At 40.3% G+C, this 70,570-nt stretch overlaps 5 protein-coding genes across 14 annotated transcripts in view; 3 read left to right on the top strand and 2 right to left on the bottom strand.

Annotated features, from left to right (window-relative positions):
• The window catches only part of cad (carbamoyl-phosphate synthetase 2, aspartate transcarbamylase, and dihydroorotase), a 21,610-nt gene extending 16,718 nt beyond the window's left edge, over positions 1-4,892 (top strand). The window contains exons 36-44 of the mRNA XM_037086439.1: positions 122-263; positions 494-687; positions 1,309-1,383; positions 1,658-1,870; positions 2,074-2,199; positions 2,368-2,523; positions 2,617-2,718; positions 2,835-2,929; positions 3,939-4,892. Coding sequence (XP_036942334.1) covers positions 122-263; positions 494-687; positions 1,309-1,383; positions 1,658-1,870; positions 2,074-2,199; positions 2,368-2,523; positions 2,617-2,718; positions 2,835-2,929; positions 3,939-4,038 — 1,203 coding nt within the window. The 3' untranslated portion in view covers positions 4,039-4,892. The remainder of the gene's footprint in view (positions 1-121; positions 264-493; positions 688-1,308; positions 1,384-1,657; positions 1,871-2,073; positions 2,200-2,367; positions 2,524-2,616; positions 2,719-2,834; positions 2,930-3,938) is intronic.
• A 643-nt stretch (positions 4,893-5,535) lies between these two features.
• dnajc5ga (DnaJ (Hsp40) homolog, subfamily C, member 5 gamma a) lies at positions 5,536-23,777 on the top strand. 3 transcript variants are annotated; one of them, XM_037086668.1, is made up of 7 exons: positions 5,536-6,003; positions 15,879-16,006; positions 18,224-18,437; positions 20,036-20,192; positions 20,521-20,699; positions 21,913-21,952; positions 22,492-23,777. In XM_037086668.1, exons 2-5 carry the CDS (start codon positions 15,888-15,890, stop codon positions 20,694-20,696), a joined length of 666 nt encoding a protein of 221 aa, XP_036942563.1. In that variant the 5' UTR covers positions 5,536-6,003; positions 15,879-15,887; the 3' UTR covers positions 20,697-20,699; positions 21,913-21,952; positions 22,492-23,777. The 3 variants fall into 3 exon arrangements, with proteins under 3 accessions (XP_036942563.1, XP_036942564.1, XP_036942565.1); XM_037086670.1 differs by lacking the exon at positions 20,521-20,699 and having other exon boundaries at positions 5,543-6,003; XM_037086669.1 differs by lacking the exons at positions 20,521-20,699; positions 21,913-21,952 and having other exon boundaries at positions 5,539-6,003; positions 22,492-22,702.
• A 7,368-nt stretch (positions 23,778-31,145) lies between these two features.
• On the top strand, positions 31,146-46,149 carry trim54 (tripartite motif containing 54). Of its 8 annotated transcripts, none has more exons than XR_005072662.1 (9): positions 31,147-32,095; positions 33,376-33,554; positions 36,397-36,638; positions 38,729-38,824; positions 38,927-39,160; positions 41,169-41,191; positions 43,295-43,419; positions 43,714-43,802; positions 45,662-46,149. XR_005072662.1 is itself a non-coding variant. In XM_037087314.1 (9 exons), exons 1-8 carry the CDS (start codon positions 31,904-31,906, stop codon positions 43,788-43,790), a joined length of 1,104 nt encoding a protein of 367 aa, XP_036943209.1. In that variant the 5' UTR covers positions 31,153-31,903; the 3' UTR covers positions 43,791-43,802; positions 45,662-46,149. The 8 variants fall into 8 exon arrangements, 4 of the variants coding, with proteins under 4 accessions (XP_036943211.1, XP_036943210.1, XP_036943212.1 ...); XM_037087314.1 differs by having other exon boundaries at positions 31,153-32,095; positions 36,397-36,574; XR_005072661.1 differs by lacking the exon at positions 41,169-41,191.
• A 3,114-nt stretch (positions 46,150-49,263) lies between these two features.
• Positions 49,264-51,731, bottom strand: uts1 (urotensin 1). The gene is made up of 2 exons (XM_037087322.1): positions 51,538-51,731; positions 49,264-50,983 (listed from the first exon to the last, which is right to left on the bottom strand). Exon 2 carries the CDS (start codon positions 50,978-50,980, stop codon positions 50,534-50,536), a length of 447 nt encoding a protein of 148 aa, XP_036943217.1. The 5' UTR covers positions 50,981-50,983; positions 51,538-51,731; the 3' UTR covers positions 49,264-50,533.
• Positions 51,732-53,204: 1,473 nt separating this feature from the next.
• Positions 53,205-70,235, bottom strand: mpv17 (mitochondrial inner membrane protein MPV17). The gene is made up of 8 exons (XM_037087321.1): positions 70,159-70,235; positions 69,333-69,413; positions 66,051-66,166; positions 63,983-64,075; positions 60,867-60,962; positions 55,799-55,831; positions 55,571-55,623; positions 53,205-54,754 (listed from the first exon to the last, which is right to left on the bottom strand). The coding sequence occupies exons 2-8, from the start codon at positions 69,403-69,405 to the stop codon at positions 54,685-54,687; spliced, it is 534 nt and encodes a 177-aa protein (XP_036943216.1). The 5' UTR covers positions 69,406-69,413; positions 70,159-70,235; the 3' UTR covers positions 53,205-54,684.
• Positions 70,236-70,570: the final 335 nt, after the last annotated feature.

Here is a 70,570-nt window from a genome sequence, read left to right as displayed (position 1 = left end):
ACAGTCCAGCATGCTGATAAATGGCAGCATGTATTATGATGTTGACTGCCATCATACTATCACTATTTTGTGGGTGGATGTCGATTTAATTTATTGTAAGTGTGTATTTCCTGTGATTTAGACTCCAGAGCACCCTCGTCCAACTCCTCCCTGGGAAGGCCCGGTCCGAACCCGCGCGCCCAGCCCGCGACGATCTGCAGGAGAGGGCCGCTACCTGCTGCCACCTCGTGTCCACCGCTCATCTGATCCTGGACTACCACCAGGTACCACTACTCCCATGATGCTGTGGGTCATCCATAAGCAGGCAGAGAAGGCATCTTTATCATAATTCCTTTTTCTGTTTACATAAACCATCTCTGCAAAACTGTAGCTATTTAGAGGTGAAAATGCTCAGAGTGTTGTTTTGTCTGTGAACTTTAGATCACAGCGCATTATCCACCTTCTTTGCTGTTTAACTGATGATTTGTACATCATGTCACTGTGCCCTCTGCAGAGATGGTTATGCTCCCACCAGCTGGTGCTGGTGACGGTTACAGCCACCCTCCTCCTCTGTCCAGGCTGCTGTCTCCTCAGTCAGGACCGGGACTGTTACCTGCTGGACAGGTGTCTCATATCCAGACCTCTCCTCTGCTCCACGCGCTGGTGGGCCAGCACATCCTGTCTGTACGGCAGTTCAGCAAAGAGCAGGTACAACACATGCACACATGAGGAATCCACTTGATTAGCCACCATTTGTTTTAACTCAGTTAAATTATATTGTTTAATGTTTGGGACTTGAATACCAAAGCTCACCAATTAGATTTTTTTTTAAATTGTTATTATTTATTGATGTATTTATTGATTTCAAAAGCAAAAGATTCATAAAGAGAAGAATAATCCTAGGAAATGTTTCTTCTTACCTACCATTTTTAAGCATTAAAACAAACAAAAAATGCAAAAAGGAAAACCTTCAAAGATGACCCTGACAACTTTTTCTTTACTTGTTCTCACGGATTTTTAAAACATTAAAAAAATTAAATTTAAATTGTATAACTGATAAAACATTTTTTTTAATTATTCCTCCCTCCCCCAAAATTAAAAAGGGTAACCTTCCATTGTTAAACATTAGAAACAAAACAAAATGCAACACTAAATAATTGTCCCGCCCATACTGTTTTTCTATTCTTGTTTTCATAGATGAAAATGAAAATTTAAATTAAGTCACCAGAATTTTTTTCTCAGTTGCTTTTCATCTCTTCTGTACTTGAACAACATTTCAGTGTGCATTATGTTGTTTTGCTCAGTTTATGTGTTTCTCATCTGTTTCAGATCTCGCACCTCTTTAACGTTGCCCACACGTTACGTTTGATGGTTCAGAAGGAGCGAAGCTTGGACATCCTGAAGGTAGGTCCTCGTCATAAAGGTTCTGTCTGACTGCTCATGTGTTTTCAAATCAGTTTAATCTTGTAATATGTGTGCAAGCTAAAGACACAATATGACTAAACAGAATGTAAATTGTAAAACAGACCAAGCATTAAAGTTTTGGCAGCCCTGAAAAAATTGTGTTTGGGCCATACACAGGTTCTGCTTTGGGAAACTGTTTTGTTTCTGAAACTTGTTTAGACCTTTTCCATCTCTGGCCCAGCTCAAAACTAATCCCCTGCTCTTTATCATCCAGGGTAGAGTTATGGCGTCCATGTTCTACGAGGTCAGCACTCGCACCAGCAGCTCCTTCGCCGCAGCCATGCAACGTCTTGGCGGCTCGGTCGTTCACTTCAGTGAAGCCACCTCGTCGTCACAGAAAGGAGAATCTCTGGCTGACTCTGTCCAGACCATGAGCTGCTATGCCGACGTTCTAGTGCTCCGACACCCAACGCCAGGAGCTGTAGAGGTGAGTTTCAGCTCTGAATAGTATGGAGGATTTATGGAAAGGCTCGCAGTCTTCATCAGCAACACATCACATGACTGAAGTGAGAACGATTTCAGCATGCCATGTTGTCTATAGTGAGCTTCAGTCGCTGTCTTGCTCACGACAGTTCAAAATATTTCCAGTATTGTGTTGATGTAATTCGCTTCTCTCACTCTGTCATTCAGAGTGCATCACGTCATTGCCGTAAGCCTGTGATCAATGCTGGAGACGGTGTGGGGGAGCATCCCACCCAGGCCCTGCTGGACGTCTTCACCATCAGAGAGGAGCTGGGGACGGTTAACGGCATGACGGTGAGGGACAAAACTATCATTGTAGAATTTAAAAAAACTAACCCTAACCCCCAAAAAACTGTCCTTTGTTGTTCAACTGTCACTTCAACCTATACTTAAATTTTTGCTTGAATCGTGTTAGAAAGAATGTTTATATTCATATTTCATATCTTGTGTGTTTTCTGTCAGATAACCATGGTTGGTGATCTGAAACATGGCCGCACCGTTCATTCCCTCGCCAAACTGCTGACCCAGTACCGCATCACGCTGCGCTATGTGGCTCCAAAGAACCTCCACATGCCAGCAGAGATCATCAGCTACGTGGCCTCAAAGGGCATTAAACAGGTGGGGACCTAATGTGTTAAACTGACCTAAATAATAGGCCCTTGATAGTACAATTGGACTAAATGGGGTTGTGTATTTTTATGTGTTTTTCAGGAGGAGTTCGACAGCATCGAGGAAGCTCTGCCTGACACCGACGTCCTCTACATGACGAGGATCCAGAAGGAGAGGTTTGCATCTGAGGAGGAGTACAATGCTGTAAGTAAACTCAGGTTTCATTTATTTCACATGGTATTGAACATTGTGTGGAGACCTGCCTGTATGACTTTGAATCAGCTTTGTGACTATTTTTTTCCCCCTCTTTTCTTTCTCAGTGTTTCGGCCAGTTCATCCTCACTCCTCACATCATGACTGTAGCCAAAAAGAAGATGGTGGTGATGCATCCGCTGCCCAGAGTCAATGAAATCAGGTAAGATCCAATCAGCACCATGATGCATTCTCACAGAATTAGCTGGCCTAGATCAGCCTGTTGCCGTCTTACCGAGGTTTCCAAATCAGTTGTAATTTGTTTGTCCTACCTCCTATGAGCACTCGAATGATTATCAAACTTCATGTATTTATTTTTTCTTCCTCTGATATTTTTGGGGCATTTTTGACTCTGTTAGATGGGTGAGTGTGTATATCTGGTATGATATCTGAAAATAAACCTGATCAAAAAGTCACTACAAAATCTTTCTGTATCCTTCTTGTGTCACACAATCTGTGATGTGGATCCATTCATCTTTAAATTAATTTTTTTCTGGCCACTTCAAGGACTATTTTTCTCACTTGGCTCCAAAGTTGAGATGGAAGTCTGTCAACAAAACAATCTCAACACAAGATCCGTTTAGGTACTTTAGTGTGACTGATTTGTTGGTTAACTTCTTGATTCTTCGGATGTAGGTTTAGAGGATGTGTGAAAGATGAATTTAACAGAAAATGTCATCTTGTAAAAAGCTGGAACTACAGATTAGTTTAATTACTGTTGATCATGAGTGTATCACTCAATCGCTGGGTCTCTAAGATGTCAGATAGTGTAAAATCCCCTTCAGTGGCCTTCATAAGTTGAGGTGACGTCTTCATATTGCTTGATCAGTTTTTCAATGATCTAAAACTGTGAAGCAAAAAATCCTGACGCTTGAGAAGCTGGAACAAAGGGAAGTCTGTAATTATTTGATTAATCGGTGTAGCTGTAGTCATATGATGGAACTTGAGAAGGTCTTAAGGGAGCTTGGAAATGTAATTTCATGCAGATAAAGTGAAATTCTTTTTTGACAGCAGCTCTCCTAGAGCACATTTTTGTTTGTGGTGAATTTGAATAGTACTTTTATTGACTGCTATACTACTGTAGTGTCATAGATAGTGCAATACTTCTGTCACGTACATCATACACGACCCTCCATTTAACTTACTCTTCTTTCCTCTGTATTTTCTTTCAGTGCGGAGGTGGACACGGACCCGAGGGCGGCATATTTCCGCCAGGCAGAAAATGGCATGTACATCCGCATGGCCCTACTGGCCACAGTACTGGGCAGATAGATCCATGTGCTGCATATATTGTTACACCTTTAGAGTAATAAGTGTTAGACACCAGCAATTTCCTCCCTGAAAACTGAATTTCTTATTTCCAGTCCTTTACGAGGTTTTGGTAGAGGTGAATATAACAATAAGATTACATTAATATGATGCTGCTTCAGTTTGACATACAACTTGTTTTCTTTTCACCGACACATTTTCTGTATTTCATTATAGCAACCGTAGTTTTAAGTCTTACGCACAATAAACTTTTATCATAAATCTACTTCTGAACTAAAAAGTGATTTAGAAGCTGCTTTTGGACCAGAGAGATTTTTTTCTGTGTTGGTTACCAGACTGTTAGTGAGCCAGCTGGAGGAGCTGAGGAACACTCCTTGGAAGAAAATAAAAGGGCATTTAAATCCTGACGTTGATGGGACTATAATGTGTGATGTTAATGAAATGAATGTTTTGGTAGCTGGGTCAAATGTGCAGTCACTGTTACTAAGCTGCTGCACAGCTGTTTCCTTGTCTACCCAACCATAGGTACATTTAAAGGGACCAGTGAGAATATTCAAAGGGAGCAAAGGGAGAACAAATGCTAGCAGTTTGGTTCAAGGGACTGCTCTACTGACCAATAATGATTCATGTTATTCTACTGTACAACATTCTCCTGTAACATTCCTTTGTTTGAACATGTAGCAGTAACTGACAATGGATGAATGTTTTTTCATGGTTGAGGGGAACTGCTGTTACTTTATGCTGTAGCAATTTAGGGGCTTTTTATCAGAATAAGTATTAATGTCATTTAAATGTTGTTGAATGACTTTGTATTATGTGGAAAAAAATAAATAATAAAACAACGGTTTCACATCTGACATTGTCATTAGTGTTCATGAAGAAACTTGCCACAGAAAATGTTGCACAAAGCTGCATGGACAGCACATACTTAACACTTAACCTTAACTCTAGGTTAATTTACAAGCTTTTTCTGAAGCTGTCATAATGTCAGCAGGGCTGATGAAGATCATGAGATGTGGCTGCAAGCTCTGAAAAAAAGCTCAGTGTGTGGTCCTTGAGTTAAGATTATGTTGTCAAATGGCATCACTGTCTCCAAGAACCATTAATTGTGAGAGTGTTTATGTAACTGTTTGGCTCAGAAACAAAATCTTGTCATACAGAGCAACACGGTGTTTATATGATTATAATCTTAATTTCCATAGATGTAAGGAGCAGACCAAAGTATGTATGTTACAGGTTACAGTTAATGCTGCATTCAGTAACTGTCAGAAATCACTAAATTCAGTCTAATTCACTAGGGCTCATTAATTACTGCAAATTTCTCAGTTTCGCATTAAAATTAGATTAAATTACAAGAATGAAGATGCACATTTGGGCTGCTGTATGACACTGGAGCTGTTGATGTTTAAAGACCAGACTGGGTTCAACTAATGACTCATAATGCTCTGTACTGTTATGTTATTGTTTGAAATCCCAAATGGAAACAATGTGACAAAGTGTTTTTATTTTTGTTTATCTTGAATCACTGTTGATATTTTTCGATACAGGACCATTTTGTCTTGAAAGTAATGAGATGTGCAAATTGTAGGGGATTAATTCTCTTTAAAGCTGATATTACAACATCCTGCACACTTCTTTTAGTCGTTGCGTGTCAACTCTGGGATGTATTTGTGAAATAATCATCTTACTTTATTATTAGCTTAAGTGCTTAAAAGGTGGATTTTGGACGAAACCTTGAAAGCATCATCCTTCTTCATTTCCTGGAAGGAGGAACCAGCCAATCACGGCGAAGGTCCTCTGGCAGAGAGAGCGAAGAAGAAGCGACCCGGCGGCCACAGCAGGCTATTAGTTACCTCCCAGCCACCGGGCTAATATGAGCCTTTAAATTGAGAGTTAAGACATTAAAACGGATGCCTCTATGATCCAGCTAACCTTACAGCGAGATATACAGCGTTCAGTTTGCACAAGGTAAGGCATTTCGGCAGCACTAAACCAGCTAGCATGACGTTAGCTTACCGTGCATAGCACGGTCACGTACGCAGAACTCCATTCAAAAATCTGTCAGTTTAAGGTTGACTTGCTTCTCAGTTAAGGTAGCTCAGCATAACTTAATCGCAATAATTATTGACATTGTGTAAAACGTTAAGATGCACTTTCGTGTCGGACTTGTTACAAACGACCACATAAAGCGCTTATAACACTAACATTATTAAATTGGAGGGCGGTGGCAGGGAACAGTTATGAACGGCTTCTGGTGAAATATGTTCTGCATACAATAGTTTCGTGTACGCTGAATGGTAGATTATGCACGGGAAACCCTTTTAGCGAAATGTAACGATGCCCATATTGCACATATCTATAGGAATCATTAAATTGCTAGAATTTCAAATGAGGTTTGGTGTACCCCTGTAATCGGTAAAGCGGCGTCGTGGCTACTTCTTGCTAGCAGGCGGCTTAATGAAACGGGCCACGCGTACTTTCAGACTTTTAAAACATTTATTTACGAATATTGCCTTAGATAACGCACTTGAAGTGCTGAGATGTCACCTGTGTGGTTAGCTAACAGCTAGGTACCTGTCAACCCCGGAGCCAGCATGACAGTTTCTTTAAACATATTGAAGGAAGCCGGATAGAAATAACTTGAGACACTGCGGGAGGGAAACGAGCCTCGTTAGGTGGATTAGTTAAAATATTCCCTGTAATGTGTATTTATGAATGGCTGTCTGTAAAATAGAAAGTATTTCTCCGTGTGAGGGGAGATTAGCAAAGGATTAGGGCTCCGCAAGGACAAATAGACGACAATCACGCGGCATTCCTTCTTCCGTCATACCGTTATCCCAAAAACGCCAGACCCTTTTCCTCCAGGGCAGATTATAACTTTATCAAGTCACCCGTCTGTTAAGTGAGCTTTTATTTGGGTCATGCGGACGCAAACATGAAACACGGCGGTCTGCAGTAGCCTGTGTGTTCACTCATACCTGTTATAATGACCTATTTATGGAAACGTGTCTTGTGTGCCCCGGGCGAAGTCTCCCAGGAGGCTCTCTCTCTCTCTCAGCCTGTGGTGGACACAACAAGTCCTGTGTTGGGGTTTATTATTAAAGTATAATACATCAGGTAAATGCATAAATAGCTTAATATGTCTTCTCTCATAAACCACGAATCTAGTCATTTAATTTATTCACGTTGACTCATCATGCTGGAGACGTTGCCTTACAGGGGCACTATGTAACATTTGAGAAGAAATTCAAACTCAGATTTTAACATTCACAGTATTAAAGAGGCAATGGTACAAACTCGGAAATCTTTATTTTTTCTATATATGAATATACTCAGAGGAAAATAAGGTCCCCCGAACACTGTTTGAGGTGAGAAAGGTGGCAGGGTCCGCCACATATAAACAAGCCGAAATAGTATGAAATAGTGCTGTCCTTTTTTAAAGGTCAGTTTGTTTGTTCAGTTTATTCAGCCATGAATACAAGTAAATGAAAATCTTTCTCTTCTGATTCAAATTTCCCCAACACTACATAGTGGTTCCTGTTATGATATTGGATGAACAGGCCTAACACAGTTGTTTCTAGCATGTTATGTTTGAAAATCAGTCATTACGTCGATATATTAACGTGAGATGAATAATCCTATGTTTCTGATGACAAACGGTTGCTGTTCCAACATATCAGCAGATTGAATGCAAGGAGATCAGAACTGGTGCATTCCTTACTTTTCTTTCTTGCCACCTTGTTTGAATATAAACAAATGCAGCATTATTAGAGTCATGGTGTTAGGTTAGAGTCTGCCAGTGTCAGTGATGGAGGCAGGATTTGCACATAGTCTGAAAGTGAAGTCTGCCTGGGAGGCTCAACTCAAGGCACAAGTTTTCAACACGAGGAAGTTGCAGTTTGTCATAAAACTAATCAGTTAGAAGACTGTGAAGTTAAAGTTATGACTGAAACCTTACTGAATCAGTCCTGTATTAGGATTCGTATTAGGCAGCTCACAAAACTGACTAAGTCTAACTATGGTTTTCCAGACTTGTTGTGATTTCCCTGTTAATACTTTTTTCTGTGCCGAGGCGTGGTGACATATATTAAGCCAGACGATGTAGTTTACTGAGCAGTTTAGCACAAAACTACATGATATTTAACTGTCTTTATGACAAGCTGTGACTCAATTGACTTGGAAAATTGTCTTGTTGGTTGCATGATTCATGGCACAAACAACAACAATCTGATTAGTAGAATGATATCCAGTATTGGACTTTCTCCAGGCGGTGGAGATGCCTAATGAATATATGAATGTTACTTTATACACTTTCTGAACAAGCCTTGTGGTATTTATTTGATTTGGCATTCCGACATTCATAACAGAGGGCAAGGCAGCTTTATTTGCACAGCGCAAGGTTCAAAGTTTGATGGTTGAAGTGCTTTAAAGTTATAAAATCCTTCAGTTCAGCCGCTCTATCTCAGATACACATCTGAAACTGTTCTCAGAAGGTTGGTTATTAACTGATATGAACAGCATGTGCAACACATTTGAGAAGTGATGTACAAAAAAAAAAAATAGGATGATTTAACATGTTTTTCTTTAATGCATATTTTCTGCTTATTTGCCCTGGTGTCAGCACTGACTTCCACTCAGCTTCTTAAGACTTGATTTTGAACTAGTGCTGATAAATCCTGTCATATTTGACACTTGTATTTATGTGGTGTTGTGTGGGTTCAGTGTAGTTATCAGATCTGAGTGTCTGAGTATTTGACTGTTGTCTGGTTGAGCTGTTCTGTAAGGGCCTTTGAGGTGCTTGGCCTTGGCTGTTGTGATTACAGAGATAACATATCACACACCTTAGAGAGAGTGTGTTATTTTTAACAACAGAGAGCTATTTTAAGTCTATTATAAGAGTCTTGACAAAGAGAGTTTTTGTGGGAGTTGTTGCCCTCTATCTTGGCATGATTTTGTTTTTCTTTTTTTTTTTTCTTCTTCTGACTGGTAGGTTTTTGACAAGCACGTTTTTGTCTGAAGCAAAAAAACAACGCTGTGTTGAGCTGACACAAAGCAGTCTTCACAGTTTGCTTTAATGTGCTGGTCTAATAATATCCTTTTTAAAATGATAATTTAAGTTTCTAAATGTGGACCTGAGTAGTGGAACAAGTCTACGCAGTTCTTTTTAGATGCTTTTGCAAGTTGTTACAGTCCCATTGTATATTGTGATACTCGAATGAACAAATGTCGTGTTAAAGGGTAACTCCACCAATTTTACATATCAAAGTGTGTTTACAGGTCCTGAGGAGTACTGCTGCATATGTCGAATAAAAGTAGTATGAAGTCTTTTGTGGCTTCAGAGGTAGCTGCATGCAATCTGATGTATTGCCTTTAGACGTTTGAGGGCATCATCTTGTGCCATGAGAAACATTGTTTGCCATATTATAGACCAAAAAGATTAATTGATTAATTTGATGTATTGACAGGTTAATCGACAATGAAAATAATTAGATTCAGCTCTCAAACAGACCAGTTACTGTGTTTTTATCTTTTACAGGTATATTTAATTGTTATAATTTTTGTGAGTATAAAAACAACGTGCCCACTCAGTTTTTCAGAATCAGAAATATGTATTTATTCCCCAAAAGGGAATTGGTATGCAACCGTTGCTCCTTCTAGAATAGAAATATCACACTATGGTGACGTTTTGATAAGATACCAATAGAGGAATTAAGACTAAATACAAAAAGAAAACCAAGTAAAAGAATATAAAAATACAGAAGGCTTCAATTAAACTATATGTAACAACTATATATGTATTTTCATTTTGAAATAGAATTGCTACTAGTAATAGAGCTGTATAGAGTTTCGATCTAACCCTAAGTACATGCTTACAGGTACTGGAGTCCCTCATTTCTGCTTTTGTCCCTCAGCTGACAGCCTTTCCGCTGCATGCTGAATAGTGGCTAAAGTTAGATGAATATCTACACTTGATAAAATTTGGAGTACAAAAGCCTCACAGTGAAATGTTCGGAAAGGAAGACAAAAGACTCGGTGTTTCTCTTTTTCTCTCTGTCTCTAGTTTTAGTGTCTATAGAGAGGCTCTTGTCGACTGATGGTTCCTTTTCATTCCATCGGTTCTGAGTGATAAGAAAGAACAATTTGCATATGCACAGGCAGGGCAGTTTATAAAGTCCGCACCATGACGACTGCAGTTAACTAATTAACCTAATAGCCCTGGATCGATCCTTTCAGCTGGAGTCACAGGGTGGCAGTTTGATCAGTGCAGACCTGTATTGGCAGGCGCCTGGTGGTCCTGAAGGTTTATGTATAAAAACAAGTGCATTAAGGCTTCTCCTTTATGGATCTGCTTCCTCCTGCCAGACCGCTCGATGGTTTGTGCCGCATGTTTTGGAGAATTTGGTATTTACATCAGTTTTTTTTTTTCTTTTTTTCTTTTTGGCTTCAGCAGGCGTGCCATCTGGGCCTGCAGCGCTTCCATCGTTGAGAAAAATAACACCCCTTTTCTGATATCTTCTTTTGTTGGGTTTGTTTCAATCAGATCTGACCAGATTTTTCTCTTGTTAAGAGCACTTCATGCAATATTTCTGTGTTGTGTACAGTCCAGAACACAGATGCTTTGATAGGATAATTGATTGTACTCACACTGTTATTGCCGCAGCTCGAGCTCCAACTAACAGTTACTATTGTCGAGATTAATCTGCAAGTTATGTTCTCTATGAATAAATGAATCATTTATCTTAAAAGCATCAGAAAATAGTGAAGAATATACCATAGGTAATAGAAGACAAATAGAATATTTAGAGTATCTTTTTGTTTGTGCTTCTATGTTGGAAATGGCATAATGTTTCCTCAAATTTTGCACAAGCTCTCACTTGGACTCAAGTATGAACAGATTAGATTTTGGTGGTAAAAGGTCACCGAGACCCACAGAACACATTTTTGGTCCTAACTGAAAATTTTGTAAGCTGATTGTGACAATATTTCACACAACAACATCTAATAAAGGGCTCCAGACTCATTTGTACACTCTAGAAACAATGGCGCTCCCTACAGAAGATTTTAGGAGCACCACTGAAATCGACCTGCAGCACATCACATTCATAATTTTCCATCTCATCCTGTAGTACTGATAGGAAAATCATTTGCCAATAAATAGACAGTTTACAGAAATGAATAAAATATGCTGATTTTAAGAAATATGGAGGAGTGCACATTTATGTTGGTTAAAGTGTCAGTTATTTGTTTGCTAGTCAGACAGGTGCTCCTGGTTATAACATTTGGACACAATGTTGCCAAAAATGGTTACAGAATGTGATGATGACATTTTATACCTTTGTGTTTCATTATTCAACAACATGACTCATGGACAGAAGGGGACGTTTTGACCGTATTTCACATTTGTAGCTTCTTTGTGCTGCATCACAATCAGCTTTATTGGCTTAAACGTGAACGCATACACAGTATTTGTCTGATTTTTGTTTCAGTCAATGAGCTTGCACACTAATAGACATATGAGACTCTCTAAAAACTTTGTTGAGCAGGAGGTAACAGTATACGCTTCAGCGAGCTGCATGCCTTTGCTCTGAGTGCACATTGTTTTTCAGTAATTTGTGTACCTCATCTGTGTGCATGGAACGTGATATTTAGCCTCGTAAGACCTTTCAGGATGGTTTTTACGAGAGAAAACTTTTTGGAATCATTTCACCACAGAGAACATTACTGGGTATTACAGACCCTGTGCCACTCTGTGAATGCACTCAAGTTGAGCTGATATTGATATTTGAAGCTGCCATTTTGCAAAACTATCTGAGGAAAAAACATGACCTCACTGAATTAAATAACAAATAAAATGGGCCCATCTTACAGTGAGATCTTTTACAAGTTACAAACACATGTAAGCATCGTGAAGCTTACTTTTTGTTTTCACATGAGGAGGCTCGTAATCGGCTGAGAGACAATTGAAGCAAAGCTGCTTTCTCTTGCACTGGTGTCAGCACTGGAGCCATTCAGGGTTTTTTTTCTTGCTAAAAGCAAAAAACAAAGCATAAAGAGTGAGTTCAAGGAAGCGTGGCATATTCTGCACGCGGAAAAGTTTCTTCTCAAAGATGCCCTCAGGTTGGGGATCTTATTATAGCAATTGAAATTAGATATGAACAAAGTGAAGTACTGTTTGTGGGTGGTTGATTTGCGTGCTGTTATTGAACTTTATAACTTAATAAAGTGTGAGTTTTCATGGCAGTTAATGGCAGCACTGTCCTTATAAGGATGCATATACTTGATGGTCTGTCACAGCGTTTCTAGATAACTCATGAAATGTGTTACACGCAGCATTACATTTTCATTGGTCCCGCCAGAAATGTAGCTGGTCAAGTCAAACCCAGCCTTAAGTGTGATACATTTTTTTTGCATAAAAGAGGCTGAGATCTGTAAACAATTGAATCTGCAAAGTACTTAAGTTACTAGTCATCCAATTTTGATGAAGGTTCTCTACTTGAGTAAATGTAAATTTTGAGTAAATGGTACCTAAGTTGTTCCATCATTGGTTGTTTTATATTTGACACGAAGATTTTAATGTTTTTCTGCAGATGAATATTTGTGTCAGATATCGTTCATCAGTCTCCTTGATTTCTAATAATTGATATATCAGGTCGACCTCCTAGTTTTTACTATAATTATGTTCGATCCTCCTATTATTCAATTTCTTGTCACTTAAAAGGCAATTCTGGTATTTTGAAAACACATTTTAGTGTGAAAATGATTTTTTTGTAGGCAGAAGTGCAGGTCCTGCTGTGAAATCTCGTTAAAGGAGCTGTTTCAGGAAGGCAATGGTGAAAATAAGATCTGGAAAGAGGAGTCCAGATTGTACTTTGAGGATCTGCCAGCAAGAATTAATTTCCAAAGCCATGGCTAGCCATAAGATTTTGACAGTCTAGAAGAGGCAGCAATTGCTCATCTCACCCTGTTAGATTTTAGAGTGAGACTTACGTTTCTGGTTACAAAAAAGGATCTTATTGGCCGATGTACTGGACCAGTTCCCACATTTTTGATAAGTATGGATCATTTACACACCCAAACATGTGAATATAGGGCCTAGACTTTGTCAAACTCAGATTTTCTTATTATTAAAAAGGAAAATTCTGGTACGCTAAAGAGAGCCGATGACTGTTGTCAAGCAACAAAAGCCCTGTGTTCACAGAGCTGCAGCATTAGCTGGGGTCACTGTGTGTTTTGTATTAACTGCAAAAGGTCATCTGAGTTTCATTTTTTTTTTTTTTAATCCTGTGCAAATCTGCTCACTTTGTAATATCTAAAGTAAATAAATCCACCGCAAATTGCCTACCCATATGCCCAACCGCATGCCTGATATTATTTATTTCTTTACTTTCAAGGATTACCTGTGCTTGAGGTCTGATAGAGGCCGTAGCAGTTTTGGCCTGGTTTACAGCAGCTGGAAACATGATTCCTTCTCTCTACGTTTTCTCCATCCCGTCCTGTGCGAGACACTTTCAGTACAGATCTGTGGACGCTATTTAGTGGAGTTTGTTAGGCGCGTTGTGCTGGCCAGAGTCTGACCAGGACATTGGCTCTCTCTGACATGGACTCGGACGGGTAATCTGTGAGATCAGCAAAATGTAATCTTCTTTAGTCAATGACCCGCACAGCATTATTTGTGTGGCTGAGTAAGAGTCTGTGTATGTGTGCAGTTGTGTGTGTGTGTGTGTGTGTGCTGTAGCCACAGTTCAATAGAAATCCCTCTGTATATTGTAATTGCGAAGCATTAAATCCGAGGCTTTTGAACATTACAGTGTCAGTACCTCCAGTTGTGAAACAATAGTGATTATGGATGTAAATATAAATGTTTTTATTTGTGTCTCTAAACCAAAGGAGTCCCCCCTATTAACTATAGGGGTCAGGTGATTCATGTTTGCATGTACACAGAGCCTACACTCTATCCTACACAAGTGGCCTGCTACTGTGAGTATTTATATATGTGCGCTGCTAGTCTGCATTGCAAACGGGTGGTGGTTAGCGGATGCCGCCTGCAGTCTCCCTGGTAAAACACACAACCGATCAGCTAGCAGCTGTGTCTCTGAGCCGGGCAGAGCTGACTGGCCAAGAGTTCGCATGGAGCGCTGCCTCTCCATACAGCTCTGGCTTTGGCAACCTAGCGGCATTTGCCACCAAGCTGCTTGTAGAGTGGCAGCCCACCCTTTGGATATGCAGCAGTCTGCTTTCTCTCGCCCAAAGAAACAGCAAAGAGTGGCTCTGCGGGAGGAGTGTAACCCAAGAAAAACAGCAGCTGGCTAGTCAGGATTGACTGCAACAGCCAAAGAGGTTGGTGTGTTTACTGGGGAAACTACAGGTCACAGCCTGTGTTAGCACCACTGCTTACTACTGGAACAGATGTTGAGAAATGCAATGCTACCAAGGGGAGCAATGGCAGTCGTTGTGGTCTGCGTTGCTGCGAAGTGCAGTTATGTTTCTGGGGAAGGTGCGGTTAGGCTACAGTGCAGACTGTGGGATATGGCTTCAAAACTGAAGCATAAATCGAGCTTAACGCCTTGGAAACTGAAACTATTCCTGTTAGCTTGCAGATCAGCATCAAGGTAGTTCTGTTGCTCAGTTTTCTATCCATATGCTAAAAAAGAGAGATGATTTTCTCTATAAGTTAAAAGTTTTGGTAGAACACACAACTCTTCTAACAGGATCAGCTGCACTTAACAACACCATGGAGAAGAACGCCTTGCACTGCTTAAAGTTTTGCTCAATATGCTGTTCAGTCGGTACTTTAGGCTCATTAGAACCCCCCCTCTAGAAGTGAGGTACAATTGGTTTATATGGGATTTAACATTGTAATCCTGGTCTTTGTTAATAGGAGGAGAAATGGGAAGGAGTCCTCCTCTTTGAGTCTGTGCTTCTAATTATGGATGTTCCTATTATTATTATTATTATTATTATTATTATTATTATTATTATTATTATTATTATTATTATTATTATTATTATTATTTCAAGAACATCTCAACCTTGTGGAGAACATGGATTGTTACTTTGTGTTGTGATAATGTGTATAATAAGATAAGATCATATCTCTCCTTCTTTCTGAAACATACCTACATGCAGTTGTGTTTTCAACAATTTCCTGCTGTCTTCCAATCTGGTCTCTTACCACTAAAGAGATTACTGAGCCAATAGCGCGACTGTATTATTGAGCTCTTAAGATCCACAGTTGTCTCACCATTGATCTGGACTCACACGCTCCAACGCCTTAACTTTTCAGGATTACATACGCAGCCACGCTATTACACATTATTTTCAGTTTCGAAAACAGCACTTCACCAACACTTGCTGCACTTCTCCCAACACATAATATGAGACAAGTGCGCCTCACTAGGTCAAATCTCACAGACACTCATTCCAGTACCCGCATACAAAAACAACTATAGTCGGAAATCCATCTTTTATCCAGACACCATTGCACTGTACATTTAATTCTGTATTTCAAAATTAAATGTACAATACAGTAGTATACTGGATTCTTTGCTGCATCCTGATATTATTTTTCTACTGCAGAAACTGATCCAATTGTTGTATTGTTTTCAGTCTTCTGAATAAATTCTAGACTTAAACATGAGTTCATATGCATCATCTTAACACAATCTAGGCTGCTCCTTTGGTAAACAACAGGGCTGGGTTGTTGAAACAAAGTGTGTCAGGCTGGCTCTTAAATTTGACTGCTGAGTCTTGTAAAATTGAATTTGTCAGCCCTCAGCAACATTTAATAGCATGTCATCGTCTTTAAAGGACTTCTGAGTATTTTTTCTCCTTTTTTATAACAGAGGTGAGCCATGGCTGAACCGAACCCCTCCCGCCCCCAGAGGAAGATGTCCACAGCTGGGGAGAGTGTGTACAAGGTGCTAGGGCTGGAGAAAGGAGCGTCAGCTGAGGACATCAAGAAAGCGTACAGGTAAGCTGTCTGAACATTTAGTAATCTGAATTATTACCCCAATTAAGCTGCATCAGATGTCTCCACAGAAAGGATTAGTTTCTCCATAGCTGGCAGGCGTACTGCGTTGTAATTATTACCTTAGGTATTTCCTCAATCCTTTGCTTTAATTTGAGTAATCCTCTTCCTGATTGTGTTTGTGAATACCCCCTCATAAATGGTCAGATTACTCAAGGGCTGTTCAGAGACATTGCTCCACTAGTCATGTTGCCAGAGAGCATATTTCCGTTCATGCAAGTGGAGACAATTTGTTTTAAAACAAAACTAACAAGCAACTATGGATTATTTTCATTATTTATTATTTTCGAATAACTTATCAAATTAGATAGCATTTCAATTTAGATATCAATAATAACAGACTATAAAGTCATCAGGTTTTTTCATAATCCAAGCTGACATGAAAACATAATGGCATTATATTAACAATAGATCTGTTATGATTAGCCAATTGAAAGAAGATTAATAGTCGGCAGTTTTTTACATTTACATTTTTCAAGGAAAAAGTGTCAACATTTATTCCAGTTTTAAATGTGAGGATTAACTGCCTTTCTCTGACATTTATGGCAGTAAATGAAAAAGTCTTTTGTTTCCGGACTGAAGCAATTTGAAGACATCTTTTCAGATTCTCCGAAATTGTGATGAGCAGTTTTATAGATTTATACATTGTGGAAGTAATTGCTGGATTAATGTGTAATGAAATGGGCGGCTGTAGCTCAGCGGGTAGAGCAGGTCGACTCGTGATCGGAACGTCACTGGTTCAAATCCCAGCTCCAGGCAGGGCTGAGCTGCATGTCGAAGTGTCCTTGAGCGAACCCCACATTGCTCACTAGTGAGGGCCCTGCGATGAGCTGGCGACTTATCCAGGGAGTACCCTGCCCTCGCCCTGAGACAAGGCTGGGATTGGCTCCAGCAGCAACACCCCGCAACCCCATGGAAAGGGATAAGCGGTTCGGACAATGACATGACATGACATGTGTAATGAAAATAATTGAAAAGCAGCAAAGCTGAGAAGCTGGAACTAGAAAAAGTCTGGCATTTTTGCTTGATAAACTGCACATTGTTGAGTCATTTATCAGTTATCAAAATGGCAAATTAGCCTTTAGTCTTTATTTCCTGATTTAATGGATCACTTGTTTGCTCTACGATATTGTAGAGCAAACAAGTGATCAAAACATCCCAAAGCTTAAGGTGATGTCATCAAACCAAAAGTCAAACTTAAGTAAAACTTAAAATGAAAGTCACCTTATCATGCATTTATTTTCAGCAGGCTAGAATTTTGTAATGGTGTGTTCACTGGACTCAGTAAAAAAAAAAATATATATATATATATATTGGACAGCAACAGCTTGAACAAAAAGTTGCTCCCAGAGTCCTCAGTAGCATTAAGAAGGTGGAGCATGTTACATCAGTCCTTAAATCACTGCACTGGCCTCCAATCTTACTACTGACCTACAAAGCCCTAAATGGTCTCAGGCCTGAATACATCTTTGTTTTACTTGTATGTCACAAAGCCTCAAACCGCTCAGGTCATCTGGGACATGTTTACTCAATGTTTCCTGGATCAAAATCAAGCAAGGTGGAACAGCTTGTAATTTCTGTGCTCGCCACCTGTGGAATAAGCTTCCTGAACAGTTCTGCCAAAACTGTCCGCTCATGTGAATCAGGCCTTGAAACACAACTGCTTACTGTGGCTTTCCAATCAGCTAGATACTTGACTCTTTCTAATCCTGCTACTTACTTACTTTCTTGCTTTTTCAATTGCCATTTAACATTTTTAATGCACTTCTAAATCTCTGATTTTTTTTTTTTTTTTTTGACATTTTCCTAAAGTAATGGATGGATGGTTTTATTTTTAACCATTTAACGTTTGTGAAGCAGCATGCAATCTGCAAAGTAATCAGTTACTCAAGTTATCAAATAGATGTGGCAGAGTAAAATGTGTAATTTCAGTTCAACATTAACTTGTGAGATCTTGAACTGATAAAGAGTTATATAGTTGTCCATATAAACGGTATAAACTTCACATCCTGAGTCTGAATCTAGTGAACCTGACACTCTCTTTTTATTAGACAGAAAAAAATTACCAGATATTTTCTTCCTTCACTTGATCTTTTTCCACATGCCCCTCTCCTTCGCATCGTTTGATTTGATATCCTGTGTGCTCTTCTCTCCTGTCAGGAAACTAGCACTGAAGTACCACCCAGATAAGAACCCAGACAACCCTGAAGCAGCGGAGAAGTTTAAGGAGATTAACAACGCCAACTCTATTTTAAATGATGAGACCAAGAGGAAGATCTACGACGAGTACGGCTCCATGGGCCTTTACGTCTCCGAACAGTTCGGAGAGGAGAGCGTCAAATATTACTTCCTCATGTCCAAATGGTGGTTTAAGGTGGGTGCTGTCAGTCTTTATGGATTTTTTAAAGTGATAGTTTGTGCTTCATTTCAGGATTGTGAGGTCTTCTTTCAGTAAAGTCCTTTTTGTTTAAGGAATTTTCTATTTGTGTGCTGCTAGTGTAATATTAATCAGATGTACAGGCAAAACTGTTGGCTGTCTCTTTGCAGTTCATGTACAAAAACGCTTCACAGAACTTTTCTCCAGGACACCGCCATGTTTTTTTCCACCACACATTTCTTGTTTTCTCGGCTTCATCAGTGTGGTGCCTGAGGCTGTTTCCACTCTCATACTGTATACAACACTTTGATCTGTCTTCAGAAACCACAATTTTTACAAAATGAATTGCCAAGATATTTTCTTTGTTTTGTGAATGAGCTTAAAAGTTAATGTTACACTCTGTGTCTCATGGTTAGAGATGGAGTGTGTGAAGAGTATGAATGGTGTTTTTAAAAGGGTAGAATTACTGTTTCTGTAAATGGAGTCTGGATTTGGTGAAAGAAACAGCAGCTGTTTCTGTAAAACAAAAAAAAGATTTATTTATTTATTTTTCTTTTAACAAAATGGTCAATTTCTGCAGGGGCCCTGTCCGTAATGCTGCTAGACACAAACACCCCAATCCACAGGTGTTTCTTAAAATGATCATTTTCATTTTTTATCAACGCATAAACAGGGTTTTAGGTTTCACATTATCTGTGTTTGTGGAATCATTGGCAGATATGAAGTTGGAGTTTGTGTTATGATAGTGGAATATGTGAGAAGCGAGACCAAAAACGGCTGCTTACAGAAGAAGATTCTGTAAAGAGCAGTCAAGTTTCACTGCTTTCTTCATAGTGATTTCTGTAACCTTGCAACCAACTACAGTCAACCATCTGCTTCGTGTTCACAACGGCACGCGCTTTTCCCAGTGTGCGTGAATGACCGTGAGGTATGACTAAACAGTGCTAAAACGCTCGTCTGGATTGAGATTTTCAATGTTTATTTACTCACTTAAGCGTTGTTTCCAAAAATAACATTCTACACGTGGACTAAGTCTTCAAAATCAAGCACTTTTTGTCGACGTACTTTGACAGTCGTAGTTGCCCAAAAGCATTAAGGTGCAGCCCATGTTGTGGCCGCCAGCTGGGGCATAGGGAAGAACTTCTCCAAAATCCCTCCCTCTCTCTTTGACAGAAAACAACTTCCTCAGTTCCCATAGATGTCAGGGAAGAGACTGGATGATTAATGACCATAAAACGTGTTGCAAACAGACAGATATCTTTTAGGCGTCCTCCGGCAGGACTCACTGGTGTTGTTAACACAATGATGGCAACACCTTTGCACTGCAATCTGCTGCAGTCAGCCACCACTGAATATTATCTTTATAGGACTTGTACTGTGACACGCCTAGTTTATAATGTTCTATATTTAACCTGTAGAGTGGTTCTGTCTTCATGTGTGTCATCTGCACACAAAAGAGCTGCCTCTGATCATACATTGTAATAAATCATAAATTTATTAAACCATTTCCTGATGGCTCTCACACATACCGGGACAAGTAACTGTCATAATTGGTGTGTCATCACAGTTGATCGTTTGTGCTGTTCTCCCTGCAGGGTCTGGTGCTGTGCTGCACGTTGTTCACCTGCTGCTGCTGTTGCTGCTGCTGCTGTTTCTGCTGTGGGAAATGTAAACCGCCCGACGATGACGAACACTACCAGTACGTCGACCCTGAAGACCTGGAGGCCCAAATCAAAGCCGAGCAGGATGGAGGTGAGATGGAACTGACCAAAATAGTGTGAGGAGAACACGGCAAGCTACATTTTTCAGTCCTGAATATCCCCAGTGTTTCTGTAGCTCAAGTGAAAAAGGACACCACTGTTGACTCCTTTTGTGCCTGAAGGAAGCAAGACTTTAGTTATGAAGGACAAATATTATAAGTAAATCCCACAGCCAAAGTAATGGTTAGGTTTTGGTCCGTTTGTATTTCTTGTATCTAGAAAGTGCAGTACATTTTGTCAGTGCTGTTAGCACGCCAGTGATTTTATTGAACATGCTCTCGAGCTGCAGGATGTCATGTTTTCATGCTCCAAACCAACAGGTTTCACAGTAATCATAGGCCAGCCCACATCTAATGTGGGTCCAGAAAGCCCAGAAGGCCAGAGTCAGCCCATCCCTCTGCCAATGCCAATGCCCATGCCTCCAGCCGAGCCCCAGTCGCCAACCAGTCCGGCCGGGGAAGAAAACCCCGGAGAAACCTTACCAGAGTCGAAATGACTCGTAAGAGCCGCCTCACCTGATTTATGTGTCACGTCGTCCATTCAGTCCATTCTGTCTCGTGTGAGAAGTCGTCTTCATTCCCTCCCCGTAGCTCGTCCACGCTTTATCCATGCTGCCTGCCTGGCTCACCACTGCTGCTTCACTCATCCATACCAAACCGCCCACGCTGTCCAGTAATCAGCGTCATGCATTCTTACAGCAACACTCATCATGTCACTCAAGTCGTCTCGAACCTGCATGTTGTTTGATGCTGTCCATACGCTTTGCCATCAGTGTTGAATCGAGTCACTGTACCACTGTGCATGAAATGCCGTTAGAAAATAAGCATGGCTGATTTAATTACCGTAGCTTCACTGTTTATTATTGTACTGCTGTGTGTACCTGTGTCTGATGCTTAGATCGTTATTCTGTGAGAGACAGCAGTCATTCAAATGAAGCACATGGTTTTAAGAGTTATTTGATATATTTTATATTATTAGGAGATTTTGGTTCAAATGTCTTTGCACAGCATGTTATGGTTGTCAAAATACCGGAATTTTAAACTTTAATACGATTCTGGTATTTAAACGATACTTAATACCCCTCTCGATACCACGGGGGGGAAAAATAAGAACTTCCAACGTTTTTCTCTTTACAACCTGCTCACGGTGCGGATATATAAAAATCAGTGACACTTTTTGTTTTGTTTTTGTATTTTAGATTTTTGTTGAAAATATCCTTCTTTTCAGGTTATACAAAATAATAAAATCCCATCCCACATGAAGCCACTACTCCATTACAATAATCGACAAATGATCTATAAGCATGCAAAAAATACAAATGAGGTAAGTAAGAAGGAAAAAGAAAAAAGGGAGGTTATATCTTTACATTTCAGCTTCTGTAGCTTTGACGCTTTGGAGTTTTGTATCTTTTTGAATACGTGGTATCGAAAAATGATTGAAGTATCGATGCATTGACAACCTTACAGCATGTTTAAAAAAAAAAAAATAGTGGGTTGTTTTAATTTGCAACTAAATACAACAGACTATCTGTGCCTTTTGATAATTGGACCATAATGTTTCTGGTCTAAGTTTTCAGAAACTGACAGATATCCTGTTTGAAAATTCTTTTTACCAACTCGGTATGAAGATAGTAACAGGAGAAATTCAGTTTAAACCAGCTTTAACTTTTTGTGACATGGAAGTGACGTGGTTACCCTCCCATCCTCCCACAGGGAAGTGACGGAGTGGATGAGCCCCAACTAGTGAAAGCAGGTAGGTTAGATACTGTGCATGTTGTTTTAGTAGTCCATATGCACGCTAAAGCATCAAACAGACAGAAGGTGCACTATGTCGTTTTGGAAAATTAATTAAAACTTTTAAGGATTTTTAAAATGATACAAATTCAGAATTATTTACTTGAATGTCGAAACAAGCTGTCCTCAGACTGGAATAAGGTCACCAGAACAGGTTTGGTTTATACAGTCAAGAAAAAAAAATCTCCTATGCTTAAAATTTCTTATCCAAAACTACATAGTGCAGCTTTAAGACCAGCTGTAATTGTAATTTCAACCTAATCCAGTGGAAAAAATAAGCAAATGGTGAGGTTAAGAATACACATAGAGCGCTATGAATAGTAGCTTTTTATTGTGTAATTTTTTCAAGAAAATACTTGGTAAAAAGTGGGAACAGTTCTTTATTCTGTGTAAGCTGGCATGGAATGACTCATTTCTAATCACTGCCAGCCTCTTCTTGGCACAACAGCAAATATATCTGGTTCTCTGCGTTTGACCTCCACTTTTCTCCCTCCCCAGCCTGTCGAGCCCCTAACATGACCCAGCCAAAATCGACTGCAGCCAGCAAGCCAGAGATCAACCAGCCCAAAGCTACCAGCCGGCCCAGGCCCACACCTCAACCCTGACCTCTCAGACCACTGAGCTACCCTCTGGAAAAAAAAAAAAATAAAGGTGGGCCTCTCCATGGAACTCAAGTTATGGAGGAGCGTTCATGCATATTCAACTAAAACACTACGATTTTCTCACTGAGAACTTCAGTTCCCGTTAGCCTAGCCTGGGCTAGATGTGATTTTGCTAGCAGTTCAGTCATCCAGGGCTCAGCTTGCCTGGACTCCTCGCTAATCTGTTCTTGTCATCCCATTACAACCAGTAAGGATGTGACACTGGGCAGGAAGAACTGGCTGATATGAGGGCAAAAAAACAAAACACGGAAAGGTGTTCCTTTTTTATTAACCTGCTATCCAGACCAGGACTGGACTTACCCTTTTTTTAAATTTTTTTCTCTCCTCCCAGTTGCCTCCATTTTGGATTCCAGTCATCACCAATAATTATTATTATTATTATTATTATTTTTTTTTTTTACATTTCCCCCCTTCTTAAGTTGTTTCGGAAAGAAAACCAACAAGGGTTTATTGGTAAAAAAATAACTCCAGTATGGAACTGGATGACGTGTCCACATCATCAGACGCCAGCAGCAGCAGCCTGACGATGTGGGTGAGGAGGACCTTTCTTTCTTTTTTTTTTTTTCATATCCTCTCCCTCCTCCTTCAGTCTGGTTCCACCACTCAGCTAAATGTTGCGTTGCTACCCTCTATCGTTCATCCTTTGAAACACGCTCTTGATGCCAAGTGCGAAGGTAAAATGAGGTTTTCAGGAGGAGGCGGGAGGACTGAGCTTTTCACGTGAACGCACAAATGTGAAAGGGGAGGTAGCAGAGCGAACAGAAGACGGATTACGGGGTCAAGTGTCTGAGCCAAAACCCGGAGCGGAGGCTTCTCTCCCAGCATGCATGCATTTTCCTTCCGGATGCATGCACCTCCTACTGTACAGCACTGGAGTCCAGTACCACAACACATGAACAAGCTGCCTAGCCTAACCTTACAGACTACTGGTTATACACGCCGCAGTATATCCAAAACATGCACTTGTACCAGCCCGTGTGTCATCGTGTGCCACCCTCTGCTAGAAAAATACAACCCCCAGCATAATCTACTAACTCAAACAGACAATGACTGATGCCGAAACGAAACGCAGCATTTAAATGTTACCTGCAAAATAATATATTTTTTATTTTTTTTTGACTATGTTTGGTTGAATCTGCATCCTTTTTAAATCCTTCTCGTGTTGCAGTTAGACCAAAAGCAACAGCTCCATGTAGCCTGCCAACACATGATGACTCTGGTTGAAGTTTAAAAAAAAAACAAAAAAATGCAGTTTGCTCCGTAAGCCACAGTTCAGTTTGTCAAAGTTGTTTTGTATAATATGCATTTGGGTCTATGCACCTTTGTGAAGCGGGTCTGTTGCCAGTTCATATGGTTGTCTTTTTTTTGTTGTTGTTATTTTTGTTAAAGGAACTAGGAAATGAAAATCCAGTCATTATCCGTTCACCCCCATGCAGATGGGGAGTTTGATGGAGTTTGGTAGTCCTTTAGATGTATTTGGGTTGCAGCGTTCTCCTCAACAAACAAGTGAAAGATGCTGAGAAGAAAAATGGCAGAAAAGAGGTTCCATTCAGGTCGTCCGGTGGAATCAAAGTCTTTAACGTTTTGATTAACGTTTTGTCATTTTTTTATGTGTTCATTTTGCGCTTTGGATCTTTTGTTTGTTTGTTAATTTTTTTTCTGCGGAGCATTCAGAAATGTTTTGTGGACTACAAAACTCCACCAGCTTTCCACCGGCATTTAGGACTCAGGGCTGCAGGGGTTTTTAATGTTTCGTTTTGCTGTTTTGCTGCAAAAACTTTGCCCCTTTCCTGACTTTCCATCAGCACGGGGGTGAGTAGATAATAACTACATTTTATTTCTGCCGTACCTGTTCCTTTAAGCCTAAGTTCAGGGTGTAAAACTTTTCATGTACCTCTTACTTCCAGAACTGCAGTAACCACCAACTTTAACATTACTTGATACTCTTTAAACTCAGGTCCAGATTCACTAAGGCTGCATTGCCAGGCCAAATCTTCTGATTTTATGGCACTTCACTTACTTTTCTACTTTTCACTGAAGTCACATCAGGTTGTCTCGGTTAATTTGTGGCCCTTGAAAACAGCACTGAGAGATCAATCAGGCCCTTTTTATGGCAAATTTCAGGCACTGTAATTTTAGTCAGAGGACTAATCCTTGAAAGATGAAAGTCCTCCGTCTCCGCACTGGTTCTGTCTTGAGTTTCGAGGTAGAAAAACCCCCTCACCCTGCTCCCTGAATCTATGGTGACAGTGATGTGCCTTGGAACAGTAAATGCAGCGCAGACAACTCCTGACATTACATTTCGATGTCAAATGTATGTGCGACAGCTTTTATTCGTTGGTTCCACTCCCATTTTCTCATTTTGGTCATTTGTTATTGCTCCTCCACGTGCAAACAATTAGTGAATCTGGATCAGTGTTGTTTTCAGCTGCATATGGAGACCACATCGAGAAGTCAAATGCACATTTTCTTTTCTTTTTTCCTTACTTTTGTCTGATATTTCCCTTTCACCCATCAAAGGAGTGTTTGCATCACTTCATCCTTGTCAGAAAACAGTGAAAAGTGTCTCTCATAGTTTCTCAGAGCCCAAGGTGACCTTCTGGAATGTCTGTGTATGTCCTACAGACTCACCAAAACGCAAAGAGATTCAGCTTTTTTATGTGATGTCAGACTGAGAAGGGCTAATGTGAGAGACTGGGACCAGAGAATGTCTGGACTTCTTGCTTTGTGTCATCGAGCTGCAACTATTGAGTATTTTAATGATCAGTTATCAGTTTGAGTCATTTTTCTTTAAAGGCAAAAGTCCACATTCTCTGATTCTATCTTCTTACATGTGAGTATTTTCTGCTTTTATTTACTTCCCTGTGACCATCAACTGAAAATCTAAAGGTTGTGGACAATAATCAGACGTATGAGGATGTCACCTCTCGCTTTTGGAAAACACTGACCAAACAACCAATCGATTAATCAAAAGAAAACATCATTTGAAGCCCTGGGAGTGACTGGAATGATTAATCTGTAAACATTCTATTGTTTGATTAATGGTCTAATCATTATATTTTTACACTGAGGCACCCGAGATCAGTTGTTGGGTTACTGCCACAGATTGTGACAGCGTTTCAGGATTCAAGTTGGTGCATCACAGTACTAAGCTTTACGGTTATTGATCTGCATGTGGGTCTACTAACAGGAGCTGTGTGAAGACTCTTGCTTACGAGAAACGTTTCCCCCTCCGTTTTAATCCAGTCTAAATAGTTTCCTGCTCTAATTCATGATGTCTGAACCTCTGTATAGTCCAGCTCAAAATGAATATACCGTTACCATGCCAACAGTCAATATCGTGTGACTGTAGTCGGTACTTATTGTAAAATCAAAGCTACTGTAAGTCAACTTGTCATGTTTGGTTACTAACTCCACTGGGACTTTGATAGATTTAACACGCTTAACTTCTGGAACGTAACGATAATTAATCCTGTAACGTGATTTTGGTGAGCAATCGCACCCCTTTAACAAACCTTTTTTTTTTTTTTTTTTATTAACGTCTTGTCGTCAGCGTTTCTAATTTGTTGACTTGATGTTGACACTCACTATAACTACACTTTTTAAACGGTTGAGCCAAATCTGCCAATCCAAAGGTCGTAAAACACCATTAAAAGAATAGTTTGACATGGTGGGAAATGTACCGTTTGTGGCCAGGAAACAATCTGGGGAAATCTCAGCGCAGAAAAACCACAGCTTGTTTTAATTACACTTTAAAATGTTCTAGTGATTGAACGAACACACAGAACCAAGTTAGCTGTTTCCAGTTTTTGTGCTAAACTAACCAAACCATCTGCTAGCTGTAGAGTGGTATTGATTTCTCAAACCAGTTGAAGTATTCCTTTTTTTTTTTTTTTTATCTTCCCCAAATAAATGAAGGCCCTAGTGTCTTTGTATCTCGCTGAGGCTTAAAAGACACAAGACTGCAATTGAACTCATCTTTCAGCTGCCATACACTGATGTAGAGCTGCATGTAGGACCAGCAACTGAACTCTGTGTTCATAAACCAGCTCCACACAAATATGTCCAGCCCTTTTTTTTAAAGTTCTACACTTCAGCTTCTTTTGCCATCCTTTTTCATTTCAAAGTTTTCAACCGTTAAGAGCCAAAACCTGCAATTTCATAATTTACATTTCAGGAGTTCTTATTTCTTTGTCCGTGTTCAGATCTTCTCAAATCAAACTCACTGACATGTTGAAGCCATGGAGCACTGAGAGAAGACATATTATTTATTATTTGTTTTTGTAATTGTTGTAAATAACTCATAAAACTGACAAATAACTGACTAAATTCCTTCTCGTTAATGGACGTTTTATGAAGTAAAGTCTGTTTCGACAGTGTACATACATTTTTGATTTCTTTTTTTTTTTTTATTTGTCACATAGAACTACCGTAATTTGAATTTAATAATACTAATTAAAGAAAAAGCATTGGTGGTGTGTTGTTGGTCGACTTTGGGTTTTAAATGATTAACGCCGACTCTGACTCATTCTTCGGTGGACAGATGGATGATTTGGTGTCCGTGTCGTTCAGTCAAACTCAGTCGACCAACGTGACAATCTACCAAAATTGCTGTTTTTTCTCTGAGGAGTGTTGAGGAAATACTTAATTGAGTGTAAGAATAGAACTTGATGAAGACATTTTATCAATGTAGATGAAGTTGGGTTTTTTTTTTTTTTGGGGTCGGGGGGGGCGTGTCTCTCTGTTGTGGTTCCGATCTGTAAATGAGTTATTATGAAATTCAACCAAATAAAAAAGGGGGATTTTATAACTTCCTGTCTGTCGGTTTGTTTTTTGTTTGTACTACATTAAAAGGGGCACGATGTAGTTTTGGAGAGCTTCAAACTCAGAAGTTTGATATTTACAATATTAATGAGGTAATGATACAAACTCAGACATGTATTATTTCCATAACTGAACAAACAAGCTGTTCTCAGATCAGTGTTTGAACTAGAAAGGTGGCAGGGTCCGCCACATATAAACAAAGTAAAAACGGCATGGAATTGTGTTGTTAAGGTCAGTTTGTTTATTCAGTCATGAAAATGAGTTTGCTTACTTAGTTTATTAAGGTATAAAAAAATCAGTCAATGAAGATATTTCTCTTCTGAATACATTTTTTCCCCCAAAACTACATAGATTACCACATTAACAGCTCAATCAACATTCTTCTTTTTTTCTTTTTTTTTTTTTTTACAGCATTTACTTTATGTAATATAGATAGATAATATATTTTTTGTTGTCCATAGATTTCAAGAAAAGACTACCACCAGGTATGAGTTAGCTGGTGTTCACTTTTTGTCATCACATTTCTTCTTGCTAATGATGCAAATCATTAAAAACAACTCAGAAATGTATAGTTTCCTTATACCAAAAAAATCAGTAATATCCTAAAGCAGCTGGTCACTGTAGTTTTTACCAGATGTTCCTCCAACAGGAGGAAATGGTGCATCGACTGGGGACTATTGTCAGCGGAGGATTAATCCACATTTAGTGAATATTTGTTTTTTTTGTTGTTTTTTTTTATAATTTTGGATAACAATGGAAACACTCCAACACTTACAAGTCATTATCATTCAAGTCTTCCAAGATAAAAGTGACATAGTGGTGCACAAGGTGAAAGGTAAGCAGAATTACATTTTCAAAAGTATTTACTTCATGGTTTGAGTTTGAAACGTCATTTTACTGCAGGTGTCCAACATGTTTCACAGAAATGTAGCTTAATTATAAGATACAGTGCAAGAAGATGTTTATTCCGCGGAGCTAAACCCAAAGTCGACATAATCATAGTTGTCTTTTGTCGTTATTAGCTTCTACACAAAATAGTAACATGAAAACAACTACTGATGCACTATGATGCCTTTTGATCATGCAAAATGCATCAGAATGTTCCCATGATTGCGATACTGCCAAGTGCACTGTTTTTTGATAAAATGCATGACAAACAAGCATTCTGTCAATAGTTTGCTGCACATGGGTCAGTGAAATAAAACGTCCAGGGCTCTATTACACAATAATACTTCTTGGTTGGATCAATTCATCGTCGATAGTAAAATATATAATATATACTATCCTACTATTCTATCCCCTTTTAATATGTACTGCCACACTGCTCTGTAAGTATTTGTGGCAGTGGAGGGGCATGAATGTTGGATGTAGCCGTGTGTTGGTATGTTTAGTTTACTCCGCAGCAGCCCTCCACTCCCGCGCCTATAAATAGTGAGGTAATCCCATTAATAGCTTAGTCTACTTAGCCGACTCCATTCTGTTGATTGGCAAATACCTCGCGCGTGTCTGGTCGCCAGGAGCTGACCTCGCCGTTACCGTTACATGTACTACGATCGGCCAGAGGTCAGAGGTCAGGGACAGGAGTCACTGGGCCGTGATTACTGTGAGGTTAGACTAGTGTTTGATTTGAAATGGGATCTGGTTTAGTCTGATAGGAGGAAGTCAAGTCAGCGTGATTGCACGTTTATCGTGTAATTGATTGCAAGATTTGCAACACTTGAGGTCGGTCTGACTCTTTAATAAACATTAGATGTTTTAATGAGATCACATTCCATTACTCTCATTGATTTGTGTACTGAATCCTCTAAAAGTTCATTTATTTTCATTAGCTCGCTCATCCAGGTTAAGAATTTGGTCCAGTCAGTTTGTTTTGTTTTTTTTTCAGTTTCTAAGCAAGCTCTAAGCAAAAGTTTTTATTAGAATTAAGACTTCTGATACTAATCCAGATTGAAACTTATTTTTCTGTCATTGTTTAAACTCATTTAGAGTCTTGTGCGGCCTTGACATAATGAGTAGATGGTCTTATTTATTTATTTGTATTTATTGATCAGGATGTATTGAGGTCATCAGTCCACACTCCTTCAAAGGAACATCACCAGACTACTAAGATTTCTCACATTTATTATTTAACTATGTTTTTTTTCCCCTTGCTGTTACAGAGTTAAAAACACTGCAAACAAGACGGACTGTTTTCCTGTCGTGTTTTCCCCCAAAAAGTGTCGCATGTTGAGGCCGCGACAGCCGCCCATTTACTGAATGAGCTCTAAAAAGAATCCACCGTGAGTTTGTCTTTAATTGGAGAACAAAAGCTCCTCCTCGGGTCTTTAAAGATCCCCAAATTATCTCCAAAAGTACAGAGCACATGGCCTCGGTACTCAACAGCCCACTAGTGATGAGTTTAGTAACAAGTCGATGCCTTCTCATATGAGTCACTGTTGTTTTCACGTTCACATTCGACACGCAGAATCAGTACATACAATCTTTTCTCTGTAGCGGTTGAGCGCTTCCTCCGAGCTCTGTTTGTTGTGAGAACACGAGCTGTACATTAGGATCTGGTTACTAGTGGGCTCTCTTTTCTCTGTTTTACTTCCACGCTGCCTCCTCTGGCCCGGTGACTCAATCAAAAAAAAACACTCCACATTTTATACTTAGAACATCCCGGTGGGTGTTACATATTTAAAAAAGAGCCGTGTACGTTTCACGAATCGAGCCCCGATCTCTATTAATAAGTTGTTTTGTATTTGTGAGACGCTGCTGCCATTGACATTTTAACAACAGAGGGCCATGTTGAAGCCTGGTTTAGACATTTGAAGGAGTCAGGTTGTAGTAGGAGGAAACGCAAATATTTAAATGTTTTTCAACGTACGGCTATTTAGAGTAACCATACACAATGTCTGCTGGTGATAAATCAGTCCGTGGAAAGGAAAACAAACTCAAATGAGAGGTGTGTGATGTGGTTTTATGTTCATTCAGCCAAGTTTTACATCTTTCAACCCAACTGTACCACAATATTTTGTCTTTCACTGATCGGAAAGGTTAAAGAAAAATCCAACCTAGGCTTTTTTTTGTGAGTGTATATGAGTCAAACCTTCGTGTAAAAGCATAATTACAAAGACAGAGGCACTTTTAAGATTGACCGTGTTTTCATTTTCGGCTCAAACTCATTTTCAATGGGAGGGCATGGGGCACTTTTACGCTAGCATCAAAATCTCTATTTTTAAAACACTAAGAAGGCTCGACACAACATGAAACTTTGCTTGTAGTATCACCAGGGTCTCTACACACAGCTCAACTGAACCACATACACTCTACCCAGACGTGTCTATCCCTGAGTACGTCTAGGCTGCCATGATGATGGCTAGAGGGAGAAGCTAATGCTAACGTGAGTTGTTTAAAAACTTTCTTTTTAGCAAACTCTGTGTACACAAACAATGTTCTCAGCGCTCGTGTTCATGTGTAGAGACCCTGGTGATACTGTGAGCAAAGTTTCATGTTGTGTCGAGCCTTCTTAGTCTTATAAAAATAGCGATTTTGATGCTAGCATAAAAAGTGCCCCATGCACTCCCATTGAAAATGAGCTTGAGCCGAAAACTAAAACACGGTAAATCTTAAAAGTGCCTCTTTCTTTCTAATTTTGCTTTTACATGAAGGTTTGACTCAAATACATTCACAAAAAAAAAGCCTAGGTTGCATTTTGGCGAGAGTCTCACTTTAACGGAGACACTAACTAGGCTAGGTGTAAAGATAACGAGGCATTATCTAATGAAACAATGCACAATCAATCAGATCCATCAGGTCTTTATCAATAGCTCGCTGTGTCCTGGACACTGTCTTGACAAACACTAAGTCTAAGTCGGGAAATGAAGCTCCCTGTTTATGCCCAGAGTGCTAACGACCTTAAAGATGGCGGCCAGGGGCTGCATTATGCCACCAGGATCCCCTCTTAAGTATCAGACTTCATACAAACACAACCATTTGAACCCCCGGTGCTGACCACTGTCACGACGCCTGGACTTTTCCAAGTGGTCCGGGCCGTGGCACGTAGTTTAGACAGTAACCCAAGCCAGAACAAACCGAGCGAGCTAAAAATATCGACGGTCAACAATCTGGCTGCTGTGAGGGCTGAGACAGGGGCATGGGAGGGTCTTTACATGGGGTTAGACAAGCTGGCACAGGGGTGAAGGGATGGACAGCTGGGGGGAGAGACTTTGTGCGTGCTAGAACAGAAGACGGAGAGAAAACACGGCAAAAAACAGCAGCGACAAATTTTTCTTTTTAGGGTAGAATGTTAGAAAAAGTCAAGGCGGATGAACACAGACGTGTGTGGATACTGAATCCAAAAAGAAATAGCTAGAAACCCCCCATCCCCACTTTCTCTGCTTGTTCTCCCCTTCTGTCTTCTCACTTCGCCGCCCCTGGAGGCGATGAACTTTGCCCTCAGCTACAAGCCTCCATCAGCAGGCAGTTCTGGGCCCGGCGCCGGCCGAGGAGCCACCATGGAGAACCTGGAGAAGCAGCTGATCTGCCCCGTCTGCCTGGAGTTGTTCTCCAAACCCGTGGTCATCCTGCCCTGCCAGCACAACGTCTGCCGCAAATGCGCCAGCGACATCTTCCAGGTGAGACTGCGTCCGATGATCTGACAGTTGTCACGGCGGAGCACCTCAAGCAGCCACCGGTATTTCAAACCGAGGCGGTCTTTCCGTTCATTTATCATGAAAAGAATAGAATAGTTGAAATGACGGCACAGGTAACAGGAACTCGGTTTGACAGCTTTTCAATGTTTCAAAATACAAAAAAAAAACATTTTTTTTTTGTCTGTTTAATTTTTTAGTGCCATATATTTGTTTCTGTGTCAGTCCAATTTTCAACTTCCACAAATACAAATGTTTCGATGCCAACATTTCAGGTTTTGGTTTTATTACCAATTTTTAGCTTCGCTGCTACTGTGTGGCCCCATGTTCCTGCCACCTGATCCTATTTCCACACACTGTTCATCCAGGAGCTCAGTGTGTTCCAGACAGAGCCTCACACCATATAACGGTTGGTTGATATTATACAGCTGATACTGGCCTATCGCAGATGTGTGATATGTGCCAGTATGAAACGGAACATAATGCAGACTACACACTTTGCGTGATGTATAATTACTGAATTTCCAGTGAAGTTCATTGTGTTGGTGAGCTGATGTCATTTCTGATAACAAAGTTTACAGTTTAACTAAATGTCCTGCCTCCATTATGTCTGTATCTTTGACCCAAGTGTTTGATCACCACATTTCAGGAATGACTGCAAAAAAATGTGCCCATATCAAATCAACCCATATATAGATATCAGAATTTCTTTACTCCCCAATATCAGTATCGAAAATCGGTCTAGCTCCAGAGAGATATTTGTTTTCTGTATTTGTATGTTTTTTTCTTGTAATACATGAATATGAGCTGGCTGTGAAAACAAATTCCCCTCCTGGGACCATGAATATTCATGTGTTTAGTGTCAGTTTGTTAGTAAGATGATTTAAATGCTAGTTTTGTTGCCGTGAGCAAACGTAGCTGTGTGTGAATTTGTAGTAAGCCAGCACTTTTCATGACATGTTCAGAGTTCAGAGCCATCATAAAGAAGGAAACTTGTGTAAAGCGTATCCCAGTGTCACGTTTAAGTGAAATGAAAGATATTATGTTGAAATATTACTGTGGTTAAATTCAAACGTGCCCATATGAATAGTATATGATGAAAAGCCTTAAAGTAGATGATATTAAATCTACTTAACTGTACTACAAGGAACCTAATTAAGGAACTGGTAGATGGAACCAGTCTCAGTTTAGCACTGATGCCTCTCAATATGAGCAGCAACATGAGAAAATGATCTAAAACATTTTCGCACCTTCTCTTCATCCAGGCAGCCAACCCTCTGTGGCAGTCCCGCGGGCCCCCCAGCGGCACCTTCAGTGGCAGTCGGTTTCGCTGTCCGTCGTGCCGTCACGAGGTGGTGCTGGACCGCCACGGAGTCTTCGGCCTGCCGAGGAACCTGCTGGTGGAGAACATCATCGACCTGTACAGACAGCAGGAGTCCACCAGGTGAGCGAGTGAGGTGCACTGTAGGAAATCAGTATAAAGAAAAAACAGGTAACACCTTCCTTTAACCTCCCCTGTTTATCATTTATAAGAACTATACATACATGTAATAAATGGTTTTTAAAACACCATAATGTAGTTGTGAGACATAGATAGTAAGACTTTAAGTGTTTCTAAAAATTGTACTCCATTATGTTATACTCTAAATATATATAAAAAAGATATACGTTTTCCCTCTTCCCACCTGTCTTCAGTATCCATGTCACAACTTTCAAAGAGGTTAACAAGAAAAAGTCTTTATATAGAATCTGATGTCAGACTGCATGTTATTGTAATCTGAGCGACCACCAACAGAGAGCAGCATTGTCTTCCATTACTGTCTGCAGAGTTCTGGGCACAGCCTTTCTCAGAAATAACGCAGTTGGCAGCAGACAATAGTTCAACATTCTGAGGACGATAAAAACTGCAGTCGTTTATTTATAGTGAGTGGCGACAAACTGATACTTGCTTAAAAGATATACGTGGTAGTCTAAAAGACAGGAAACTGCATGAATGAGTAATACAGGCCACTGAGTTTTTTTGGGGTTGTTTCATTTTGAACACAAAAAAGTTATTAAAAATTATTTTAAAGGTTTTATAACACACTATTTTTTATACTATTTTTTATACAATTTGACTGAGCTTTTTCTAGAGAAAAAAACAACAACAACAGAGCAAACTAATATGAGAAGAGCTACAACTACGGGAATAGCTCAGTCTGTGGGGACTTGAAGTCCCACTCAGACCAAAAACAGTATGATTTGGACAAGTAGTTGGAGAATGCTGGTTAACATCCTGGGCATTGCCGAGGTGCCCTTGAGCAATGCATCAACCCCCAACACTGCTCGTTGGGTGCCGCAGCACGTGTGGCAGCCCCTTCACCCATCTCCTCTGTACGTTGCATGTGTGTAATGTGAGTGGAAAAAAATATTATAATTGTGTGTGTGTGTGTGTGTGTGTGTATAAAAAATAGCAAATGGGACATAGTCATTTTCTATATTTTACTATGTTACGTTTGACATGGCTGATAGCCATTTTCAGCTGTATTGTAGCTGAGGCCATTTCCATAATGTACACCTCATTCACAAAAAAATAATTCAGTACAATCTGACATCTATCTCACCTCAGATGTTCAACTAAGAACTTCTAACTCATAAAGCCTCTTGGCTGGAATGTAGCGTGAATCTGTTGCTGTTTGCCGAGTGGTGCCTGCAGGCAGCTGCACAGATTCGGCCTTTTTGTGGATTCACAAGCTTCGTAAACCTTTTTCACAATTACTAACTTCAGGACAATGATGCATAATGCTTTTATTATTGTCCTGTATTTGGTCCGAGCTTTGTTTTCTTTGCTTATCATCAATCATCAACTGATGCTATAAATTCCATTTTGTTGTTCGAAGTCTACTGCTGCTTAAAAAAAACTGGTATAAAAAAGTAAAATGTTCCCAGCAGAAGCCTCTTCAGTTCATCTGTTTTATAATCCTACACACCTACTACGACCGCACAGTGATATTTAAGTCGTCCTCGGTGTAGATTTGTCACTTTCACTCCGAAATAGATGCCTCAGTGAGTCACCGGTAAGGAGACAGCAGGACAGGACTCCCCTCATTATCCGCGTGGGCTTAAATAGATGGGATTGTTTCTTTTGTAACTTGTAGCTTCCGATCATTCTTTTATGTGTGATGAAAAATGTTCTCATTGCTTAATCATCATTTCTGTCAGAGACACCTACATCAGAGGACAAAGGACACTTTAATTGCATAATTGTTTGCTTCCGTTCAATAGTCAGCTGTCTACATGGAGCGCTGGGACCCCCATGTGAAGTCCTTAAAAGGGAGAGCTGCAACAGTAACATTAAACTTATATAATTAATGAACTATTTTGAGAATCAGTTAATAATTTCAGTCATTTTTCAAGCAAAAATGTCAAACATTTGCTGGTTCCAGCTTCTTAAACATGAGGATTTGGTGCTTATTTTTGGTGCTTCATGAAATGAAGAGTTTTGGGGGGTTTTGGACTGCTGGTTGGACAAAAGAAGCAATTTCAGGACTCTGGGAAACAGCAAAGAGCATTTTTCACAATTTTTTTTTGACATTTTCTAGACTAAATGATGACTTGATTAACCATGAAAAGCAGTCGTAAAACCAAAGAGAAAATAGACATTCATTATGTCCTTTGGATGGAAGTTAGCTGACCGAGTTTATGGGAGTGAGGAACAAACGTCATCTCAGCCAAACCTTCAGCGTGATTCCTCCACCATCAGTACACTGAGCTGGTTCGACAATACAGACGCTGGTGCCAAGTCTTCTGGACACGATGCCACCAATGCACATAAATCACATTAAAAACTGGCCAAGTTTTTAGGGCGTCCAAGATTATTTTTTAAGTGCATTATGATGACGGCTAGCAGCAAAGAAGACTGTGTCTGTGATATTTATGAAGGAAAATAAATATTCTCCCTCTGGATTATCTAGCAAGTGTAACAGTGGATGTACGTCTGCGTGAAAACAATCTTCTTTTTCTTTTAAGGGTTTAAAAACTTGAGTTTGCCTCCCTCACTTGAACTGTGCAGGTGCCACACATGGTATTTACTGCACTTTAATATTTGCATTAAACTCAGCAATCCCAAACAAACGTTATTATTCATTTGTATTTGTATTTGTATTATTAACCCATATTAGCTCAGCTTTGGTCGGAACAAATGACCCCAAATAGGACTGTAAGTTAAGAACCAGCTGTACTATAAAACAATGTGTACCGTGTTGTTCGGTTCAGGTTGCACATTCTGCATTTATGCTGTGTTCCAGGTTGGTGGACATGAAGCCCGAGCAGCAGCGGCAGCTGATGTGCGAGGACCACGATGAGGAGAAGATCAACATCTACTGCCTGTCCTGTCAGACGCCGACCTGCTCCATGTGCAAAGTGTTCGGCAAACACAAGGACTGTGAGGTGGCACCGCTCAGCAGCGTCTACGCGAGACAGAAGGTGGAGAATCACTGCGGGAGTGCTTGTTGGTCCGATGTGGTGCAGTGCATTGTGGTTGTTGCAGGTTTGAGCAAATGGGAATTCCACAGCCCCTTTTTCACTTTTATCTTAATTTTAATTAATTTTTTCTGATGCATAGACCGCCCAATCTTTCCAGCTGTGAAATATCACTTTAACATCACTCCACTAAAATCCAACTCTTTACACCGTAGAGCAAAGAAACCAAACAAAACCCTGAAGATTCAGCCAGAGACAAACCTTGTGCTACTCTGCTGGAAGTTAGCTGGCAACTCTTTTTTTTTTTTTTTTTCAAGCTTGTTTAAAGGTCAAAGGACCATCAGAGGGTGTATCCAATAGTCTCAACTCTAACATTTCTCCAAAAAAGTGCACGTGGGTGTTGACTTCTTATGAAAGACGATGGCCTTTATCCTTTAGCTCACACACTTTCTTTCTGTTTCTATTTTTAAGCCTTTCTTGTTCCTTTTCTGTTTGGATCTTGGTGTCTCTTTCCAAAACAGAGCAAAACATGAACACATGTCTAGATACAGATCGACCCGCCGCCCAGTGCAAATACACAGTATAACTGTATCAAACGACTGAAATCAGTACCTACAAAGACAGCGGCCAGTGGTGGAGGAAGTATGAAGACCTTTGCCTGTAGGGGAGACTTTTTTTTTAAATTTTTTAATCATACATTTCTGAGATTTGGGGCAAATTAGCACATTCAATGAAATACTTGGGATATGTAAACATGAAATATCAAAAAACATTTAGAAAGTTATAATTGTCTATAAATGTACATTTTATTCCTATTTGAGTGGCTTGTTCATATGTCATTTGCAGCCTGATTTATAGCTTATCTGTTTTGAATCTATTTCTCAAAACATGGCAAAAAGGGATTTATGGCTGTTGACAGTAGTTTCTGATTTATGGTGTGATTTAAAAAAAGAGACAACCAAAAAAAAAAAATCCCCTTTGTAAAACCTTTGACTTCTAATATGTCAACAAAAATGACACATGGCGTTTGAACCTGGCTTTATGTAGTGTTTACATTTCTGTTCAGAAAATGAACTGCACTATGCAGTCATAATGGGCTGTTACATTATTTAATGCAGTAGAGCTAATTCTATGCATCTTGTTTTATGCATTGCATTTTATTTGCACTTTATATGTATTTTGACACATTCATCTATAAAGTACAGAGTAACTACAGGGGTCTAATATTTGTAGTGGAGTACAAAGTACCTCAGAATTGCAATTGAGTAAATGTGCTTAGTTACTTCCCGCCGTTGCACCTGGTTGTCTGAAGATCTGCTGAGGTACCAGACACAGCTTGAATCGAGAGTCAAGCCAATTCACCGGAAGCATCACATGAAAAAAAGTTTACCAACTCATCCGTTCAACACGATGCGGACGCACAAAGTCACACAAAGACAAAGTGCAGCCGTGTTGTCATGCAGATGGCGGTCGGTGGTGGCGGCGGCGGCAGTGTCCGGCATGTTATTGAGCAGTTGGCTTTGTTGACATTTCAGCGCCGGCCTCTGCATCTCTCACTCCGTCTCTGATTCACTCATCTGAAATGTAGATGAGGTGGACGAAAGTTGTTGATCCTCCGTCTTCGTGCAAAGGTTGATCTGAGAGACAAGGGTCGGTGATTTCTCTTGCACAGAGGTGAGAACAGTTGTGACGCTGGTAAAACCTTAATTAGACACTAACACTGTACAAACTCTGAAAATGTACATGATGTCACGACACTCCTGAACAGATGCACGCTGGTGAGTCATTTTGTTGGGCTTTAGGTGGTGACAGGCTCACTGACGAGAGAGTGCATTCCTCCACAAACACTGCACAATCCACAAAATGTCTTTTTATCACTAGAAAATGTTTAATCTGGTTCTGCACATACACACGTGCATTGATAGACAAGAATGCCGACTGATCGAAGAATACTTTGGTCAAGCCGGATTGCTGAAAGGAAACCAAGAGAACACCAAAGAAACAGCAAATCCTTTCACAGAGCGTTTGCTTGGAAACTAAAGCAACTGATCAATGATCGAAAGTGGCAGAACGTCAAAACAATCGTTCAGTTTCATCGATTTTTAAAGCATATTAACTTCCTTAATTCTGTAAGTCTGGTGTCTTGCTTGCTTGCAGGTGGAGCTGAGCGATGGCATCGCCATGCTGGTCGCCAGCAACGACCACATCCAGGCAGTCATCTCCCAGATGGAACAGATCTGCCGCACCACAGAGGTCAGACACACAGGCATCTGATGACACGGTGACCAAACAGATGTTTTCTATTTGAATGCCAGGTGAGTAATTCAATCTCTCTCCATCTTTCTCTCACTTCAGGAGAACGGTCAGCGGCAGAGAGAACAGCTGGCCAGCCGTTTCGACGGCCTGGTGGCCATCTTGGAGGAGCGGAAGCAGGAGCTGGTGGGGCTGATCACCAAGCAGCAGGACGACAAACTCAAACACCTTCGATCGCTCATCCGCCGGCGGAACGACGACCTGGAGGCCGCGGTGACGCTGGTGGAGTCAGCCATCCAGTCGATGGAGGAGCCACAGATGCCTTTGTTCATACAGGTGGGTGGCGGCCATGCTTTACCTTTAATTACCTCTGCGTCCGTATGTTTGGTGGTGGGTTGGTTGGTCAGGAGGATTACGCAAAAACTAATGAACGAAACTTGGATGTAGGATTGGCCCAGAGTAGGTGGATCCAGGAATATTTTGTAGCTTTTTCAACATTTTCGTTAAATGGTATGTATTTCTACTGGGTACTGGCGAAGGTATTTCACTCTACTGTGCAATCGTTTATAGCAAAATGACAGTAATACCACTTTTAGACCAAAATTCAAGTGTATGTGGGTATATGTTGGTTTTAAAGACCTGGGTAAACCCACTAAAAATAAGCATTTGACTTTTTCACATTTCTAACAGAAGAGTTTGCCTTCTCGTGTCCTGTTAGTTATTACAAATGTGGTGGAAAAACAGGGAACAGTGAAAGGCAGCAGATCCTACACCTCATCCGATTTCAGACAGGCATTAAAACGTGTTTTTAAGTCTTTTAGTTCGCTGGTAATCTTAAGTATATAAATTGTCAGGTTTCCCATTTTAAGTGAACCGTATGCTCTTAAACAGCTTGATCCTCCAGCAGTAGTTTGTTCTCACCTCCCACGTCATGCGTGCCTCCGCGTCATTCAAAGTTTCCCTCCTCCTGTCGATATTTTCTCCCGGCTGCAGGTTTCATTCGTCAGGTTGATCCATTCTCAGTATTCCCCAGGTTATATCTGCTGCCGCCGTTGACGACGATGAGCTCGGTGTGCAGAGGCGACGATGGAAACGGGAGCAGAAAGCCTAGCGGGGGAGGCTCCGTGTCGGGCTCTGCGTTGCCACAATCCTCCCCTGAGGAGAGCTGGATCTTTGGTCCTGCATACCTTTAGACCCTCACACACAACAAACACATGATTAATTCATGCAGCTGCAGAGCTAATGAAGAGCAGGCCAGTCGCTCCAGTGCTCTGTATCGATCACCCGATTGATCACATGTACATACGTGAAACAAACATTGGGATTCATTACAGTAAATCCACTGACTTCTAGACTCACGTCTACCACCAAATAACATGTTTTTAAATGAAGGGTTTAACTGAAACCTATTAGCCAATTAGAGTCTTGATAGCTTTCTCATCTTGCTGTTTTGGAGGCTTTTTTGCTGATAAACACATCTTTTGGTGATCTAGTCTACACTGTTGGACTCAAATAATCAAAATCGCACCTACATTACCCACAATGCACCTTAGTCACTGAGTGACATCACTGGCATAGGCAGCAGTCCTCCACAAGACCTTTGAGGAAGCTGAATTCGCTCAACGTTACGTACAAAGCATCTTCAAACTCTCCAACTCTTTCGAACCGTATCTGCCCACATTATAACTCACTCAGCATCCAATTAGGGAATCATACAGTACTCCACAAAACGCTTTCTTGTCACTTGGTTTAATACAATGTCACGTGGTTTCAGGATTGATAGGTAGGAACGACACGAAGGAACGTTGAGTCAATGAACCCCGTGACCTGTAAATCCATGGATGCACGTGTTAAAGAGGAGCTCTTGACGTCACTTGAGGGTCAAAGAACGTGACCAAAGTTAAAAAGTTAGTTAAACTTCACGGCAGATGGATGGACGGTCGTCCCTGAAGAGACGGGCAGGTTGCTATTAAATCCAGCATCCTCAACCGCTGATGCAACGTCTCTGCGTCACTCCGTCTCCCATGAGGAAAGTGTGTGTTCGTGTTCTTCTGTGTGTGTGTGTGTGTGTGTGTGAAGGCAGAAAGTGTGAGCCTCAGGTGTCACTGTTTTATGTTCAGCCACAGCAGGTGTTAAAGAAGATAGAGTTGGTGGCAGCAGGTAGTAAACATGGTGAGGCCAATCTGGCAGCTGGCAGTATTTCTTGAAAAAAAGAAAAAAAATCATGTTTTTTATTTTACACGCTGACGTGTCTGTCAAACACTTCTGACAGATGTGGCTGGCACAGACAACTGAAGCACAATGTGATTAATTTTGTCTCTCTGTCTGTCTCCTCCGCTGTCAGAGCGCCAACGTCATCCTGGAAAAGTAAGTCGAGTGTTTGCGGCGAAGCTCTTGATTCTGCATGTGGTGACTGTAGTCGGGTTTGAATCATTACTAACTGAGTGCTGAGGTCTTTAACTTGAGTGTGATTACACTTTGTGCATCTACTCCACATCCTTCTATGTCAGGTGGAAATACTGAATGTTTGACTCCTTTACATTTCACCAGGTATTTTAAGCCATAATAGGATCTTTTCCTGATCCTAACCAAGTGGTTTTGGTCCCTCAACCTAACCAGACCATGAGCACAGCACTGACACAAAACTGAAACGTAAAAGAATCGCACCACCGGCACTTTCTACATTTTACTCCTTGGCGTATCGCACCTCTCTACTCACAATCTGCTGGTTTATTTTCTGCCCTCTCTCGTACCACACCAGTGAGAACGAAGCACAGCGAGAGCACCGCAGCGTGTCACCCAACTGGGTTCAGACGGTGCAGAGCTCCGTGGGTGACTCATGACTTGCAGCGATCGCTTCAGCATCTGTTATATTTTCAAATCTGCTAAGGATACACACTGATAGTCTATTACAAAAAAAAGTTTGGCTGCTGTCTGTGATTGTATTTTTCACGTATTTGTTTTCCAGAGATCAGCACACATGGACACGCACACACACACACACAAGAGAAGCCCCCTCCCCTGTAGATCATCCCACAAGTCTATGGTCATTTCAACTTATTAAACTTTAAACTTCTCTTTTGAAGTAGAAAAAATTCACTGCTTTAGTCCTGGCTGAAGGCATGTCATGAAGAAATAACACAAAGATTTAAACATACTTATCATTAGATCGAAGTTAGTGCAGCATATAGAAGCATGTTGCTCACAGTCGTCAGCTCTGTGTCAGACGTTTAGTCACTTCGTATACATTGTGTAGCAGATGATCGAATAAACCAAACAAATCTGCTGCGAGCGCTGCCGTCACCGACCCGCCACATGGGAGATGAGACAGAGATCACAGAGTGTGTGTGTGTGTTTGGTTTGCTGATGGATCGAGCCAGTATTGACCTTTTTTATTTGAAATCAACATCAATAACCTTTGAAGCGGATGTTTGCCTCATTAAGTATTTATTAATGAATGTATCCGTACCACACAGGCTGCAGATTGCAGTCAAGTTACAGAATATACCAGCTTGTGTCCTCCAATAGATGATCTATTCCATTTAGACACACCAGGCCGGAGAATTCTTCCAATCAGTTTTTTTTTTTTTTCTGTTGATAAATTAATATCAGTGTTCTGCTAAATGAGCTCTGAATCCAGAGAATAAAGTATGATATGTTTAAAATTGCCATGACTTGTTGATATGCTTTGTATGTTTACGACTAGTTTTGAGTGTAACTATATGTTAAACCTGTATATGTAATTTTTTTAATCAGAACTGCCTCAGAATGTATCGAATCATATCGTTCGTATCATACTGAATCGTATCGTACCATACCGTGTTGTACCTTACTGCATCGGATCATATCATACAGTGTCGCACCACATTGTACAGTATTGTATCGCACTGTATTATACCGTACCATATTACCACGTATCGTACTGTCCCATACTATACCAATCCTGCCGTAACGTTCCGTATCGCACTGCATCGTACCATATCGTACCAAACTGTATTGAATCACATCGTGTCATACTATATGATGGCATACTGTACCATATTGTACTGTACCGAACTGAACCACATTATACTGTATCGTACGATATTTTACTGCAGCAAATGGTATCGTACCATATTAAAGCATACCATATCATTCAGCACCATCCCATCCCATCACACGTACGCCATCATACTGTTTTGTACCGTATCGTACTATATCGCACAGTATCCTACTGTATTGTATCATATTGCATCGTAACGTATTGTACAGTAACATACCGTATCGTACTGTATTTTGGTATTGAAATAAGATTAGCTTTTACCATTTTCGAATAAAACAATGTTCCAAAATTGAAATACTGTACGAATCACAGCACCCCCATTAGCAAGAGTGTGGAGTCAAACTCCTCTGACTGGTTTCTTTCACACTGAGGCAGCTTGACTTAAACACATCTCATTTGGAAGTCTGTGTTAATGTGTCTGTTGTCAGAATGGCAGCAGCAGCCAGGGCCTCTAACGTGGAGCGTCCGGAGCTCGGTTATGAGAGCATGAGCCACTTTGTCATCGACACAGACGCCGCCGCCGTCATGCTGATGAACATCGACTTCTGCTCTGGTAGGCACAGTCATCCACAACACAAGAGTAAAGTTTTGTCAACATGGTGACAGAATAACAATCGTCATAATAATAAATGTGTCTCATGTAACCACCTCAGTTGACACCGACGCAATCAGGCCCGAGTGAATTCATTTCAAGTGGGAAATGTTTATTCTTTGATAGTCCAATCAATAGGACAATGTAAACACTTTCGTTTTGGCTGGAGTGAATATTTTCTTTGGTCAAAAACTCAATCCAGCGTCTTAAATGGAAAGACAGGCTTATTTAATGTACACGTTTGTGTGTCTTTAGGGGCGGGAGATGATGAAGAGGACGATCCTGACGACGGCGGCGATGAGTCAGAACTCGACTTCGGCTCCAGATATTAAGACCAAAAACAGGTGGCTGTTGCTTTCAAGACACTCAAGTGCAGTTGTGGATCTTTTTAAGGTTAAAGATAACTTGAGTAACAAAGGCGATGCAAGGTGTTTCTGCTCTGAATCTCCCTGTTGACCTCTATTGACGAATTGATCTAGGCGTTGCTTGGCCAAGGCTTTGTGGTTTGTTTGATTTTGGTTTAGAAAGTGTCAGAATCCTCACATCAGTTATTCAGCCTACAGGGCTTGTGGGATGTACCTGCAGCACCGACTCCTCTTCTTTTCTATAACAAACTTATATTAGACTGTATGGAGTAAATGTCTAGCTTTTGGTTTGAGGGACTAGTAAGGGAAGATTTTGTTCGTCTGTTGGAATCTGGATCATTGATGTGTCGAGTACTTTTTTTTTATAGAAAAAAAAGAAAAAAAATCTCAAGGTTACTAACCTTTAGTAGAGATTTGAAGTCCTCATCAGCAGATGTAGTTTGTTCAGTTGTCATCAAGGTCATTCGCATTGTACAGACCATCTTTGAACAGAGGCATCTGTGCATCACCGAATGATTAACTTAGTGTCTGTAGTGTCACGTAGCATCTAAAAAGTCAGATATTTCCCCCGATCCAAAAACTGAGCTAAAAGAGAGTTAAAATTGTTCTTGGATTCATCGAGTCACTGCAAACATGACTCTAAATATATTATAAAAGTTGTCCTGTGACAATTTTCATAACTATTTTCCAGCAAGTTTGCCCCATCGCCGAAAAGGCCAATATTTGCCAATATTGTGTTTGCAAGCTATTTGCGCTGCCCCCAAGTGGCCAAAAGTTAGCTTAAAGGAACAGTTCACCCAAAAATGAAAATGCATTCATCTATTTACCCCAGTGCGGTAGGAAGCAGGTAAGGACTTGTTCTGTAATAGAAAAAAAAAAACAAAAACAACAAAATGGCTCCGTACGGCTCATCCAGAGTGACCCATGGCAATATTTCCAACCTCGATGCATGTTCACCAACTTTAGATGAGATGTTTGCTCACGCTTTTAGCTTAGCAGCTACAATGAAGATTTTGGCTAAAGGAAGGGTGTAAATAAAGTATTTTCAAATCAGTTTAGAGACTTGGATTATGCTGAGATGTCTCACTCTGTAGCTAAAATGCAACGTTCATGACACAGTGTAAATAGTGATGCTGCAGCAATGCATAATAGAAAGAGAAAAATAATGTGTTATTTAAGAATTAAAGTATGTAAATCTATTCTACTAGGACCCCCAAGCAAAAGTATTAACCTAAAGATTAGCATAATATGACCTCTTTAATGAATTTTCATTTGTGGGTGCGCTGTTCCATTAAGTGCACAGTGTCATAAGATGTGACACACTGTATTCAAACGCAAACACATGATGCTCTATAGCTTCACTTGACATGTCCTCATGAAGTGCACCCTGCACACACACATCAAGTGTCTAAGATGCAGAAGAAAAAGCTACTGTACTGACGCGCTGCCAGTGTGTCAGAGCCTGTTTTTAGATGTTCTTGTTGCTCTGCTGATTAACTGTAATATTTGGAAATGTGCACGGTCTGAAGTCAGCAGCAGCTCACAGTGTGTCGAACAGAGGGGAAGTGTGAAATCGCCTCTAACAAGACCACTTACGTAAAGAGGGCCTCAGCCAGAGAGCAAAGGATTCCCCTCATCCACCCGGGAGGGGGACGGCATCAGTGTCTTCGTGCTGACTCAGTCAAAGGCACCAACAACAACAACAGCATCCTCCTCCGTGCTGTGCTGGTGCGGTGTGGGTACATTAGGCCGAGCAGCTGGAGAGTCACTGGTGATTGTTTGGACGTGGGATGATGGCACTGATCTCATGATATTTCATCTTTTGTTCCTCACTCGAGGTCCTCGCCGCGGCGCTGAGGAGATTCAGACGGAAATAGAGGTTTACCATAATCCTCCGGAAGAAGGAGTCCACACAGTGCTCAAGACGAACGTGAAACAACAAAGACGACATGGGAGAAAAACACAAATAATCAAAAAATCATACCTTTATGTGCATTATCCCTGTGTTTCCAGTCCAGATGCACGAGGACCGACTCGGACAGATTTTTTAGCCTCCCACTTTGCGTCCTTTTGTTCAGTGCATTGCGTGTAAATATATCCCTCTATGTAAAAGCTCACAGGAAACACATACAATGGATTTAACACTGTATTCTGTGCAGTGGGAGGGAAAGTAAAAAGACTGTGTTCATGTGTGTCTTCAGGATTTAAAGGCCCTATATAGATTTCTGTCACAGGGCCTCTGTAAAGACTCCGGGTTTATACTTGTACTGTTCACATGTTCATTAAAATTAACAGTGTGGGGATTAAAGTCAGTAAGACAAATATAGTTTCTTTCAGCTTTCATTTTTCAACGGGGTAAGTTAAACTATTTTGTGGATGACTGTATACCGAGGAACAGAATTGTCCTTTTTTTTTTTTTTCTTTATACATAAAACGCAGGAGAATGAGAACACCAGGGAGCCGGATGTAAAAACTGAAGAGTGGGAGGAAAAGCTCATTACTGTGGGCTGTGCTGCAAAATGACTTGCTTCGCTTTTTTTGTGTGACAACCTCAAAAATGAGTCTTTAGTTATGGTTTTTTCGAGGCCACCCTGGTTTCTCCCTAAACCAATTGTAAGACGAGGTGTATTCAGTTGGTCGCAGTCTGCAACCTCACCACTAGATGCCACTAAATCCTACATACAGGACCATCACGAAATTACAGCCCGAAGAAGATGTTTAAGTATTTTTATGAGATCTGTTGATAAGAACGCATTAAGTATTGAAGTGTTTGAACAGAGAGGGTTTTTTTTACGTGGAGGGAAGTCTAAACCGTGAGGTATGAGGGAGGTGGGTGGAGGCTGTCAGGAGATTGAGTGTGGTGGAGTTGAATTTGTTTTCTCTCACCTGAATGACTATTTTTTGACACTTTCATTTATTTTTAAAGATTTATTTCACTCCGAAATGTATTGCTGACCTGTTTGTGGGCTCTGAGGCTTGTCTCTAGGTAGACATGTGTAGCGTTTGTGGGTTAGCTAGTTGATGGCTTGTTTGATCTTTTACAAATAAAGCACAAAATATGAGATAAAGCCACTGTTGAGTTTTCTTTTGATTAAATCCAAATGCAAGTCCTTATTTAATTATGAAAACATTGTCATGCCCCAATTCATTTTTGTTGTGCTGTTAGTCAGGCTGTGTTACATCATGGTTCTCTTCGGTGGAAGACACAGTAACACGATAAAGAATTTTTCAAAAATGGCATTATTGTCAAACTGTAAATTATGGTATTTGCTCAGAATAAAAAAAAAGTAAAAATAATGTAAATATAATAAGGAATGAATAAAAGAATAAATGAATGCTGAAATTTGAAGAAAAAACAATATAACAGAATAATTCCCTAATTTTAGTTTATTTTTGTACATATTTCGAAAGAAATGTATTGTTTGCACATAGATGAATATATTCTTCTGAGCATCTTTTATTTTACAGATATTTTTTGATGGCATGCCTATGATTCCATAGATTGGAAAAATATGAAGCACTCTCAGTCACGGAGTGTTTCAGCGCTTGATTTTGCATCACGTTTTATCCTTCAAAATAAACATTTAAATCTAAAGTACGCCGACACGCACGTTTGTCACTGCTTTGATCTACAGATTGATGTGAAATGACGTGTTGAGGATGATGAGCGAGCTAAACTGAACCACACACACACACACAGAAACAGGATGATAAGGAATAACAAGAATCACTAACACACCCACAGTTTGGACTGAGTCATCAAAACAAAGGCCCCGGAGGCCATTTTGACTTCTGAGTTTGTTTCTCTTTTTTTTTTTTTTTATCAGTTTCAACAACCTGAAGAAGAAAACATTAACTGTTTCTTCCATCATGCCTGAGCCTTCAGTCTTAATGGATCTAGAAAAAAAGCTTCTGTTGCAATGACACTTGAAATGACTCAAATGTCACTGCAGTTTATACATTTTATCAATGTTCACAGCTCTTTTTTTTCTGCTTCACAGACCCAAAAAAGGAAGATAAAGGAATAGATAATCACCTAACAAGCCACACCAAGTGATCATTCTTACCAGAAGTTACTGGATGCAGTCAACAGGATAGAAACATTTCTTTTAAACCCCATTTAACCCTGAAAGGTGTTGGTTTTATGTCCAGTAATATAGAAAACATCATTCCCAAACACTGCTTCTTTGTATCGGCATAAAACTGGCAAAATACCTGAGTGTAAGTATAAAGTTTGTCCTGTGGGTGGCATTAGAGGGAAGTCATCACAAGGGTTAGGGCGTTTAGGTGGCGGGAGGTAGCTGAAACATTTGTTACACGTCATCAGGTCTATCTTACACTCTCAGTTAGCTTATGAATGGCTACAGATGATGCCCAAAAATGTTGAAATGAGAGGGTTTGTTTCTTTTGGAGCACAAATAAACTTGACCTGAGAGTCGTGCAAGTGGCCAAAATTGAACAAGTTTATTCCTTGAGGAGCTTTAAGCAGTTCAATAAATGTAAGAGTTTTGACAGTTTACCTTTAAGGTGCAATATAAGGTTAGAAAAAGAGATTTCAAGGTCGTTTTCATTATAATGAGATCTAGGTGCTGTTTAAATACAATGAAAGTGTCCAATGCGCACAACTGTTCTTTTAAACGAGCCATCAAGACTTCTGTTAAGTTGTGATGTCACACTTATACAGTCACCGCCCTCAGTATGGCCGCGGTTATAAAGAGACCAGCAGATCTGACGAGGAAACACGATGGGCTGTGCCTACTCAGGCTTGTGAGAGCGGACCAATTAGAGCAGGAGGGGAAGGTCTTAAAGAGACAGGAGCGCTCAGACAGAAGCTGCAGCGATGGACAGTATGAGGAAATCAGTGTGTTTGGTAAATTTAAGCATGTAAACATTTTCTAGTGGACACTATGAATGAAATTATGAAACTGATTTATAGCGCAATGTGGGAGTTTTCATATGGTTTATGTACGCTGGGAATATATTTTGCTTTATGGTTTTTAGATACTTGTAATGCAAAAATGTGATGCTATAAAGGTCAGCAAGTTCACCATCATCATTAAGAAGCATCCTCAGCGGGGACATGAAATATAAACTACTTTTTAATGAAATTAAAAAATGAAACAGAAAACTATATTTAAATCCTCCCTACAGGTACATTTATGGCTTCCAGTGATTTTTATTTTTCCGTAGCGTCCTTTGGGTGGATCTTTGTAAAAATGGGAAAACATCCGATGACTTAAATCATGTCGCACCTTAGGATCGGTTGACACACATTCACATTCAGCACAATAAGAGAATCAAAAGCAGCGATTTTTGTTTTACTTCAAACTTTTTTATTACAAAATATAAATGGCAAAAAAGCTTCTTCTTGTTTTTGCGGAAACAAAGACAACGTGATCAGAGTGTCAGACGGTAAAATAAAGTAAAGCTTTTTTTCTTGTTTTTTTTTTTCTTGTGGATTAGCATGCTACAGTTGATACAGTACATAGTGATAGTGCTCCTGCTCCAGCTGAAGAAACGGAACAGAGGATGAAAAGAAGGCGAGAAGAGGATGGAAAACAAAGCAACGCGAAGACTGTTTTGTCTTTCTTTCCGGCTCGGACACATTTCCAAACAGATCCCTTCAATCTTGTGATATTAAGTTTGATTGATCAGGGCGGATTAAAAGAAAGAAGCAGAGGAGAGGAGAGAGGAGATTTCACTTCCAAATCCTGCAGAGTATTCTTTCATTTTAAAAGGTCAATTATGAGCTAATATGGCTCGATTTAGCACTTTAAGTTGCCAAATGACACCCTCTATTGATCAGTTATGAGTAATACCACTTTTTTTGTGCCAGAACCCTGCACCATAACTTATATTAAGTCTATTAAGGTTTTTTAAATTTCATATATTTGTGTTTATTTATAACTTTGATCATAAACTGGAGTCAATTTCACCCCCTTTTTGTTGTATCTGCCACTACTTTAAGTGGGAAACTGTGGAGAATTGTGTGTCTGAACCATTAAACCATTCAAGGTGTGTGCTGGTTAAACACCCATAATGCACCTTGTTGTTTTTGCTGCAGGGGTAAACAAGCTGCCTAGAAAGGGGGCAGATGTTAGGAGCATCTTTCAAATGTCAAATACAAACGCTCACACTGAGGTCAACTTTGAGATCTTGAGAAATCAGACTGTAATTTAAGGGGAAAATTTGCAAAGCTGACATATGCAAATGTTTCAGTCAGCTCACTTTGAATCATTTATTTTGCCATCTCTCACTTTTCTCTTCATGCATCAAATCATTTGATCATCGGGACAAAAAGAAAAAGAAAAAAGACAAAGAACATTGCTGCTCACATCCGCATTATATGTGTCCAAATGTTAAAGTGTGAAATCCAGTGATTCCAGGAGTCCAGTGTGGAGAGCAGAGGGGGTGAGGAGGGTGAGGAAGGTGAGGAGGGTTTGGGGGTGAAGCCGGGAGTCCGTTTCCAGCGAAGTCTTTAACTAACACTTAAAGATTTTTTTTTTCTTTCTTTCTACGTTTTACTCGCGGATGCTGTGATGCGTAATTTGGCACCATCTGTGCGTAAAATGGCGTGGAGGAGAAGGCAGGCGCACGACAACAACTAATGTCAGAGGTCTTGATTACTTATAGACAGCGGCTGGGCTGTTTTTAAATGAGGCATTTTCTCTACGATGGATAAAAAAAATAAAATAAAATAAATAGAGCTTTTACTTCCCGACCTCGTCTAGCACTTTGCGGTTGAGCTGCGCCTGCTCCCTCTGGCTCTCCATCTTCGCCATCTGGATCATATTCCTCAGCAGGTGGAAGGTCAGGTCGATGGACAGCGGCGGCTCCTCGCTCCGCTTCAGCAGCTGCGCCGCCGCCGCCGCCGTCCTCACCGCCTCGTCCCGGCTCTCCTCCTCGGACGGGAGCAGGAGCAGGGGGTCCGGGGTCCTCCTCTGGAAGAGCCTCAGGAGGTTGTCGCCCAGCGGATCTGAGGCGGCGCTGTCTCCGGCGGCGGCCGCTCTCAGGAGCACTTCGTCCAGTCGCTGCGTCTGGAGGCGGCCGCTGCCATCCAGCCAGCCGGGGAGGGCGCGCGGTCTGCCGGCGGCGGGGCGGAGGTGCGACGAGAGGAGGACCGAGGAGAGGAGCAGGAGCAGGGGGACTGGCTTCATGTCCTGCCACCACACACACAATACACACAGTTTAACCACAGTGTAACACGCGGCGGCCAACAAAACTCTCATCAGAAACCACTCATGTTGCGCACTTTTGGATTTCTTGGGCTTCAAAGTGATGCAAAATGAGTTTTTGTTCCCTGTCACGCACAAATAAAGATAAATTAAGTCAATCGGCTTCATGTTAAGAAACTAATGCCAAAAAATTAAGTTCATTTGCTCTCTATTTAGGGTGATTTTTTTTTTTTTTTACCACTGTAGTCGTCACTAATTCTAGCAGATTTAATATGAGCTTCGGTTAAAATTGACCTCTCCATGTTTAGGTTTAACTGCTTTTAACTTATCACGCAGGGATCCTGTGAGAAAACGAACAATCAAGCCAGTTTTTGAAATTTTCAGAGGATTAAACTTGACTTAAAAGTTAAAAGTTAATCAGCTGAGTCCAACAGAAGCGCAAGAGAATTCAAAATGAGGACAGGTAGATGGAGATGCTCAACCTGCACAAATGTGCCCAAATGAAATAAGAAGGAGCGAATGGAAGCAGAGAGACTCACTTTCTTCTGTCCAGATGCTGCAGCTGAACTTCGGCCGGCGGGATGTCTCCTCCTCGGAGTCTGGAAAAAGTCCCTGTGAGCGTCGACCGGAGAGGACGGAGGGTTTTATACATCCAAGCCCGCTGCTTTGACGTCAACGCGAGGCTCAGAGAAGCTGGTCTGGAAGCCGGACAAGCTACGGAGACGACGAGGGGCAGCGTGGTCCTGAGGGACAGCTGGGGGGGGCGACAGGTTGATTTCCTCTGAGGGGTCTGGGAGAGGGACCTCCCAGCGGGGGGGCTGCAGGGGCCTCCAGGTTGGGGGACTCCTTGATGAAGTTTCAAGGGCACCTCATGAGTAAAATGTTGTCACCATCTCGTTCTTGTTGTATAATGTTTGACTGTTTCTGTGATTGTTGATGAACTGTTGATGTAATTTTGCACTTTTATCAAACTTATCCAAGGTTATTTTGAATTGTGAACTAAACTGAACTGCACAGTTACACAGATCCACTCTGTCTTACATTCAGCTTAAGCATGCTTTACCTTAACCAGCCATGGAATGTAACTAAGTACTTTTACTCAAGTACTGTAGAAGAAATTGAAACATGTGTACGTCTCTTGGTGATTTCTCTCTTCTGCTACATTATACTTCCGCTCCACTGCACTCTGTTACATTTATTCTATAACTCAAGTTTGTCTTCTAGTTACTTTTTGCAGATTACATTCTGCATCGGGGGCCAAAGCGGCAAGCAGGTTATGACTTCCAACCAGAAACCACCCAATCAAATAACTTTGTTGAAAGCTGAGACTCAAAAAAGCCGGAGCACATGAACCTGGGAGCTGTCCACGGTGCTGAACCTGCTGTTCCAAAGACCCACAGCTCACATGAGAAGTCATCTGGTAAAGAGACTGGAGGTTCTAATGTGTCCTTTTTGTATTTGTGTTTTTCTCTGTGCTTCCCTCACTAGCTTGAAGCTGGCAGGGCTCAGGACCCTGTTTCATTTCACATTCATAGATGTAAACCCCTGGATGTTTCCGAATGAGACGTCTGGAAACTTTCCAGATGTGTATTCTAAGACAAACCATGATCTTTTCCTAAACCATTTTTGCAGGTTTGCAGAAACGTACCATTCCAACATCTATTCTGGTGATTGGGTTGATATATCAACAAAAGGATTTATTTTCTCCTGCATTTTGGAGGAAAATAAATATTTATGACTTTGTACAAATGTAAAACGTTTTTTTTTTAAAAAAGCCACTAAGCCTCACATTCAGTCTGTCTGATGACGTTAAACACAGATGTCAGCTCCATCACGCCTCATGCTCGGGTTAGAGAGCTGACGAGACTCCTGTCCTGTCTCTTAATTTAATTACCTGGATTTAAATGTGAAACACACAGCGAGCTTTGGTGCTGAATCAAAACCGGATTCCAGCTTTTTCCAGGGAGAGGCTGGTACACCTCGGGGGAGAAAGAGGCTATTTGGCGGATTTTCAGTGAATTCGTCAGACTATTTTTTTTTTTTCTCCTCCCCCTGCTTGCTTCTCCCTGATAAAGCCCCAGAGTGTTTGTGTGGAAGTTAATTTGGTTGACAGCCGAGCTCGGCAGCCTCCACAGCTCCCTCCAAAACAAACCCCACCCAGCCGCGGTGAGGCTGGCCACCAAAGTTAGCGAGGTCAAACGCGCCATTCACATCGCTTCAGGTAAAACTTTATTAGCTACATGCCAGAGAAGGCCTTTGTTATTACAACTGTGCACATTATCAGTATAAAGATTCCAAATACATGAGAGGAATACACATTTCAACAGTGATTGTCTGGGATTTCTTGTTGTTTTGGGGTGATTTTCCAACAACTACTGCAAAATGCAGTTTGTCATAAAAATAATTCGATGACACTGACCGTGGAAAAGAATAACTTGATTTCTTGTCCACAGTTGGATGACCGAGACCGATCTCATGACTGAACGGTAAATATCAAGTCAAACCAAGCAGACAATTCCTGCACCTGGTCAAGAAGTAGTCTTATTATAGGAAGGTCGCTAGTTCGATTCCCCTGGTCTGCATGTCTTAAGTGTGCTTGGGCAAGATACTGAACCCCAAACTGCTCCTGATGTGCTGGTCAGCACCTTGCATGGCAGCCACCGCCATCAGTGTATGAAGGTATGTATGAATTAGTCTTTGGACAAAAGCGTCTGCTAAATGCACTAAATGTAAAAATGACGTTAGTTAATGAGCTTTGGAGGCTCTGACAGTTGTTTTTTGTTACCTTCACACAGAACTATGCTAGCTGCTTTCCCACGTTTTCAGTCTTTCTCAGTCAAAAAAAAAAAAAAGTCTATATACTCTTTTAACATCAGGTTTTGTTGTCACTCCTTTTCAGATTCAATGACAACTGATGTTTTTTTACAACATCCACAGTAGCCTCAATAGACCAGAATGCATTGCATCCTCGCAGCTGATTAGACTTCAAGACGTGGGTAAAGCTTGTGGCTTTCCTTTCACTCACTTTATACATTTCTAAACAGAAATATACAAAATATTTGCTCGTCTCTTCCTGAGCGTTGTTAAAATGGCCTTTCGGGAAAGGTTGGAAAATAGATACAAAAGTAGAAGTGCATAGATGAGGTGAAGAGTGAATGAAAAAAACATAAGAAAAACAAGGTATCGTTACAAATTCTGAGGTAATTATTTCAGTCGTTACATGACAAAACAAAATACTATCAACCTTTAACAAAATATCCTTTATCATAATTGTTTCAAGTGATTAACATACATTACATGGTAAGAAAAGTTTCCTTCCAGTGGGTGTAAACGTGTGTGTGTGTGTGTGTGTGTGCGTGCGTGCGTATGTGTGGCTAACACTGCTGCCAAATCTCATTTCCATAAATAACAATCTCTCACAGACATTTCTGCAAATGCAAGTTTGACTTTCAAGTAAGTGTGAATGTGTCATTCAGAGTAGACGAGCACTTTCTCCCGACCTTTATAAGTGACTCAGTCACAGTTTTACACATTGGAAATACCACGAGACGAAGTAGCATCAAGTAAGTTAGACCAGAGCCGCCCATGTCACACACACACACACACACACGCGCACACACACTACAAATGAGTGTAAAATCATCATCAGCAACAACAGCACAGGCCGGACTTGTGATCATCATCGCTCACATCTTATTGGCCTTCCAGGTCAGGTAGGAGTTCCAGCCGACAGCGACAACCTGGACGACCGCCAGTCTGGAAGAAGGAGGAGGTTTGTGTGTTCACTTTGTGTGTCTGATGTGTTAATGCAAGAAGAACATGACAATTACAATTACAGTTCTTATGACATTGTAGGAGATCAAAATTGTACAGTGTTGTTCTGGAAGTGTCATGAAAAACTCAAATTAAAGTCAGCTTTGCGTCTATGTAAGACTTTTCAAGACTTCTTCAAGCAGATATCCAATTCACGCAACTTATATTGTATCTCACAAAAGGTTTGGGTTTTTATTGCACGTTTGCTGAAAAGTGGCGTAGAACGCAGCACAAGCATCGCTGCTAGTTTCTGATCGGTGCTGTGGTCATTTTCATGCCCGGCGCCCACAGTGTGTTGATAGCAAATGTGCCTGCACTCAGAGCGTGTTGGTGTTAATATGAGGTGTGGTCAGGAACACTGCTGATGCATTGCTATCCCGAGGCAGCAGAAAGGGACAGCGCTCCGTAGACCAACGAAAAGCCGGTCTCAAGGAAAGGTGCAGGTGTTTTTCCTGCTATCTAAAGGGTGCATTAGTAAGATAGCAAGATGCTCGTACACAGGCGGATTCACAACACTTTGATTAAATGATCAGATGCGCTGCTTTCAGTCATATTAAATATTTCCACGTGCTGTGATGTCACTAATATTGTGGTACAGTCAAGCAGCAAAAATGAAAGCTGTAGTTATAAACTTGACAGGACAGAGGAAACTCCAGATGAAACAGAATTCAACGTTTTAATTTCTGAAATACATGGACTTGGGGAAATGGACTTGTCGGGTTAGGATGGATTGCTTGAAAAGGACCTTTAACTTCTTACCTGTGGTGCAGTGGAATAAAGTAGAAATTGGCAATCTGGACTGGCGGCCACAGCTGGAACACAAACAGGAAACACTCAGGAGGCAGTTTAACTCACATGATGCAACATGAGGTCAAGTGAAAATGTCTTTCAATCAATAGGTTGATAGAAATAAAAACAAAAAAAAACAAACATTTAACTTCACAAGCACATATGAATGAAATGTGAAATAATATTGGAGATACTTGCATAGTAATTTGAGATCAGGGCATCTGTGTAGTCCTGTGAACAAAGTTTAAACCAACAATTAGTAATTCTACCAGCATTCTATCAACGGCTGAGGCACCTTCAAGCAGGGGGCATGTTCACACCGAATAATGATCACATTATTCTGAATCACATTGCAACTGTTTTTTGTTTTTTTTTCTAACCATATCTTGCAGCCCTTATATTTGATTTCACATTCACAGTTTACCATTGATCGAGGAACATTTTAACAAGGAGTGTCTTGTAGGATAAGAATCTGGGAGAAGAGTTGAGTTTTTATATTAATCCTCTGAAAATAAAACTTTCTGGCCTAGTCAGGTTTTCAGGTTCAGCCCTCCGACACTCTTTCTCAGCCCTTCACCGTCAGAGAACAGTTGAAGACATCAGTGGGGGATGAAGTGAGAGATGGTGATGTGTTGAAACTCCAGTTGGTGAGGAGTTTTCATTCCAAAAACAATGCAGGGTGGACGCGTTAAAGCCAAAATATCAGCGGCAGGGAGGCCGAGTAATTGTTGAGTGATTGTTAACGATGGACATCTCCATCAGCCCCCTATAGATACAGTGTGTGTCAGTCATTTTATAGCATCACGCAGGAAACAGCTCTGTTTTCCTTCAGTGTTGAATATTCACACTGAACGAACATTACAGCATGTACAAGAAAGGAAGATACAATACATTTTTTAAGAACTGTAAAAGTGGGAGAAGAAGCGGTCAATGGCGTGTAAACAAGCCCACAATGCAATGCATCATATTTTATAGTCAGGAAAATGTAACTGATGCAGCTACACTTGTTGAAGATAATGTGAAACAAAGTATCTGAGGAATTTATTGGAGTTTTATTCTCTTTGTAACTGGTTCTGAAACATCAAGACCCTGTGAGCTCATTCCCACAATCTCGGCACAACCACCAATGCTCCTCAAATCAGAAGACTTAAAAGTTGGTGAAACTTTTGGTATATGGCTTTCTGACTTCGGTGTCATAATTGCAGAAAACTGGAGGACGAAAAGTCAATGTTTGATTGATGGTAAGGAACTTCCTTGATTTAATTTGTAATATGATGAAAATCACCACCATCAGTGATCATACACATTTTCATAAGCTCATTACTTATGTAAGACTTCAGCTGGGTTTCTTAAAGAATTTAAACTGTATGCCGGCAAAAGAACAAAATGTTAATATGGCTGAAAAAATACTGAAATATGCTGATATTACTGTGAAAATAATAAAATATATGTATTGAAATAAGTGAAAAAGTGTGTTATCTATTTTAAGTTCTTTTAACATTTAAAAAATGACTTTTCCTCTCCACAATAAATATGAAAGGCACGTGTGTGTTTATATACAAACTCTGCCTCTCTCTCACACACACACACACACACACACACACACACACACACACACACACACACACACACACACACACACACACACACACACACACACACACACACACACACACACACACACACAAACAAATCCCTCCGTCGTCCGTTTAAAGGTCACCTCAACAAGTGTCGACGTATAAAAACAACGAGCCAATATTCCAGTTACAATCTTTTCTTTCTGGCTGACTTTTTTTGTTTTTCAGGGTCGAACCGTTTTTCTAATTATGGTCAACAAGCTCCTTGACCACCTGAGGTGAAATTACCTCCACTGCGTCAGAGACACGTCAAAATGTTTCCTCACACACTCTGAAGAAGACGGGACCTTTTCTCAGCTCCACCCGGGGGTTTACAAACTGGCTGTATATATATATATATATATATATATATATATATAAATATAAATATATATATATATATATATATATATATATATATATATATATATATATTTTTTTTTTTTTTTCCCGTTCATGCACAATATTTTTTTTTTATTTATTTATTTTTTTAAGTCTTTTGTGTGACATGTGATTGCATGTGTCAATTAAACTTAAAGATGAGGATAAATGCTTTTCCAAAGTTGAATATTTGATTTGATTTCCTGCAGATGTCTATACAATTTGGCACAAGCATTCAACCAGCCAGCTCTGATTTTCAGCTGTTCTGGTTAATGTCCAGTCACAGGAAAATGAAATGGACTAAACTGGGCTCAGGGTGACTGAAGATATGACAATATTGTACCTACATCTTTACCTCCCTTTACACCCAGGTGCAAATTTAAAAAAAAAACACACAAAGAATTACAGTTTACATGTGTACAAATATATGTCCACAAATGACTGCATATAAAGATTTTATGTTTGCGTAGCAAGCAGGAATTATGAACTAACATTTCAATATTGTGTCAAATTAGTCTGTTATCATTCAAAATGTACAAAATTGACAGTTTTGTGCACTAGCTCACATTGCCAACAGTAGCTAAGATAGCTAACAATGCTAATGTTAGCTAGCAAACAATAGCTAACCTTGCTATGGCTAGCCAGCAAAAATTAACATTGTGTATGTAGCTAATGCTACCTAGCTAATGGTGGGCAAACACACTGTAGATATCCGCCATTTTTCCTCTTTATCACAAATTGGCAACTAACAAGACTCATGATGCTGACAACACACAGATGCCACGTGATAGCAACGGCGTTACAATACTGGCTCACAAACTTTAATTCTGTAACTCCAACATTTCATTTTTAAAAAAAAACGTAAAAAATGTATTCAAGAAGAAAATAAGCTCTGACCTCAATGCAAAACTGATATATTTGACATGAAGAATATACACTTATTTCTATAAGTTAAGCAGTGTACACACACACATACACCAACAGAACCTGATTAACAAGGACACAATGCAAGAAGTTTGGGCCGTCTCAGGTGAGTGCAGAAGACGGAGGACAGATGGGTGGCAGGTAAACAAGAAGGTTAAAGTCTTGATTACACCTGTGTCAGACTCTAACAATCATGGCGTCCGTCTGGTGGACGGCTCCATTAATTTTCATCTCACATTTCCTCAGTGCCCGGCCTCATTGTAATGAGCACATTTGTCATTTATTTTCTGTCCTTTCTGACATTTACCAGGTTGGCCTTTCAGGTCCGCGAGGCTGCGTTGGTAAATAATTGATGGTGACTGGCCGCGTGTTGGGTAAGCAAGGCGCAGACGGACGTTTGAGCAGCTGGCACAAGATGACAGTTAGCTCTGACCTGGCATACAAATACAAACACACACACACCCAAACACACACGCACACACACATATATATGAAGGTATGAGTCACTCCAGCTATTTCCACAGTTGCCCCCCCCAACCACCCCCTCTCGTCTCTACCTCCATCACAGGAAATAGTTTCTAATAATAATAATGAGAGGTGAGTGCTGGAGGTCAGATGCTGTGTACTCTCATTTACCTGAGCTGTGTTCATACAGAGAAAACACTGCTCTCTAGCCAGTTTGTACCAAGTAAAAAAATAAAGACTACGTCACCCCATTGTGGTTAGAGGAGAGTCTGGCGATTTGGTCATCACCATCTTGGTTTTTCGGAAACAGAAGTGTCCAAATAAGGACAACAGAGTGGAGCTGATCCTGACTGGATCTGACTGAGAACCCAAGGACACACCGCGGTCGTTATTTTACTCCAAGGGCCTCTGTCCACATAATGTTTTTCTGAGGGCTAGCGTCTTTTTTCCATTGTTTCTGATGACGGGCGAGCCATCTTTTGGATTCCTACCGATCAAGTTGTGAACTGACATCCTCCTTGATCAGATGTCTTAATATCAAAAAAACAAACAGATTGTAAACTGTACAGGGGTGGTGTCGATCATACAGTGGCGTGCAACACTGGAACTTTCCTGCCTGGATAAATGCTATGTGGACTTGGTCCCTTAATGGGATCATGATGTCATGCCATGCTGAAGACGACTTGAAAACTAGAGATTGGGACCATAAACTTATTCGCAAGCTGTTTAATTAGGTGATAAATCAAGAGCGAAGTAGGGTCATTTTCTCATAAGATTACATACAATCGGATTTCTTTTTGAAACCAGTTGAAAGGCTAAAAAGGCATCTTTAGGACTTTTAAATCCAGAATTGAAATAAAACACATTTATATTTGTTTCGCTACGTTATTGTTCATTTTTCAGTTTGTAATATTTCATCATCATTTGCTGTGATTCTTTTTTTCATATTCATCAGGCTTGAGCGGGGCACACTCTCCCTCGTTGTGCCTCTAATTCAACATTCATAAATGAAAAATGAGCCGAGGATACGTCAGGTCAGATGCTGAACTTTTACCTCAAGTCGAGCTCATTTTGACCCAGACAGTTTTTCAGGTTCAACTCACCTACTTGAGCAAGCATATTTTCCACATCACTACAATACAGACAGGAACACTTGTGTCAGAAAACATAAAAAAACAACAACAAAAAAAAAACATTCTATTTTTATATTATTCTCATTTCAGGTTGTGTTGGGACAAGAATCTTTCCCAGCATGCACCGAGGGAAGGCAGGCGAACACATACTGTGTCTCATTAAGAGTGTCTAGTCGACTTAAACAAACATTGTTTAGCATGAGCAGCTTGGTGCCTCTCAAACAAAAACTATATAAAAAAAAAGACCTAGTTTGATGATGTTGTGAAGCAGTGTGGGATCATGGGAGTTGTTGTATTCACTGTCAAACAACCACAAAAATCTCTTACATAACTCAGGCAGAAAGAAGGAGATTATATTTTTACTTTAATTAATGTTATGTTTAGTCTCATTCGTCAACTTTTTTCCTCACTCTATAGAATCATGTGATGTTAACCTGGATGTTGCAGTGACAGGCGACCCAATGAAACTCACCGTTAATTTAAACAAAATTAGGATTTCTCTGAGTTAGATTATTCAAAGTGTCTACAACAATGTTCAAAGTAAACCAACTCGGCAAAATATATAACAAAGGTGTAGTCATTGGATATTCTAACTCAACAATGTCACATATCATATCTTAACTGCAGCAGAAACAGAAGCCAGAGGACAGCAGGGATCATACCCACAACCTTTCTCGCTGCGAGGGAGCAGAGAGTAACTTTCTCGCTGACGCACAGTAACGTGGCGTTGAGATGAAGTGAACTCACCCTCTTCAGCTTGTTGATGTTCTCCTCCACTGTCAGACCGTTGAGAGCGCCGGAGAGACAGAGAAAAGCTCCCAGGAAGCACGGAGCAAAACCCAACTACAGAGAAAGACACGGAAAGAAGAGGAGAGACTGACTTTACAAATCAGTGAACATTATGATGCCAAGACACAAGTGAAGACAAACTAAAATCACTTTAATGGTGAAGGCTACAATACTTTAATTGATGGGTCACATTGAATGCAATAGAAAATGGGAATGACAGGATTACAATGTCAAATTACAGTACGTCTGTAATAAAAACAACCACTGCTCAACTCAACTCAACTCTTACTCCTGTTGTCTGTTTATGTGCATCTGATATTCTCATGTACTGTATTATATCTTTATACGGATCATGCACTGGGGAAAGGCATGTCCATTATTGCCAGCATCAGTGGAAACTGAGGTGTTTTTAATCTTTGAATCTTGAAAAATGGGGTTTGTTTGTATAAATTCATAATCTGAAACTTAAGTATATAAGACTCAGACGATGATAAAGTTTCACTGGGTGCAGCTGTTAATGCAATAAAAATCTAAATGTTTAAAGCTGAAGTGAGCAAAGCAGATGAGTGAACTTATTTGAATCATCCTTGAATATGTGAGCGTTTATGTTGTTTGAGTTATGTCTCCTTCAGTATATAATACATCTGATGTTGACATCTTTATCTTTTTTTTTTTTTTAATGTTTTGATGAAATTAGTTTTGGGGGGTTTGGGAAAACCTTACATGTTGATTATCGGTGTGTATCTTAAGTAAAAATTACATTTTAAGATTCTCATGTGATGCCTTTCTTCTTAAATAATAAAAAAGAATCATTCCCCATTTATAAGTGAAGCTACACTTGTCCGATTTAGACTATTTTACGTTCAGTTTATTTAAATCTAAATATCTGGTTAAAAGGAAATATCTAAATAGATTTTAGTTGTAACATCTGTGTCCTGACAGTTTGATAAGTTGTAAAACCGAGTAATAAATGTTTAAATTGAGAGACTTCAGTTTATACACACGACTATTTGCTGCAGTACAAAGGATTTTCTGTATTCTACGCATAAATGACACACAAAGAAAATCTGAAATCTCTGTTCAGTTGTTATCAGCGAGGTGAAACTGCTCCCTCCATACGAAACTTACATAAAACAGCGTCTTGCCTTCCATCTGTTATTCAGCTCTGACGCAGATCGGCGACGCTCAACCTTAAATCTTTCAAGTCACCAAGTGGCTCTCGAGCCTTTGCTGAAGCAGACGGAGCAGCGTTCAGAGTGACCACATCACTATTCAAGCGTGAGACTGGACCCCTTTGCTCCTGTTAATATTTCAGTAGAGGGGGGCGCGTTGAAAGCTCTAAAGTCTTCTTCTGTGGTGCTTTTAGTCAAAGCTATGTTTGTTTGTGTGTTCGTGTGTGCAGTTTGATCAGGTCAAACTGCACAGAGTGATGAGAGGAAAACTGCTTTTCAGAGTTTTATATGTTCTATATATCATTTTATACATGGATTATTGTCCCTGATCATTTACATTCCTGGTATTTTATTTCTATTTCCTTTATTCTTCTAACCACATCTTAATTTTAATGGACGATGACTTCCCTTACAGGTTAATGTTTGTACTTTGTACTTGACTGGTCTAGATAAAAAGTTACTATTTCATAAAGGTGAAACGATCAATCAATATATTCATTATTTGCTTGGCAGAAAATGAATACAAAACGATTTTACAATTGTTTAAAGGTGCACATAGCTTGTGCATTAATAAAAATCTTACAAGTTCATTACATGTCACACTGCGATGGGTCTAAAGTTATGTTCACACTAGCAGCCCAAATCCATCATTTGACGTATCCACATTGATTTTAGGAAGTCTAGACAGCAAAAAACAACATGAAATGTGAAAATCAAATCCAAACCACATTTGGAGGCGATTTGAAATGTGATTCAACAATCTTGTCTCCTACAGATTGGTCTCAGTCTGGATGCTCTGGACGCCCCCATCGTATTTCAAAGCGTCCTTTGTGTCGCTCGGTGACGTCAGATCCTGAGCGGCTGAGCAGAATCAGCTTGCAGAGTGCACGGAAATCAGCCCAGTGACGAACAGTCGGTGGATTCACGCTGAAATAAACTGCGTGTTCCGTGATCGGACAGCACGATTATTTGGAAAGCAGGATGACAGACCTCCATTTTTCAGTGCTTCTATGTGAGGGCTTCGCATCAACGCACGTAGTTACCTACGCCTAACTTTGTTACCACAGCAAACAATTGATTTGTTTGTATCACTTACAAATAACAGCTCGGAAACTCCGTCTTTAAGATCGGATTTGAAAAACAAATGAGATATGCCGGCAGTCTAAGTATAGCGTTATGATGTTTGTCATCTGTGACTGTATGTCTATCTAAGAGTGTCAGATGATGCGATAAAGGTCTGGTGAATCTCTGCAGAGCTCAACAGCTGTATGGAGAGGGAGGGAGGGGGAAATCACAGAAAACAGCCAAACTGTTCAGCCCAGTTTGTGCCAAACTCCTCACGTAATTTGACAGTTTTGTCCCATCAGCACAACAGAGAGCCGTCTGTCAGCCTGATGCGAGGAGATTGTATCTCTGTGGTTGGGGCTCAGTTAATGAGCTGAGTGGAAGACAGAAACACACTCGCACACAGTAGTATGGATCTATCACCAAGCTCGTTTTCACTTTGTTGCTTTGACTGATGGATGCATTTGGACCTCAGAATTATTCTGGACAAAATAACTGTAAACTATTGTGATAATCAGTTCATTTGAGTCTTTTTTTCAAGCAACATTTGCTGGTACCAGCTTCTGAAATGTGAGAATATGTTGGGGTTTTTTTTGTCATTCATGACAGTAAATGATGAATATCTGGGTCTGGAACTGTTGGTTGGATAAAATAAGAAAACTGAAGACGTCACTCGGGACTCTGGGAAATTGCGAAAAGCATTTTCCACAATTCAATTGAATGATTCATTGTGAAAATAATCTGCACACAATAATCTATAGTTTTAGCCTTCATCTTAATAAAAAAACCACCAGGCACTAAAAGAAGAAGAGGACAGGGACACTGTGCTTCTCTCACCTGGTCAAGCAGCATTTTCTTCATGGCAGCGCTTTTAGTTCCTCCAACCACCAGCTTGTCCAGAACTTTGTACCAGCCGCCAATTATTGGACCCTTCAGTGCAAATCAAACAAAATCATGATTCACTCATTGACATCGGTTTTCTTGAAAGTTCTTCTGTAAAATTCACTTCACATGAAAGAACACGTATTGTAGTATTCATCGAACACTGGCATCTGTACGCCAACAGCACATTAATTGAATTAAACAAACAAACTTAATAAATCATTGATGTGACAAAGAGCGATACATGATGTATGAGTCATGAAACAGTTGTGTCTATCTGGATGGATGAGCGAACATGTCTTAGTGTAACGTGACTCCCATATGTGGCAGGAGAGCTGTTCTCAAGACAGGCGTCTATACATCGTCCCTCTATAATTCATGGCAGCGAGGCGGCCGATTGGACGAACGTAAGGCGATTATGGAAATATAAATAAACTTTGTCGACGTCACGGTGATGTCAGAAAAGAAATGTGCCACTTTGGAGGTGGATTGTTCAGCTGTCAGAGGACTCACTCGGTGAAAACAAGTCAATTCACGAACACACAAAGGCTTCAGGAAACACTACGTGACACAGATAAGCATCCACACACACGCTGTTTGAATGGTCACCTATAGATCTATAAATAAGACTTTTGATGCCGTTGATGTCAGAATTTGTCCATGAATTTCTTCATGTTGCTTTACATTGGTTTATCATGTTAAACAACCAAACAGACGCCATAAAAAGCGCTTATTTTATGTTTAAAAATCTAATTATGCTGTATATATGTATGGTTTCATTTCAGCACACAGTATTTGATTAAAGTGGGCCGTCCACACCAAGAACACGGCACAAAGCACATGCTGCGTGCTCCAGCTGTGTCGGCAGCTTCGGAAAATGTGTATTGCTGACCTGCAACTGCTGAACTTCTACTTTAGTATAAGTCAACACCAATTATCCTGCTGATTTTTAAAGAAGACATTGGTAAAGATTAAGTAAACCTCAGAGATGCCATCACCACTAGGCTTGGGTGAGATCCAAAATTCTATATCCTGATAGGGTCCCACCCAAATATCGTGACAGATGATGATATTGTCTCACGGCGAAGATAAAATGTAGTCTCAGTCAAAACTCTTGGCTCGCCATTTTCTCCTGCCCAAACTGTCTGGAGGACAAACTAAGTCCTCAATGTCTGTGTGATAAAGTGCTGCGTGGATGGAGCCTCATTTGGACAATTAACCTGGAGTGACCTCCGCCAGCAACTTCTCATTCTTATCTCGTCAAATAGCAACACGTGTTGCCTCCTCCGCCATCTTTGGGGTTTCATTTTCATTTCTAAATGAAACCCCAAAGATGCCGCAACAGCTGTTCCACATTCGCTATTGCAGAAAAAATGCTATATTCAACAATATCTAATAACAGCCCAGGCCTAATCAGTGCCAAGGACTGTTTGGCGGCAAGTCTCGGATAAAATCACAATTTTGCATGTGTCATTTTCAGCCTAATATCAGGTTATAGAAGAGTTTAATAAGTTGTGACTGTGACGCTCTGTAAATTCAGGTGACTGTCTGTCACCTTTTCTGTCATTTGTTAAATCTCAATTAAGACTCCGCCATCCAATTGAGATAGAACAGTTTTTAAATAAATTTATACAAAGTGATTGTTATACTTGTTGATACTGACCAAAATAAGACTGGAAGTTTGTTTTAGACAGTCAATAAACCTGTTATCTTAAAGCAATGTCAATTATCGTCTCAGTCAAACTTTGGGGTTACTGCAGCTGTAAACAGGGATTACTGTCACACATTTATTATCTACTCATTCATCACTTACTTTGTTTTATGATTATTGGACAATTGTGAAGGGGAAAATAATAAAAAATATATATATACAAACAAGAGCTACGAAATGATTCAATTTCACAGTTCCTTGTTCTGCATTTCTGTTTGAACAAATATAAAACTGGGCATGTTTGTACCTATAGATGCTGTAAATATAATTTTTTTTTAATAATACGGCAAAAGTCATGAGGAGAGTACTTACCACGAAGAAGAAACCAATACTCATCATCTTGGCCGTCCGTCGCACGTTGTGATTCGCCAGTCCCCTTCTTTCAATCAGCTGCTGGGAGATGACATCACCGACACCCACTAACGACCCTGGAAGACAAACAGGAGACAGACGCAGTGACTCAGATCACAGAGTGTAGCGACACAGGTGATATTATTCGTGTAGATGATACTTTTACACAAGAGGGTTTTGTATCATATCACACTGAAACTGTTCAGTCACTGTGCAACTATAACATGCCCCGGTGTGTCCACAATCTGGTGATTAAGTAACTGCAATCCACCTCATGTAGAGTCACAAGTAGAGATAATCTAGGGTTGGCACTGACGCACTCACTGTAGTTAATTAAAAAGGAATATAAAGCCCTCGAAGTCTGTTGATACATTGTTTCACTTCTGAAATTACCACACATATGTAACGTGATAAAAAAGGCTAATTTAGCGGCCTGCTGTGATTATAGAACAGAATAGAAAACATGTAATCGTCCACCTTTTGTGTGCAGACAGGTCCATTATAAAAACAACATCAGTTTGGTGTAATCCAAGTCCACGTCCAAGTGCGAGACAGCAAAGAAAAGACGTTATTAACACCTCTGGCGTGTGGTAGAGCTTGTGCACCCACTGCAAATTGAGGTGTCTGCTAATGCTTTTAGCAAAGCAGCTACAGTAAAGATTTCAGCTTAAAAAGTGACCGACGAAACATCACCTAAATTTCCATCATCATGACCAAATTTTCATTTTTTGGTGTATTGTCCTTTTAAATCCTGCCTGCTGCTGTTGCTGGATACACAGTTGATGAGAGAGCAACCAAGCAGTCAGTGAGCTTTATAAGTAAATCTCTTGTTTCCGATCTGCACAGCCGTCCATTTAACTCCTTTCAGACTGATATTTACTGTAAATTTTTTTTGTCCATAAAAAATGCCATTCAGCAGGTGGAAAAGCTCTGAAACTCACCAACTTAACATCAGCCACTGCAGCCCACATACTTAAAGATGACAGCTCAGTGTAATAATATTAGACCCTGCTGAACAAGAGCTAACCTTTCCTTAAAATGTCATGGGGGAACCAATAAAAGGCAGTTAGAGTGACAAGGTGGACACACACCCACATACACACTCAAACAGAAAAGTGTTCACCTTGAGGTCAATAAATACGAGCATTTCCTCTGTCGCTTTGACTCAGACACTTTGATGGGCAGTAAAGCACCGAGACAGAAGAGTTTACAGCTCAGGAGCTTCTGTCTGTTGCTCAGAACTTCACTTTATGGTGATGAAAAAGAACGATTTCTGTTAAAAACCTCTCACGGACGGACTCGGAGCTCACAGAGGACTGATGGAGGAAAGGATCAAAGGCCAAGGAGAGGACACAGAAGTGTCCGAACATCAAACTTGACACCTTAAATCTGATCAAAGAGCTGTTTTAAAGGGAAAGTCCAACTCACACTCTGGTTATGTCTCAAGCAGTGTTGCCAGACTTGAGTGACATTAATTTGTCCAATCGTCTCTTACATCTCTGATGTCAATATAAGTGCATGTTTACAACAATCAGAAATGATTCCATGTATCGTCTGACAACTTACTGATATTAACAGATGTAAGCTTTTACAAGGCTTTTATATCAGAGCCGAGCAATGACCTGAGGGTCAGAGAGGCTGAAATGAAGTTAGAGAAGATGAATTATTTGATATTCCAAAGCTCTAAGGTCACAGAAATCATCCTTCCCATCAAGACCCTGACGGAACATGTACAGCTCCTCCTCCTCTACGTCTTCCTCTTTGTCTTCATCTTCTTCATGTGACTGATGTCTTGCAAACCAAGTGTAAAGAGTCATACCCTAACCCTAACTCAACGTGTAGATGCTGCACAATTTGCAATATGGCTTCTGTGTAATTTTAGCTATATTCCACAACTGTTAACAATGGACAAACCCAACATGCTTTGCTTTCTCTGTCAGCTGGACGCTGAGATGCATGTCAACAGGAGAGCACTGCCTCCACCTAGTGGTGATTGAACTGTATTACATTGTAAAACTAACTGTAGACTTTGCAGTGGAATTACAACTAGTTGCTGGATCAGTTCTGTTCTGACAGCTATGAACTACTAACCATCAACTAACCATTTCATTCAATTTCTAAGCAAAACTATAAAAATTAGATGGTTCCATTAAGTGAATTCAAGTGATTTTTTTTCTATTCATCATTTATGACAGTAAAAAGTCTGAAGAGTTTGGGGATTCGTCTTTTAGTTCGACAACAAAGGAATTTTGAAGGTCATTCTGGAAAACTGTGTCGAGCATTTTTCACATTTTTATTATTATTTATCATTAGTTTTTCAGGTAATGAAAATAAGCACTAGTTACAGTCCTAAAAGTGTCATTAAATAAGAGCTCAGACATTTGAACATAAGATGCGTTTCATTTTGGAATAATGGCATGTTCAGATGAAGTCAAATTCATAGTTATAGCACTCCAACAAGCTGTCTACAGTTGCAAATGCTGCCTTACATGTGAGTGACATTCAGAAGGAAGTAACCTTCAAAGCATTTCTTTGCATTTGTGGACAAAAGGTCCATGAAGGATCAAAAGTGTCCGTGTCCTAACTATAGGCTTCCTTTTCCTCACGTTCAAACTGCTGTTGTTGCTAATGATCACTACTGTTCCAACGAACATGTATTTTCATTATCATTAAATCTATCGATGATCTGTTCTTTTGCTCTTAAAATGCGAAAAGCTAAAGTTACTGTGTATGACTGTTACATGATTGTAGCGTCATTATCTAATTATTCTGATCGCAAGGAAGCACATTTTTGACTTTAATGACAAAAGCTCACGAGTTACCAATGTATGCCAGTTATTCTTGCTGTCAAAAGATCCTACAAGGTTTTACAATGAGGGCGTGTTACACACTAGGGCAGAAAAGGCTGGAGGAGGAAGAGATTCAAATTTCAGAAAGATAAAAATCTGTGTGGTTCAAAGGCCTTTCCTCTTTGTTGATTCTGAAACCGGGGTGCTCTGTTCACTGGAGCAAAGGTCATGACTGGGACCAGATGTTGAACATTCTCAGATCCCCTGTTCTTCCTCATCTCTTACACTCACTTTATCTTAACACAAAAAGTGAGTTTCAGTGTGTTTCTGCACCTCTTGATTTGGAATATGAAGTCTGTCTGAGGTCTTTTGAAAATTACAGTAGCATGTTCAGTGGAGAGATGCAGCTGTTTATCTGGTTTATCTGAAGTGTGTAACAGGGAGCCTCTCCTACCAGCAGTCACTATCTGTACTGTCCAGGGGTACTTGGTCATCAAGACTTGGTAGGATCTCCACAGGCCTGCCATTATTCTGCCTAGGAGGAATACAGAGAAATGACAAAGTCATCAAGAGGGGAAACTGCAAAAACGTGATTTGTCCATTAATCCACCCCACCCATCGGCAGGCAGCGTGACTCAAATCAAGCGACCACCACTTGTCAATTAGTTTAAATAGCCGGAGACTTGAATTTGGTTTAACAGAGACTTTTTCACAGGTCACGTTTTCTGGCTAAATTGACAAGAACTAGCTGAGCATTTAGTTTGGGTGAACAATTTAACATGCTAGCTAAAATCCGCTCCACTGGATGAAGCTGAGTCCAAATATTTCCTTAAGTTCTTTTGGGAATTTGTCGACGCCGAATGAAAGAGTGGCTCCAAACAATAGAGAGACGAGTGTAAACCAGGTTCTGATACCCATGTAGATTAAGAAACAGCGAGGGAAACCTTAAACTGTAAAGTTTTTCAATGCGGTTCGGCGTACGGTTGACGTTCGGCATCATCGTGGCTAAGCTAACGGGCATTAGCTTAAGTTTAAAGTGCAGCGTTACGTTTAAGGTCATTTCCAGCTAACAACTCCAAGTCTCTAACAACTTTTGCATCAAAATAACGTTACTTCCCACGTTATTATCCTGTTTATGTTGACGTTTCTTTACATGTTTAGGAATATTACTGAGACACAACAGCGCCGCTGCATGCTTACAGACATAAATCTAAGTCACAAGCGCCCGCACTGTGTATTAATATTGAATATATTACAGTCACTGTAAGTGAAACGTGTACCTGCATGAGCTCCCGGCTTTACTGAGAGAACTGCTGCTGCTGATGCGTTCACGTCTCTGCATTCGCTCGGAAGTTTGCCTCTGGGCTTCTGAAAAGAGATTCATGTTTCATCCAGGCACATTCACTCCATTGTAAATCATAACCATACTTTCAGATGCGGTTTAAATAAATAAACAACTTATTTTATTTCTAAATCAATCCAAAACTATTACTCAAATTTTACTTCAGAACTTAACTATGTAAATGATTCCCCCCTCAGATTAAATGTGAAGAACAAATTAAAGACGTTCATTTTCAGGTTACTGTTTGGTTTGATGGCGTCAATTGTGTATTTTGATTTGTAAAGGGCAAACAAAAAAAAACCGCAAACAGATTTGATAAGAATTCAGCATTTAATTTTCGTAAAGACTAA

The sequence above is a fragment of the Acanthopagrus latus genome, chromosome 22, assembly GCF_904848185.1.
Source record: "Acanthopagrus latus isolate v.2019 chromosome 22, fAcaLat1.1, whole genome shotgun sequence".
NCBI lineage: Eukaryota > Metazoa > Chordata > Actinopteri > Spariformes > Sparidae > Acanthopagrus > Acanthopagrus latus.
The sequence above is the reverse complement of the archived record's forward strand: the minus strand, read 5'-3'. Positions and strand labels throughout refer to the sequence as shown.

Coding starts and splice junctions, on each gene's coding strand:
- uts1 (XM_037087322.1), bottom strand. CDS start 50,980: ATGAAGCCAGTCCCCCTGCTCCTGCTCCTCTCCTCGGTCCTCCTCTCG.
- mpv17 (XM_037087321.1), bottom strand. CDS start 69,405: ATGGCAGGCCTGTGGAGATCCTACCAAGTCTTGATGACCAAGTACCCC. Junction 64,076..66,050: donor GTATTGGTTTCTTCTTCGTG/GTAAGTACTCTC, acceptor TTTGCACTGAAG/GGTCCAATAATTGGCGGCTG. Junction 60,963..63,982: donor AGAAAATGCTGCTTGACCAG/GTGAGAGAAGCA, acceptor CTTTCTCTGTAG/TTGGGTTTTGCTCCGTGCTT.
- dnajc5ga (XM_037086668.1), top strand. CDS start 15,888: ATGGCTGAACCGAACCCCTCCCGCCCCCAGAGGAAGATGTCCACAGCT. Junction 16,007..18,223: donor GACATCAAGAAAGCGTACAG/GTAAGCTGTCTG, acceptor CTCTCCTGTCAG/GAAACTAGCACTGAAGTACC. Junction 20,193..20,520: donor CAAAGCCGAGCAGGATGGAG/GTGAGATGGAAC, acceptor CCAAACCAACAG/GTTTCACAGTAATCATAGGC.
- trim54 (XM_037087314.1), top strand. CDS start 31,904: ATGAACTTTGCCCTCAGCTACAAGCCTCCATCAGCAGGCAGTTCTGGG. Junction 32,096..33,375: donor GCGCCAGCGACATCTTCCAG/GTGAGACTGCGT, acceptor CTCTTCATCCAG/GCAGCCAACCCTCTGTGGCA. Junction 33,555..36,396: donor AGACAGCAGGAGTCCACCAG/GTGAGCGAGTGA, acceptor GCTGTGTTCCAG/GTTGGTGGACATGAAGCCCG.